The sequence below is a fragment of the Scophthalmus maximus genome, chromosome 8 (assembly GCF_022379125.1).
Source record: "Scophthalmus maximus strain ysfricsl-2021 chromosome 8, ASM2237912v1, whole genome shotgun sequence".
NCBI lineage: Eukaryota > Metazoa > Chordata > Actinopteri > Pleuronectiformes > Scophthalmidae > Scophthalmus > Scophthalmus maximus.
In genome coordinates, this window is record NC_061522.1 from 8,984,689 (window position 1) to 9,053,211 (window position 68,523).

The 68,523-nt window shown below is 39.8% G+C and overlaps 3 protein-coding genes across 4 annotated transcripts; 2 read left to right on the forward strand and 1 right to left on the reverse strand.

Annotated features, from left to right (window-relative positions):
• Nucleotides 1-13,962: 13,962 nt before the first annotated feature.
• On the reverse strand, nucleotides 13,963-25,030 carry LOC118311861 (aminoacyl tRNA synthase complex-interacting multifunctional protein 1). Its single transcript, XM_035635950.2, has 7 exons — nucleotides 24,875-25,030; nucleotides 21,886-22,016; nucleotides 21,171-21,284; nucleotides 19,148-19,309; nucleotides 17,426-17,634; nucleotides 16,058-16,226; nucleotides 13,963-14,268 (listed from the first exon to the last, which is right to left on the reverse strand). Coding segments are annotated over exons 1-7 (954 nt in total). The 5' UTR covers nucleotides 24,877-25,030; the 3' UTR covers nucleotides 13,963-14,101.
• Nucleotides 25,031-25,243: 213 nt separating this feature from the next.
• tbck (TBC1 domain containing kinase) lies at nucleotides 25,244-57,581 on the forward strand. Of its 2 annotated transcripts, XM_035635945.2 has the most exons (26): nucleotides 25,244-25,399; nucleotides 25,813-26,025; nucleotides 26,504-26,576; nucleotides 26,844-26,958; nucleotides 27,083-27,156; nucleotides 27,779-27,920; nucleotides 28,029-28,089; nucleotides 28,182-28,243; nucleotides 28,651-28,712; nucleotides 29,054-29,202; nucleotides 30,002-30,140; nucleotides 30,251-30,350; nucleotides 31,112-31,161; nucleotides 31,288-31,417; nucleotides 31,732-31,830; nucleotides 31,902-31,964; nucleotides 32,089-32,215; nucleotides 32,418-32,468; nucleotides 32,554-32,637; nucleotides 33,557-33,642; nucleotides 35,568-35,604; nucleotides 38,758-38,919; nucleotides 45,438-45,610; nucleotides 51,315-51,478; nucleotides 52,026-52,185; nucleotides 57,331-57,581. In XM_035635945.2, exons 2-26 carry the CDS (start codon nucleotides 25,833-25,835, stop codon nucleotides 57,439-57,441), a joined length of 2,667 nt encoding a protein of 888 aa, XP_035491838.2. In that variant the 5' UTR covers nucleotides 25,244-25,399; nucleotides 25,813-25,832; the 3' UTR covers nucleotides 57,442-57,581. The 2 variants fall into 2 exon arrangements, with proteins under 2 accessions (XP_035491838.2, XP_047189576.1); XM_047333620.1 differs by lacking the exons at nucleotides 35,568-35,604; nucleotides 52,026-52,185; nucleotides 57,331-57,581 and having other exon boundaries at nucleotides 51,315-51,472.
• A 3,084-nt stretch (nucleotides 57,582-60,665) lies between these two features.
• LOC118313026 (polyunsaturated fatty acid lipoxygenase ALOX15B-like) lies at nucleotides 60,666-66,828 on the forward strand. The gene is made up of 15 exons (XM_035638216.2): nucleotides 60,666-60,759; nucleotides 60,967-61,145; nucleotides 61,350-61,554; nucleotides 61,718-61,799; nucleotides 62,205-62,327; nucleotides 62,424-62,527; nucleotides 63,029-63,195; nucleotides 63,368-63,511; nucleotides 63,653-63,856; nucleotides 64,009-64,095; nucleotides 64,211-64,380; nucleotides 65,048-65,169; nucleotides 65,312-65,412; nucleotides 65,917-66,087; nucleotides 66,182-66,828. Exons 2-15 carry the CDS (start codon nucleotides 60,993-60,995, stop codon nucleotides 66,359-66,361), a joined length of 2,013 nt encoding a protein of 670 aa, XP_035494109.1. The 5' UTR covers nucleotides 60,666-60,759; nucleotides 60,967-60,992; the 3' UTR covers nucleotides 66,362-66,828.
• Nucleotides 66,829-68,523: the final 1,695 nt, after the last annotated feature.

A 68,523-nucleotide genomic window follows, 5' to 3' on the forward strand; every position in this document is an offset into this window, starting at 1 on the left:
TACTGCAACGTTTTTTTGGAATGAATTGTTCTCGAGAAAATCGACAGACAGCGACCAAAAAAAAGAGAAAACCCTGTCTGAACCATTTGTGGATTTAGACAGGCCCTAAATGCACTTGTGACATGTGCTTTAGACAATGTGCTCAAATTGACAAAATAGAGACCTGAATGAAAATAATCAGCAGTTGCAGCCTTATTTTTCTTAAAGCCACACCCACCATGATATCATGATAACAGACCACGTGTGATCCAAACTCAGATTGCATGTTCATGGGACAAATGAAAAGACCAACCAGACCTGTGCAAAGTGAATGTGATGCACATCGAGGCCATTTACATTTTACACTTTTACCAAACATACCCCTCCTCTACTTTTTCACCTGCATCTTCCCGCCTCCCCCAATGCACACATGCACACACACACGCACGCTCTCCCTTGGTGGGTGATCCTTTACCAGGCTTCCTTCCCTCTCTGAGCAGCGTACTCAGTAGGGACTAGAGAATGAATGAACGACCTGGAAATCTCACTCTTTCGAATGGTGGGTTTCCGGAAGCAGAGCTGCAAGCCTGGCCCATTAGGCTTCCCAGGGTTCATTCACAATAAAAAAAGAGAGACAGAACCACATGGGGAGCGGGAGGACAGAGGTATGGTCGCACCAAGCCCGCCCATCCTCCCACCCCCACACCAGGGACTCAACTAACATGACATCATGTCTCAGAGCAGACTGTATTGTTGTCAGTGACTGACTAACTTTCTGCTTTCCCTCTCCCTCCCTCATCTCTTCCGCTCCCTTGTGCTCTTTTTCTCTCTCTCTCTCTCTCTCTCTCCTCTTCTCTTCTTTTTGTTTTGTTTTCACGAACAATAAAGAGACGCCAGAGTCAAGGCTGGAGACATCCTTCCTCTGTCTCACCATTTAAACAGACAGCACCCCCTCCCACCTGTTCCTCCACTTGAATAGACAACACATATTCACACGTGCGCAAACACACATATAGGCCCTTTGGCTGCGCCTACAGCTTTAATTTCCTTTTAAAGCACACGGGCGCACACACGCACGCACGCACACTTTAAGTGACGCCCCACTCGCTTCTTGACTAAATGCTCCCACCCACTCATTCATTTACCATAACTGATAAGGAGCTGGACTAGTATGTGGGCTAATTCACTCGTAGCAAAATGTACCTATAGTGTAAAGATTACTATTTTAATAATAGATTAAAAAACTGTTGGTTTTTATTTATCATTGCCACATTGATTTCAACATCCCAAAACCAGCAAAAAACATTGCAAAATTCCGCCACCAGAGGAAATATGGAGCTAAAGTTGGTACAACATTTACTGTCGATACGACTGAACCAGTGTAAATATGATTCTGAATATTTCATCACTCCTCATGGTGTGTTTAATGTGTTATATATATTTTTTTCTTTTGTTCTCTGTCTGCAGTCAAAGCAAGTGACACCGTGCCTCATCAAAAGGTCAGGGCACTCGTCAAAGGGAGTGATTTATATTTATCTGAAACCTTTCTCCCTGTAGGGGTCCAACTGCGTTTGAACTCAACACAATAAGCAGTTTAGTCGCCTGATATTCTTGAGTGCCTGCACAGAGGGAGGCTGTTTGAAGTATTTGGGTTTCATTTAGACTTTGACATATTGCTTCAATCTGCTGCAGTGCAGGAACGGTCCAGTTTTCCAAATAGAGTAGGTGAAATCAAGAGCTTCGCTGCTTTAGTACAATTCACTTACTCTTGCCTCTGTTCACATCAGGAATTAGTGTGAGGCGTTAAGTGGGCTGATTACGACTCTTGACTTTGTATGGGTCATTTACCCTCTTTATGAAATCCACATTTTAAGTTAACAACAGCTAAAGGTCTGTTTAGAGGTTTCATTGACACCTTGTGGTACAGAAGGAGAAATTATAAAATGCGTTTATCCAGGGAAGCCAAAAAGATCAGTGTGCCGCTGCAGGAACGATGTAGCCTTTGGCAGGTGAACTGGTCCTTTATCAGAAACTATAGCCTGCACTGTCATAACAAATTAACAACTTTAGATCCCACAAGATATTTTACGGGACATGGTAAATGTTGCTGGTGCACCATACTGAGTATCCATAGCAACCATTGCAAGATTTTCTGAAACAAATGGAGGCATGAGCAGAGCTGTGCATCTGCTGGGTCTTTGGGAATACTCCTTAAATGTGATGTAAAGAGATTCACAGACTTAAAACTTATTACTCATTACCCCCCGTTGGCAATGAGTAATGAGACCTGAAACCATTCATATGATGGAATCCTTCAATGTTGTATTTGGAAAAAAAAGATTCAGTGAATTGTTTTTCATACTCACGGATCTCTACATATTATTAATGAGCTCTGGTGTTTTCCTCTAGTAACTCTACCCATGCATAACCATGACAAAGGATTGCTTCCCTTCCCTTTGGCACAGCGTCGATGACAGAGTTGATTTCTTTTGAGTAAGACTGTGCAAGATTATACTGTATATGTGTTCAAATGGCTGTTTCACAGCATCCCGATAAAGGCCCAGAGGGGATTAAAAGTCAGCCATCAAATTAAATGAAATCATGTTTGTTACAGTTAAATGTACTCCAGTATACAACAAAGGTCTTGGCCCTTGTTGCAGCCTTTGTACACCAAAGAGAAAACAACCATGACAAGTCACTTCCACTGTTGGGATTTGGGGTCTCTTCACTGTCATCATCAGCACTCAGTAACCAATCACTCTTTTGGGTTATATTACAGTTGTTCTGTTTGTTTTGGTACTTTTAAAAAGAAAAATCTTGATGACATAAAATCAGTGTTTAATGGTTTTCAAAAAAACATCAATTGAATATCAATACCAGGTTGAGTCATTGTCTACTCAAGTTGTTGACCTTTAGCACATGCTGTTTTACAGTTGCATATTTCTTCCTTGCGAGTTAGTGCTCTGATTGTATTTGAGCTCTGTAGTATCTTTCACTTTCCAAACATCTCTCAAAGAGGAAATATAGTAGATACATCTTGTATTTTCGAGGTTCAAAAGGTTAAAATGTACTGAACATGTCAGCCCCACCAAAACCTTTGACTATAGTTACTGGTAGTCTGACTCTGGCTGCTTCCAAATATAAGTGAGTGATTCAGAGGGGGAATTTTACTTTGGGCTTGGGCGTTTTCAAAAGGCGTTTAATTAATAATAAAGAAGGTGGAGTCTAATCCAAACCAGTTTGCCTCATGTTTCACAGTAATTTATCATCACACAACACACAATAGATAATTCTTGACTAAATTAAAGTCTGCCTGGCAGTTACTTGGCATTCAGTTAAAAACAAAAAAAACAACCATCCAGATGTAAAATGTTGCAAAGAAGAGCTGCTCGGTGATTCAAACAGTGATTCAACCATCAGTCAGTGGCAGTGTCATTATTCACCAAGTCTTCAGGTGAAACGTTAAGTGATGACAGTCGTTCATTCATGACCTCATTGACCATCAACTGATACACTTGGCCAAAGGCCCCTTCCCAAGGCTTCCTTGGTCCAGCTGTCTCCTCGGGCCATGAGTGACTCCTGAGAGAAAGCCACTATACTCACCCAACTCCAATTATTATATCAGGTCTCCAAGCTTTTGTTTTGAGGCTTTGGAGGATGTTGTTTTGTGTTTGTTTGAAAAATTATGGGTGTCCGGTCTGCAAAGAGGGGAAGAAATTACCTGGGATAGAAAATAGAGCGACCACAATGCTTTCACAATGCTTTTTCCTTCTCCTTTCTCTTACCAATGCCTCATGGTGCAACCTGACTCCCTCTCTATTTTAGCTGTGTGTTTATCTAAGTGTCTCCATGGGACAGGCTGATGTGATTCTTTAGCAGACATCCTTTCAGTGTTCCACTATGTGAAAAAAACAGGATTCCCATGCAATCTATTTTTCTCACACAACCTACAACTGGCCAATACACACAGTGTGACTGACTCACACATAATATACATATGCCACCTACGTCCTACCATGAACTTCTCTTTAAAAAAAAGAAATATGTAAGAAGAAAAAAATGCAATCAATCAACAGAAATAGATCAAATATGTGCGGTTAAAAAGTTTAAAACCCCCAAACAACCATTTTAGTATTTTGTATGAAGGTGTTGTGATGGCATTATGTACGTTTTACTTCCTGTGTTATCTCCCTCTTGGGATTCAGCACGTTGGACAGCTCTTTTTTTAGTGCCTGGCTTTGCCACAGTGACATAATCTTTAACATTTGTTCACACATGTGTAGGGCTTAAATCATATGCAATTTAAAAAAAAAAACTAAAACTGTTAAAGTGGCATGAGTGCTTTTCTTTTTTGAAAAGTTATGAAGAGTTAGAAGAGTGGCGCCACAATTGTAGTGTAATTGGTTCAGAATACATTTCATAAGCATATTTAATCTAAATGCGTTGGTGAGAGCCTGTTTACCAGGGGTAAATGATTTGCATTTCTTTGTCGTTATGTGGAGGAACGAGCCTGTATGGCGCTCCATTTATCTCTGTGACTTTTTTGTTTACTCCTGTAACACAATCTGAGGCCTCCCGTGAGATAAGATCAGTGGAGGGGATGGCTTTATACTCCTACGTGACACTGAGCATATCTCTCGATCAACTGCTGGATGATAAGGAAGACATGACTGACAGGGTTTAAACTGGGGGTCACTACACAAGATTTAGAGCCTGAGATTTATCATGGTTAAGCCTGAATTACATGGTTGCACTGCGAGGTCGACTGAGGCAATGTGGTAGTTTTGCATATACCACTTTGTGGGTTTGAGTAAGGAGAAACGAGAGTCTACAGTCATGTCCTAGTGGCTCTGTACAGCTGGAAGCAAATCGATCTTTGGGCTACATGCTAATGTCCACATGCTTCCGTGGAAATACTAACCTCCTGACGCTACCAGGTAATGTTTACTATGTTCACCATCTTAGTTTAGCGTGGTAACACGCCAACATTAGCACTGCACAGAACCGTTGAGGTCTGTGGGAAGTGAAGCAAAGCACTGGACAAAATGAAAATGCTGATAACATGAAGATGATCACCAAGGTCAGTACAAGTTCTCCTAAAGGGAAGGAAATTCAACCTCATGGTGGCGCTAGAGGTAAAATCGGAGGATCCCCGGGTGTGTCCCTTTTCAGGAAACCATGAATGTCTGCACAGCAAAATTGGGGCCAAAGCATTTTGAAGATGTTTAGATATGTAAAAACGTTGACCTCATGTTTACACAAGAGAAAATCATCAAAGGATCGCCATGTTTGCTGAGAATTCAGCCGCTGGGAAACACAAATGTCCAATTTCATGACAATCCCTTACCCAGTTGTTGAGATATTTCAGTCTGAAAGTGTTGCACTGACAAACAGGCTGCTGACATTTGCTGCTGGCATGTCTACAGAGATTATTCTTTAAGCAAGAGATATGTCAGGCACAGTCATAGCTTAGGTGTTTTTCTGCTCACGGGTGTCATCAGACCCCATCATGTCGCACTTGGCTACCGAGTGTGCGGTTTGTAACCAGGACAGACACAGACACACACACACACACACACACACACACACACACACACACACACACACACACACACACACACACACACACACACACACACACACACACACACACACACACACACACACACACACACACACACACACACACACACACACACACACACACACACACACACACACACACACAAAAACGTGTGAGTCAGCACCATAGCTCAGGTATATTTTTAGGGGTCCACAGTTCAGCCCTCTGATGTAACTATGAGGAGACACTGAAGTCATTACACTCAGTATTTCCATTGTCTGATGTTGTGTTAGTGCAGTGATGCACAGTTTGCGTTAATGGTCCTCCAAATACTTTGGCAGGGCTAGTTTATTAGTCACAGCTACTATGCTGTATGTCGCTGAAAACTAGATATATTTAGAATGATATTTAAATATATATATAATATTTTGAATTCCATATTTGAAAAATAATCTTAATAATGAAATACTGTATGGACTAAAAGTTTTTCTAAGATTATATGAAACCCTTGTTTTTTCAACGTAGGAAATATCTGACTTTGACGAGGTATCAGTTCGTAGAACCTGCCAGCATATTTCCAGCATATAAAAGCCTCGTATCCGTCTAGTTTACAGTTTGATTGTTTGCATATGTGGTTATTTAGTGATTCTGCACCAGGATGTCAAAATCCCGCATCAGCACTTCCCCTTCTGTCGATGAACGATGGGGTTTTCCCCAAAATACTACATGGGCAAATAAACCAAATTAATGAGCATTAAAACAGGAACATTATATCCAACGTGGCAACTACAGTGAAGACTGTGGGCACCGATAATGCCCGTCTTCGTTGTTTATACATAAAACAGCTGCTCCACTGAGCACACCGCATGTTATTCAAGACAAAGCTGGATTACATGGTGCCTTTCACTAACATCACAATATCACTTGTCCGCATATGGTAATTGACTTCACGCACTCTCCATCGGCTTTGATGTGAGTTGGACCTTGTCCTCAAACAAAATCCCTGACAGAGCAAAGACAGGTAAACTGATCTCATTCTCTGAATATTAATAATAATACATTATAAGACAACAACCGCAGCGAAACAAGAGCTCCTTGTCCAAGTCTCACTCTCTAAATCAAATAATTGTCTTCACCAATTCACTCGGTGTAAAATTACCCTCACCCTATACTTCTGACTGTCATTCACCATCACATCCAAGATCCCATCACCATAACTGGTGGCATATAAATCAGTTCTAATGTTATAAGTAGGCTCTTTAACAGGCAAGAAGCCATAAACCAAAACGGGAAAAGGGCCTAGACTTAAAACCTTAATTTGACCAAAAAAGCTCCCATTCACATCTCCCGTCCTTGTGTCCTTGGGTTTCACCTGTGGATGCAGGGGACAGTGGTGTCCTTGTTTGATACTAATTATGGTCCTCACCTCAAAAGTTCCCCCCTGGGAACTTCCCTCCTCCCCCTCCTCCAAGGGGCCTAAAGACACACTCAGACTGACTCATTAAGTGTCGTGGAACATTAAGACAAACCAGGGCTGTCTGAAAAGGCGCAGCTCATATGGAGTCTCACTGGAGACTCTCTGTCAATTGTCTTATCTTCCTTGGCATGTGGAAGTGTCTCCTCAGGCCAGTTGACTGCTGAAAGATGCATGAGCTCACGAAGAGGCGAGACCCTGAGCAGAGCTTTAGTGTTGCTGTCCCAGACAATAGTCCACGGTCAGTTTTGTGTGAGGCGTTTTATTTTTAGCCTGAAAGGGCATACCAAGCGAGTCCAAGATCTGCACTGACAAATATAGCCCTCGCAAAATATTTCCGAGTTCTACTGTTTCTCAGCCATCTCCTAGGACATATGAGGTTATAAGAGTGAAGGTTGCAACTCAAAACACATGTCTCAGCAGCCTTTTCCTTTTTCATTCTTTGGCAAAGGGTCTGGTAATTAGGGAGTCTAACCACATCCTTATTTACTCTGTTCTGATAGATTTTTAAAAACTTGAATCTCTGTTTCCGATATAGTCTTTCAGCACTTAGCGCACTGATAAGAAATGAATGGCTAGATGTACCAGACCTGTATGGATCAGTATCACCAATGGATCAGATAAGCACAAACAAAGCATTTTGCTCAGAAGGATAATTATACAGTCACATAATACTTCCCCCTTGTCATCCTTTTACACATTGCTTCAGCAATGAAAGAATCCACATGAGCCGGACTTTCCTCCTGCCACTTCCAGATTGGCTGAAATGTCAGGGGGGTAAGGGGGGGGGGGGGGGGGGTAAGAAAAAAAAGTTGATTCACCGTACTGAAGGTCAGCGCAATTAAGCAGTTTTAACTCTTTAATGAAAAGCACAAAGTCCATTCTTTGTGTAGCGGGGACAATAATTTAGTGGTGGGGCTCTGCCCTCCTGTGGTCAGCACAGCAACTCTCAAGGTGTCTCAGAGGTACAATGACTAATCCTGTTAGGCGGTTTCTTTTGTTGTGTTTGCAACAAATATCTATGAAGACAAGGACCCTCAAGTTGTACTGGGGTTCAAAATCCCCCCCCCCCCTTGTTTTGAATTATGCAGTTTGTCCCCACAAACAGGTCTTTTGCACAGCAGACATTTTGATACATCACAGAAGGAAAATCACAGGTGTAAATAATGAAATGTAGCTGCTTCGGTCTTATGGTCCTGGTATTGTGCATGCTAGCTCACCCTCACACTGTCATGGCTAACAGGAGACAGAATCATTTTAACATTATTAGTTACACCTGGGTCTTTCCTACTATGATAAGTTGAAAGCTCTGCGTTGAGAATATATATATTCTCATGAATATGTTGCCAAAACTATATATGTGTATAGGCTCTTCATGTGCAGGAAAGCACTTGGAAATATTCAAATGACTAGTGCTTATCGTCACATGAAGAAGTAATGAAAAGATGTGTACGTAATCCTGGAAATAGATAAAAGACAAACAGAATAATGAATAGTTTGCCAAATTTCTTTGCATTGATGTTTACATTTTACGTAAAATAAATGAGGTTTATTTTCTTAATTCAAGTTTGGCTGTATTTATATTTTCTTTTTCTTTATAGTTATTCTTAATCAAGTTTATTTATAACTAAAAGATCAAGCCTCAATTACATTTCTTTGTCATGAGTTTTTGATTACAACATCTTAGGAATCTTTTTTCGGTATCGGAACACTCCCTAATATCTGTATTGCCCCCAAAGAGCCATATCAGTCTGGATTCTTATTTTTTTGTATAAACGACTAACATGCGTATTGGAGGATGGGAGCTTATTCTTGACCATTAGGAGCGGTATAACAGAACAAGCCACTGTCAGTGGTTCACATAAGTGTGAAACTTTGGTTACTTGATAAACCAAGCTCCAATAATTGAATACAGACAGTGATATGAAAGCTATGAGAGACAATGAATGGACCTTTGAGCGTAGGTTTGTTACATATTTTGTTCATCTACATTTTCATGCAACCAGGAAGACTGTATGATGCAAATGAAAGCCCCTGAGCAGCTACTGCATGGACATGGTGGTGAGATTATTTTGTCCACTGAATGAACTTTTAGATCTCAGTATAATTTTTTTTGTGTCTGTTACACTTTCAAATTTTCTTTTTACTTCTCATATAGCATTTGGGATGATACTGTGCGTTTATATTTGATAATTCTGTGTCACTATGTTCTTTTTCATTTTTTTTGCGCCCTTCCTTTTTTATTGGTTGGCTACGGTTGTCAAGTAACTGGTATGAATTTCCTGCTTTAAGTTGGACCTGTCAGACAGCACAGCCCTGACCGAGGAGAGCCTACAGCTGTTTCCTTTGGAGTTATGTGTTATATTAGTCTACGCTGCTCCCCATAAATTCATGCATTCTTAAATTCCTGTGGTTGACTTATTGTTGCCTGATGAATGAAAGTAATATGACGGAAAAGTCATATCAATTAAGCAGTGGGTGAAGACAGTGTGCAGGTGTTTGTTCCCTCATGCTCCCAGCTGAAAGTGTCCTGAATCTTAACATTTCAGAATACTCAGGTGGTTGAGGCGACGTACAGAAATGTTGGCTGATATGTAATAAGTGTTTTAAAATGTTGAGCAGGGCCCATAATATGGATAATAGAGTCCCTCCAGTTGAAATAGAAGCTTCGATAATTTTGTTCATTGTAAACACTGGTGAAGCATGAAACCACTGACAGAGGAGCAGCACTGCTCTTTCAACTAGAGCCAAAATATGTTCAGGGAAGTTTTACTTTCCCTCAGCTTTCCACCCAAAACATGTTTCTGCCCATCAACTGATAGTAATAAAAGAAAGCTGTTGATTATGTTATTTGAAGGATGTTTGTTTATTGGTAATCCGATCTGAATTCTGATTGGTCACATTTAATGATTTTTCTATTACATGAAAACCACCAACCAAGGAAGGATTTTGAGTCCGTAATGTGAAGTGTTTATTTCATTAATAAACACCATCTTCATGAATTTTAAGCTTAATAAAATTGTGTGGTGTCACAATCAATTAAATTGGTTCATTACCTACATGGTTTATGGCAGTTGTTCAGATAGTCTTGTATCTCAGTGAGTGCAGGAGTAAACAGGAGTGGTATTTTCAGAGGATGATACAGTATAGTCTGATAAAGAAGTTTCAACTGCACCCAATGGCAGACAGACGAAAAGTTACAGAATAAGAGAAAAAGCAAAAAAGGAAAACAGCTAGCAAGTTTCATACCCAGATGTTTTTAGCTGTTGGAATCCAGGAGAGTTTTCGTAGTCACAGAGTGAATGTTGGACTTGAAACATGATGGCAAACGATGTTGCTCTGTGTCTACTTGATGTGTTACTAGGCAAATGTTTACTGACACGTGGTTATACATGATTACAGCCATGGCTTGGAAGGAATGAATGATTTGGAAATAACAATGCTTTATGATGTTGTAATTTATTCAAAGACCAAATATAAAGTCCTGCCAATATGCATGGTAAAATCGATTAGCTTTCCCTCATAAATAATACACAGAGATTGAGTAACAGGCAAAAAGAGAAAACTTGGCTTTGTTCTTTGTTAACAGCCATTACAACAATGCTGTGTTACACAAATGATGAGGTTAATCAGCATGTTGCTGTGTCCTAGTGAAGAGCAGCCAAGTACATAACAAAACAAAGAACTAATAATTACGAAATGAAGCTCTTTGCTTTTTAATTACAATGTATATTTGTAAAATGTCACATATGAGAAGTTACATAATATTCTAATTTGGTTTCTATTTTATAGATATCAAAATATTATTATTTCTTTGCATTTTTTCTCTTTGTCCCATTGAAAGACCAAAAAGTTTAGAAAGGACCCACCATGGCTACAGTAAACAGCTGTACAACACTTAAATATATTTAAACTAAAACTGTGTCTTTCTTAGTGTTGCCCATACGGACGACATGAGGCCACTGATGATACAACAGTTCAAGTAAGCTTGCATGGGTGGCTGGGGGGTTGGGTGTGGGGGTTATTGCTACACAACAAACACAACAAGATGGAAAACGAGGAAAATTTTGTAGAAAAACAAAAATAACACATTTGTCAAATTGACAGGACCTGACACATCCAAAGGGTCTTGATGTAATCAAGAATTGATGATTCACACTAAATCTTAATAAGTGAATTGTAAATCATACTATACCATATAAATCATGTTTTTTTTTATCCCTGAGGTTTGCATGTCTTCACAAAGACCTGGCATAGTCTGACTTTCTCACTTTGCCACAAACTGACTACTTGGCCTCAGAAATGAGAATATCTCCTTATGGTCCCTGCTGTTTCATGATATTTTAACAATTGGGGTCAATATTGTGCGGAACTTTTGTGGAACCCAGGGCTAAGAAAATACTAATATTACATTTGTCTATTAGTCATAGTTACTGATACGCCAAACCCTGTTTTCAGATGAAAACAGCTGTTTGGGTTTTTCCAATTTTTTTCTTTCCTTTTCTTCACATTCAGTGTTGCATTTGTATGTGTCCACCCACATAAAGGCCCGTTAGAAGGACATTTTCTTGCTTGGGCTTTTGAGGTCATAATACCATATGACTAAGACTTGAAGCAGCCTGACATGACAAGTGCAAAGATGTTGTTTTGATGTATGGGTTATCATAAAGCATATGTGTGAGCCAAGTATTCATCAAATCAATAATTGTGGCCTCACAATACTTCCCCCAAATCCCAGTGAACCACGCCCACTGAAGAATGAGCACACAGCATCAGGACAACTGATAATCTCAGCTAAATATGGATGACATATGTGCAGATACTATGTAAGTACGTATAAACCAGTTGTAGCTGAACAATTCAGATGAGGAACATGTAGTCTGCAAATGTCTGACTCAAAATATCCTGGAGTGAGCTCTCGGAAGGGTTAGGTCACAGAAAAAATCCAGAAAAATCCACTGTTGTTTAAGTGTGTATACACTTCGGCATAGGTCACTTAGAGCTGTCTATGACAACTGAACCAGAATCAAGGATCTATAAATACCTTTTTAGGTTTATAAAGGTTTATAGGGGTCCTGGAATGAAAAGACAGATCAAATGATTTCAAAGCATAAATATCATAAGAAAGTCTGGTTGGGCTGGTGTTTGAACAAGAATTGAGACTGCTCAATATCTTCAACACTAGTGTGTTTTTGTCATAAATCTATATTAGATAGATAGATAATTACTGTATTGATCCCAAGCTGGGAAATTCCGGAAACAAACAATTTGAACAACAATGGCTTACCGTCACTAATTTGAAGCACCCAAAAAAACAGCACTGTGATACCAGCATTCTCCGAAATGCAGTTCAAATCCATCCTGTAACATGAATTGTTCATCCTGAATCCTCTATTCTCTGCAATCACCAGCAGAGGGCGACTCACTTGTTACAAAAAGAAGTCCGTTTCTATAGAAGTCTATGAGAATGAGTTTCAAGTCTTCTTCAATACAGCATGATGTTCATTTTGTAGTAATAACTCATTTAGAGTAAAGTAGTTGATAAAGCACCGTATACATTGGAGCGTGGCTACAGCGTGATTGACAGCTAGTCCGGCCAATCGGTGCATCATGGTTGCAGGTGTAGGTAGGCGTTCAGTGGACAAGCTCTCACTCAGACCCACCCCCAATTCTACATCCGGTTGCAAAAAAACCAAACATAGCGCTGATTAAAATCATGTTCAAATGCGAAACTCATACGGAAACGTCAGTTGACAAACTAACGTGAAGTCACGGTTAAAAGCTATAGGAGGGGTTTGAACACATTCAGCCACGTACCTGCAGTCAAAATGAGTGTTACAATTGCACCTGGAATTTCAAGGTGCTATGTGTAAGTTTGTTGCTATTGCTACACAACCAACATTAGCATGAACAACTGTTTACTTACCAATCTCGCAGAAACGTTGAAAGATCAGCATCCGACTTCATTTCATTAATCTTCTCGGGGTCTCCGGTGGTGGAAAGTCAACAAGTCAACTTTTTCTGTGACATTCTCTGCTCCAACTGAAGTTAGCATGCTAACCAAGTAGCCACAGCTGGCCTCAGACTAGACCTACAACCAATCCGAGCAAGGATGTAATGTAGTGCGCAGTTACAGGAGGAAACTGTCATTCAGATTATAGTAAAATATACTTTTCAGTTGGTTTAACACTGTCTCAATAGGATTCAACTGAACTCTTAACATTTAGTGGTAGCCATCTTGGTTGGGTCACGACACTGCTTAAGCTTTTAGATAAATGGTTGTGATTGGCCCAAACAGTTCCTGGTTGGTAATCGTGTGGGAGGTGGGCCCCCCAAAAATTGGTGGGAAAATGTGCATTTAAACATGAGCAGATATACAAAAGTTTCAGACGAATACTTTTGCCAAGTGGATGGCCTTAATTACCACTGATGTAACATAACAAGATGTGGTGCATAGCTCTCTGTCCATTTCTTCTGTGTAGTCCGATACTCATGGAGGTGGATGCAGGTTATCTTCCAAGGGGACAATAAAACAAAGCACATTGAACTGGCATCACAGAGCCATGATTGAGATAATGACAGTGGGTTGGGAGACTTTAGTGCCCAAGCCGAGTATAATCTACCGTAAATTGAGAACCCCATGTGTTTTCGTTGGGCTTTGTAGTACAACTTCTCTGATTCATCTCCTGCTCATTAAAATACCAAAGACTAGATGAAGTAAAAAACGAATTATTTTCCCTCAAGTCCAGTAAAGTATGTCTTTCAGAGAATAACATCAAACCCAAAGCACAATCGAGCTAATGGACACTAAGAGACAAGATGAACTTTGAGGATTAAAGCATAAACATAGTTGTATTAATTGAGTACATGTATACATCATGACTGTATATTATACAGGTCAAGAAAAAAAACTGTCATAGGACAGATTCTTAAGACAAACTTGAAACACACTCTCAAGTTCCTTTATTTAACATCTTCACAGCATTTACTTCCCACTCATCACCATCGTTTCTCAAAACCATCATCGTCAACACAGACCATGATTGCCAAGTAAATTCTGAGCTATTTCAGGCAGCAATGTTATTTTATTTGATTCCACTGTTGCCCATGGTTTGGGCTTTGCACACTCCCTTGCCGGCGACTTCAAAGGCAGCTCCCTTGTAGGTTGCAATGCACTGGCCGTCTGTGCGTAGGTCTGGCTGAACCTGCTCCCATACTTTCTTTTTAGGGTTCAGCTCTTTGTCCGGTTCACCTGAAATCAGATGTCAGATTGATGCGTTAGAAAAGACTTTGTTCTCTGATCATCCATCACAGATACATGGATCCAGCACTGTTTTTCTATGAACCATTTGTGGCACATCATTCCCTCGTATTGCCTACTCAAACATAGTTTTAATATATGAATGCCAAGACACATTGATCAATGACTTGATTTTTTTTCTCTATATACAGTCAATAAAAATTGTGAGCATATGACCAACAATTACATACATGACTTATCAGGCATATTCTAGTTTTATTTCTCCGACATGAGTTGTGAGAAGTCTGACTTTCTATCATGTTGTGTTACAGCATCAGCGTTCTAAAACTGCATTTGTTCTTTTGTTATTCAAAACATCTAAAATGAACTTCTCAAGATCACCAAATGCATCCCAGTAAAACAGTTAAGGGACGTTCTCAGTTCACAATGCCTTTTGTTTTTGATATTGCTTGGCATTTGAAAAAATTTAGAGCTGGTACAGGCTGGCTTCTGTCTGGTGTCAACTTTTTCCTCTCTGCACAACTATCTCAGGGTCTGAGGACAAAAATCTGTTTCATTTCCACAGGCTGTGATTTCCGCCAGTTTACAATCCAAGAGTGGCAACAATCCGTTTTGATCAGAAGCGTGAAAAGGTTTTGATGAGCGACTTGCGGACATTCTGAAGTTCAAGCGGAAGAAACTGGGCTCCATTAGTCAGGGAAATGGGGGCAAGTACAACCATATACAACTCACACCAGCAGTAGATTGGCTGTAACTGAATCTGTGCTACAGGGCCATGGTGGGGAAAAAAGAAAGAAAGAGTGAAACCAGGAAAAAAGACAAGCTTCTTTTACTGTTATTTTCCATTACATGAACTGTATAAAACAACCCAGGCTTTACATTGTAAACAAACATAACCTCAAACCCATTACAAACCATCCACCAATCCGATCTCTGCTGTACCTTGTTTTTTATGGAATCGTTTAAATAAGAGTCTTTTTAATGTAGCATCAATAAAAATTCCAAATGGATCCCTCAATAATCCAACGGCTTTTGGAGTGGCTGGGACATGTGTATTGCAGGGATGAAAGCCTCGGCTGATACAGGTGGGCCGTGGGTACTTGGACCACTGATCCACCTCCATCACATCTTCCCAATTCAGTTATTGTTCTCAGAAGAATGTGAATAATAAGAGCAACCTTCTTCTCGTATTCAGCTTTGAAAACTTTCAGAATCACTGGATTCTTGGTCAGGCCACAGTCATTAGGGATTGTATTTGGAATACTTTGCAGCGAGGACCTTGACTCTCATACGGTCTAGTTAATGTGCTTATTGAAAGAGAATAGGGTTCATATGTTTGAAAAAAAAAAAGCTTTACATCAGTTTAACTTATCATGGCAGTTAGAACACTTATCTTTACGACTGGCTATAAAAAAAAAAATGTTGCATTCCTAGCAATGAATGCTGATTAGCCTGTCAAATCAGCAGTCACAGGCCATTTAGCCACCACCAAACAGAACTGAGGAGTCTTCTAATGAGAGCTTTCAGTGGGGTCTGAGAACACATCATGATTGGTGTGGCGTGTTGTTCCTGGCAGACACCCTTCATTTCCTAAAGACAGAGGTATTTTGTGGATACTAGGCTGAGAATTTTTTTCAGTGGTCTCAACTCAAACACAACCGCTGACAATCATTCTGTGGCGATGAAGCATAACGACTGTCTTGATTGGTTGACTTGAACATTAAATGTTAATGCAGAAGATTAATCTGTTTTTGAGGGCACAGTAATCAGGCTTTAGTACCTGGGAAGCCCTGGAAAGTCACTCTGTCCCCCGGTGCCGCTCCACTTGGAGGATCAAGGATTTCGACCTTGTCTGGCGAGCTGGCACACATGACCATAGCCTGGGACACCACTCCCCTCATCTTGGCTGGCTTCAGGTTACAAAGCAGGACTGCCATGCGGTTCTGCATCTGCATGGGGGACAGAAATTAACTACATTTTTACAGCCCATATGCTTTACACAATAGAGAAGAAAAACTAATTATACCCAATTTACTTAGTAGGCAATTTAATTCAACGTGAAATAAAACAAAAAACAATAGACTGTTCAACTTGAGCAACATTTCATGTGTACTGTAGACATCTGTCCTAAACTGTTATTTTATGATGTCTCACACTGAAACAACTGAATGGTGCCTATTGTTTATCCACACTCAAAAGTACAGTCATAAAACTCCATAATACATCTTCTCAGATATTTCACTCCTGCTTACATGAATAGATGATAGCTCATATAAATAAGACAGTTTAAGAGAAAGTCAAATAGGGATTTATTGCCTCTGAGTAATGGACTGACATAAACACACAATAGCTCTACTTTTTCAAAACTGTAATCAGAGAGCACTTAATAAGACCGGGCTACTGAATTCCACAGCGGCAACACAGTTGACTACATATGGGTTTTCGCTTTAATTTGTCACTTGTCTGTACTTTAGGGAAACTGTCTAATATTGTGCATTAAAAAATAAAACAAGTTGTCCCTCCAAATATTTTGTTTTTTAGGTACAATAGGTCTTTTTTCTCAGAATCATCGAATAATGGTTGAATAGTTTTTCATGACTATTGAATAGTATTTTTGCTTGAAATGCCCATCACCAATATGATGTAGATCCAACATAAAATATTTAACTGCTCAATAATGAACACATGCATGCGGAGAAGTCACTTTAAATAGACTAATAAAACCTTATTATGAACCTTGAGAGAAAAGACAGCACCACTTGTGCATCTAATGAAAACAAATCTCAAATAGAGTCTGCAGGGATTTATCAATCTATAAAAGCTATTAAAAAAAACCTAATTTGTATTTTATTCTACATCCTCCTCTCTCATAACCAGACGATGAAGTATGTCATCTTACTTGCAGCTGTTGCTTTTGACATTTACAGGCCTGCAAACTGAAGCCTGATGAGACATTCGATGATCTTCAGGTTAGCTCAATACCACGTAGCAAGTACAAGGGAACTGGTTTCCAAAAGAGAAGTGACTTTTTAATTGGTAAATTAGTACGTATCTCGACATACATCCTGATTAATTCCTGTGAGGTAGCAAACACCTCCGCTCAGATGGTTCCGTGTTCTAACTAATGTCTAAGAAACAAAGATTGTACCTGGTCCAGAGGTATGTGCTTGACCAGCCCGCTGACCACTGTTCTGGGTGAAGCCTCTCCCACATCAACCTGCTCCACATAGAGACTGTCGGCATCTGGATGCTTCTCTGCCGCTATTATACGCCCAATACGCAGGTCCAAACGAGACACATCCACCTTGGCATCGTCCTGGCTGGGAGCTGCCTGCTTTTTCTCCGCTTTCTCCCCTCCTTGCATTAAAAAGAAGAAAATACTGTTATATAAAGACAGTATGCAAACACACACACTGCCTTTAGAGTTCATGTTTCGGAGTTTTTGATATGGGAAATATGTATTGAGAAATTTGAATTAAATCTATTTTTTTTTACCAATGACATTTTGATATGACAATTTGGTCGGGTGTCGTGTCCGTCCAAAACGGAACATCAGACAGTAGCCATCCATCATGAAGGGTTTGCTGAGAGGCATCTGTGAGATTTTTTCATTCCATTACACTAAATGTGCATGATATTATAGGAAATGTTTGTTGGAAAGCACTGTGGATGTTTCAGCCAGCTGATATATTTCCCAGGGAAATTATAAAAAACAAATCATGGATGAAACAATACTGGGCATCTGTCTGGAATCTGATTTCATTTCCTCCCAAAAAAAAAAACAAAGCTCACCAATGACAGCCTCGGGGGGTGGCATGTGTTTCATGTGATTCATAAATAAATAAAAATAGGACAGTTATTTTACAGTTCTTCCCAGAAATGTGGGGTACAATACCTTGGCTTGAATGACGTTACCAAAAACCACTTTTGGCTTAAAGTGAGTGCTACACGATACACGACACAACAGAATAACAGATGCTTCCACCCAAAGAGACAAAGCGACTCGCCAGGCTTTCATACACACTTTCATTCCAGTGGATCGTACTGGTCAAGTGATCACAGTCTTTAATCATTCCTCTGCCTCCGCACCAACTCTGAAGAACAAAAAAGAAAAAAAAATCCAGCCCCTGCCTTTGATATTCAACATTCCTGCCTTGAGTGATCTTCACAGTGCAGTGATGACAGTAACAATATCTCGAATGCAGTAGGGTTCCACATGGGTTTGCATTCTTACAAGTGATGACTGTTTGAATGAGGTGAGAACATTGCTCTATAAAGTAAGACAACATTTTGCATGTAAAATAGCAAATTGGGGGGGAATAAATATCTCTCAACAACAGCTCTCTAACATCTGGATACAAGGAATGCGAGACACTTGAATGGATTTGTCAGGGTCTTAAAGGTTGTTGCTTCTTCTTTCTAAATGATCACCCAGGACTAATTATTTAATTTCTATGGCTGACAGTTCTTTTAATCAGCCCACATTGCATTTTGCCGAAAAAGAACTAAAATCCGAGTGATTTATTTGTAATTGAAATCTTGAGGCATTGTGGATTTTCTTGTTTTGGATTCTAAATTTATAATATATGTAAAACTATTAGATTACATATTATTGTTTTGCATGGGGATATTTTGGTTTGAAGGTAGGGCCCTAGAATGATACACATTCATAAAAAATTAATATTAAATCATTCCCATATTGGAGTCATTCAGTAAACATCTTCTAACGGAGGCCCAGAGATCTTGGATCCATTAACATTGCTGCCTTACATCCATTCTCACCCGATATAAGAAAGTATTAGAATTAATTCTTTATTAGATCTTAGAGAAAACCTTAGGTTTAAAGAATGTTGTTTCATTCAGCCATTACCTTTTTTCTCTGGCTTCTTCTTTTTACTCTCTTCTTTGGAAGGGGGGCTCTGGACAGCAGCAGCCGGGGAGGCAGAGGGTGCTAGACCAGAGGGTTTTGGAGGGGTGGGCTTCGAACTGCACTCAACAGCGGGTTCCCCTGATGGCATGGCCACCTCCAGTACTACAGGAAAGACATTTTCAAAATGTTAGCACAAAGAAAGGGATCAAATAGAGGATTGGAGGTACAAAATGGTTTATCAAAAGCACAGACCAGAGCATATCTGCACTCCTGCGAAATAGAAATAACAAAGTGCACAGGGCACACTACGTCTTCGTTGTGTCTTTTCACGAACAGAGCTGGTTGCATCAACATAATACGACGAAATGATACAGAGGGAGCTTTATTTACGGACCAAGTGGGAGGACTGCCCCTCCTGATGCAAACACTTTTGATGGGAAAATGACACAGTGTCCAAGCTGATGGAAACAAGGAAATGGAGCCATAAAGCAGGGAACAATGTCCTACATAACTCCCCTGGAAAAAATAACCCTTAATTTTAGGCGCCTGATGTTTGAGTTCCTACAAAACCTTGTGCCCATGTCTGACAAACATCGGTCTGCAGGCGCACCACCATCACCATAATGCTTTTAATTCTATGTTAGGACCTGAGATAAGGACCTTTCCGGTTTACCTTGGAATTATGGGCAATAACTCTTGACGTTCCACTTAAAGTTTCTTCTCAAGGATTTTTGACATTTAGAGAATACAAAATAAACACTGTAATATCACATAATGATACTTAAAGTAAGTGAAATATTCAACCCCAAGAAGCCATTACACCATTATATCAAATGGATTTCCTCTAGACGTCTTAAGCATTACTTTAAGCACATTTCCCAAAACTATATCTGGAACTTGTACTATAACTTGAACTTGTATCAGGAATCGTTAGATACGTTGGATCTCAACAAGGATTTATCTCATTAAAAGTGAGTGAATAAAAACAATGGAGTGTTTAGCAGTTAAGTAGACAGATACATGTATTTCCCTCAGGAGTTGGTGGAGACCCAAACAGAAATAAAAGGAGAGTGAGCACGGGACTTAGATTTGTACAGTTAGTTGTCAAAAACTTTGCGTTCATGTTTGCAATAACAACTTCATGAGGTAAAAATAGGACAACAAAAGCAGACCCCCCCCCCCCCCCCGTAAAATTGAATGCTGTAAATGTTCTGTTTTTTTTAAGTTTCTTGTCTGCACAATAAAGGAGCCACAGATGGATTTTCAATTTACTTCAGCTGGTTGGAAGTTAATTTGACACTTGGACTTCAGTTGTCACTATTTTTATTTTTTGGCTGCAGAGAGTATTTGACTGGCACTATTATAGTTGCATTGAACAGTTTATTTTTTCCCCCTCATCTCAATAACAAATCAGCAATGTCAATTTAAAATCCATGTTTTAAACAAGCTGTTTTATATCACCCTAAAGCCACTGAAAAGAAACCCCCAAAAAACAAACTTCGCAATCAGATACAAAATGTGGAAAAACATAGCACCAGGCGCTGGGACACATTCCTTCTATGTTCCAACACCAGCATATTACTATTTTTTTAATAAGATTAAAATGCTTATTTCTTCCTGTCTCTCTCTTTAATCTTGCAACCTCCTTCTGGAAAACATTAAATGTGTGTTACTGTGTATGATCTGAGCTGTTTGCCCTTGAATGTCAATGCATGTCACACACAATAGCTGACAGACATGTTGTCCCCATCACAATGTGAAGCACTATGGTTGCTTATAATAAAAACAAAAGAGATCTGGTTATAATGAGCTGAAGAGAGAATGCACTAGATGTTATCATCGATAGTACAAACCAAACAGTGCTCTAATGAGCAACAACTGGCATCAAATGTTCCTAAGTCAGACAAACACAACTGGATCTATAACTTGATATAAAACGATAACAACATCAAGGTCTTTTTTAAGACAAACAAACATTTGATTTACCAAGGAAGTCTATGTTGGGAACCAACACTCAACATACCTCCCCTCCTCTTCTCTTTTTCCAGCAGCTGCTTTTTCAGTTCCTCTATGTCATTCTTCAGCTTCGCATTCTCCACCATCAGTTTCTTCTCTTCTCTGACACTGGCCTGGACGACTGCAATGAGGCGAATTCTTGTTAAAGCAGCACAGGGATTCAATTTCAACTTTCCACAGGGCATTTTAAGAACTTTGACACTTTGACTATTGATATCAACATTGTGAGTCTTCTGGGGTTAAAACAAATCATGGATTTGTGAACTTATACAGTTAGTTTATAGATTTAAAAAATTTTGATAACACATTTTACTCAATTTGCAACATAAATAGGGCCTACATTCCACTTATTTATCAATTTGTTTTGAATAAGACGTGATTAAAGGCATTAAACAGGGTCTCTAAACAACAATAACTACAACTAACTATATACTAACTATAACTAAATACATATGAAATAAATTCAGCATTTAAGATAAACAAATAAATTATTTGACCATTCAATTTATATGCTGACTAATTTGCTAACGTTTATATAACTTATATATATAGGTTTCCCATACTTGTTAGTGGTTCTACTGGAATTTCGCTCATATAGCCTCTGTCTAGACAAAATGAACTTGAAACTTTGGAAAGCATTTATATAGCACTTTTACAACAAGCCTTTCATTTGCTGACAGAGTAGTTGTGTATGGGTGTTAATTTGCGGTGGGCTGCCTCACTAGTTTTCTCCTTCAGCAGCTGGACTTGCTGTTTCAGATACTCGATGATCTGGTCCGCCTCGGCTGCCCGCTGCTCCAGCTTCAACAAAGGATTGTGACTTGACATGTTGACCAAGCGGCGAGCTAGGAACCTATAAAGGCAATGAAGACTTACAGCTTCCCAATTCTATAAAATGATACAAGTACATATTAAGACTGAAATTATTGTGGTGAGATTTACATGTGGAGTAACTTGTGTGTTCTTGTTTTAAATATAAGTAGGGGGTCCTCGTGAATAGTGACAACTTCATAAGTCACCCTATTCCTTGTTTTTTCTAATGAAGTTGTGTGACACTATGTAGCAATACAAAACAAAATGGTATTTTCAAGCACCACGCTGAACATCTATGAAAGGTACACGTTGGGAGTTGCAAGGTCTGCATTCCAGTACAATCCCACCACAAACTACAGCCTCCAAAATGACCACAGAGTTGAGACAACTTCTGTCTCAACAAAAACGGCACATTGTAGGGATGTTGAAGGGATGTTCTATAGGATTGCACTGCATTGTAAAAGGTGGTTACTGTTTTAGTGCAACATTCCTTAACATAATGTTGAGGCAGCATTTATTTTCATAGTTAAATGCTGTATATTCTTAAATAAAAAAAATAAGGAACTGTGAATGCCAAAGTGCAAAATGACACACTGACAGAGCATATTCTATTTCGACACGTTTTCTTTAATATGCAACTTAAGTGAGTTTTAAACCACGTGTTGCTGAAGTGACAAAATCTGACACCTGTCCACAAGGCAATGTAGAGAGATAATCAACATGTGTTGATTTTCATAAAAATGACTAAATCTTGATTCCAAACTGAAGGTTAATCTGTTGAAAAAATAAAAAATAAAATGCCAATTTCTTGGATGAGTTGTTCTTTCTGTCAGTGACAAGTGGTGAGGTGGCATTCAGATATTCTATCCTTTAAATCATATTATGCAATGAGTTTTGGAAAAAAAGTTAAAAAGGGATCAGCCACCGAAATACAGCTGGACACCAGTTTGAGTTTAGGATTATGTTCCTTTATCTACTGAACTTCTTGAAAAGAGAGGAAAAGAAAGAATTTTACAGGCCGAGGCCTGGAGAAGAAAACGTCTTACACATATAACAGGGAGGCGCTGGAAAACAACAGCTGGCCCAAGATGAAAACAAAATGTTGGGGGATGAGGAAATTAGAAACACAAAAGAGCTGGAGTTGATAAAATCAAGGATCAAAGCATTTTTTTCAGAAAGTGAACAGATTTAAACAGGACCAGTGGTGGAGTAGTAACAACAGCCACAAAACGGCAGATCTCATTTGGATAACCCCTGAAAATGGGTCCTGGGGCCGGGGTATGGTCCATAGCATGAAGACATAAAGAAGCCATTGCAGCTTTTGATTTCAGATGGAAATACCCAAATGTGTTAACAATATTAAAGAGACGTGTGCTGTCACTGGCTCTCAGCCTGCCTTATGTATCTGTCTTCACTCTGTAGGAATTCAACTATCTTAGATTCATCTTCTGGTTTGGATAAATATATAAACTCGGCAGGTGAGGACAGCTGGTACTCAACTTGAAGAAGGCATCTAACTACTTGCATTCTTATCTCATCTCCTAAAAAAAGCCATGACGTCATTCCGTTCAAAACGGTTCACCCATTGTACATTAATGTCAATTTTCAAATTGAACTATCAAAGATAATGCTGCATAGCTATGCACCGGACACACATGTGGTTTGAATTAAATCTGTAAATCTGTTAAGTTTAACCACCAGCTTTCTCTGATACGTTGGTGTGTCAGCAGACCGACCAGGAGGCAAGTGTTTCCTCTTTTCATACTCAATTACCACAGTAAAAATATAATGTTGGAGGATAGTTCCATACCTGTCTGCCAAACAGACCCTTATGAAAGAAAAGAGGGCGCAGTATGGCAGCACCACCCAAAGGAATTGCAAGGACCTACATACTGTAAGAGCTGTAGGCTGTCTTTTAGCATTTTACGGGATTAAAATTGGGTAACCCTAAAACTACAGTATGACTATTGACAGTCAAGTCAAGTAAAAAAAAAAAGATATATATATATATATATTTTTTTTTTAAGCACATGCAAGTACAAATACATGCAATAACAGTCCAGTAGTAATTTGAGTTTGAAAAAGTCAACATGCCATTAGCTTTTCCTAAGTTATAGACATACAGAACGCATGAGTTCTCCTACATGACAAATGCTCAATTCATCATTTATAATTATATAGCATTTCCCCCCCCCCTTCAAATTATGGTTTAAAAATATGTCAAGTCAAGCCCATTTACAAGTGGCCATTATTTATTATCAGACAAAAATACTGCATTTAAAATAGGCTTAAAAGCACCTATTGTTAATTTACTATATACAGAAATGAACTAATGATAATTTGGATAACTAATAGAAAGTTATTTATCATGTACAGCGTGGATAAATAAATAAGTCACAGCATTATTGATTATTTGATTCTGTAAATATGATGACCAATTTCCTTCTCTTTTTTGTGTGCCAAATTATAAATTTAAGATTTTAAGATTGAAGATATAAAAAAATATCAAAATGTACAGATTGATTAAAAATCACAAATCATGTAATAATGAAACTGAAATCATTAGCTGCACCCCTCATGTGTATATGATTTGGTTATTGCTTCTTGTAGTTTCAGTCATTTCCAAATCACAGTGATAAGACAAAACATTATAATCCATATGACTGTGTTATTCACTCAATGAGGAACAGATGTTTCTTGTGGAGAACTGAATGCTGTGAAGTGAACATCTCTCTCACGTTGCGTCCGTTCGATCAATGAGCTGAACTCTAAATGGAGCCGTCGCCGGTAAGCTACTAGCTTAGACGTCACCAAAAGGTTACGGTTCAAATATAGCGACGGTTATTCGGAGCGGTTGAAAAACCCCCACAGAGGCAGTGTTATTACAAAAAAACTTACATGGACTCGTTGCAGCGAAAGCCAGCACGTTTCGGGGAGCGCTGGGGGGTTGTCAGCTGCTAGCCTTGCTAAAGTTAGAACAGCGAGTCGCAGAGAGGCGCATTCAGGACCCCGTTGAGTAGATCTCTATGTCATCCGGACGGGAAGCTGCCCTCGGAATTCCGAGCCCCACTTCTATAGATCAACAGAACGTGCAAGGAGGCCACAGTAACCGCCTGTGTATAATTACAGGAAGGAGAGAATACGTTAAAAAAAACAACAACGAATAAATAAATACAAGAAACAAATTCAACAATAACTAGTATTCAATATATCTTTCTGGCCGATTTAAGTAAGATTGTTCTTCGACGCAGTCTTTCGTGCACTACTTTGTCGCGCGAAATTGACGTCATGGGTCACGTTCACGTGAGCACTTCCCATCACATCGCGCAAGCAGGAAAAGGTTTTCATTTAAAAATATATTAAAGGAGTTATCTTACTCTCAGATCGTTCAGTGGACGGGACTATGAAGCCTTCCCGTTAAGCGTGAGTAGATATATTCTCCGGGGACAATGCGCGTTACATATTTATTTTTCTTGCAATAACACATTCATGTTCATAATTGGGCCACGGCGGGGACCGAAGCCCTTGCCTGTTTTAACACACATCTTGTTTTGTTTTCGGAGTCACTGCACATCTCAACCATATGATGGAAATATGTAGTATTTACAATGACAGTGTTAATATGTCGCTTGCTCTTGTCATTCTTTTTTGCCTCATACAGCGTTAACACGTTCATAAGCCCCTAGCCATCGTTGAATGGAATCAATAAGAAACTGGACATTGGTGCTATCATCATACTGTTGATGTTGATTTGAACACTCCTCCAATTCATTGTCATATAAGTGAATCACAAATCATTCATACCTTGCACTGGAGACTGTCTTTCCGATTCCCAGTGCTTCCAGCCGGTGGCAGGATGAGGCCCCTGAAAGACGCTCAGCTGGGGGCCTTCACCTTCTTCGCCTCCGCTTTGCCTCATGACGTCTGTGGCAGCAATGGCCTCCCGCTCACCCCCAACTCCATCAAAATCCTGGGACGCTTTCAGATCCTCAAGACCGTCACTCATCCCAGACTCTGCCAATACGTGGACATCTCTAGAGGGAAGCACGGTACGACTCTCTGTCTTTCCCTTTGTAACGTGTCTCATCAAATCTCCATCCACTCATCCATCCATCCATTTCATCACATCTGTATTATTATTAATATTATTGAAGGTGTAATTGTCATTGAACTTATCTAAAACATACCTGGCTATTTATTTATGCAGTCAGGACAGAACTGTCTTTATAGCTTTTGACTCTAGTCTTGTTTTATCCAGTTTCATTGTGTTGTTCTGTCCTATTCCTGATGTGAAATGTATGTTTGCTATGGTTTTTTTATGACAGTTTGTTGTTGATGCATTATATAAAGTTTTTTTATCATTTACAAGAGGTGGACGCAATGGCATTGTGTTGAACTGTATTTTTTGCAGATAAATACAACTGCCTGTTAATTTATTATACAGTCTTAAAGACAACATCTCTATGGCACAGTGTCAAAAAACACACAAAGCTAAATATGAATAAGTATTTTTTTCTTGTTTTACAGAACGGCTGATTGTTGTTGCTGAACACTTTGAAAGCAGTCTAAGCGATTTCCAAAAACAAGGGAAAACTGTCTGGTGAGAGGTCATTAAAAATCTTCATTAACTATTCAGCAGTAATTAGAGTACATGTAAAGAACCCACAGTGCCTCTACTTTGACTGGTGATGGTTAAACCTTCTATTGTTGAAAAATGATATTGTGTATGATAAGAACACATAAACCTTCCCCTCTGCTGGCTGAACATAGGTGTTTCAATGTTTGAAATGTTGATAATTTCTCCTCTCTGACCTAGTCACCACTTGACCATTTAAAAGGATTTGACTCACAGTTGTGTTTGTGTTAGCCCAGAGAAGGTGCTGCAGATCGCCTTTGAGGTCCTTGAAGGCCTGGAGTTTATGAACAAACATGGTATGGTGCACAGAGCCCTCAGTGCACACAACGTGCTGATGGACTGCAAGGTACTGTTTCCATCAAACTGAGCTTCTTTTATGTTTGTCTGAATGTCTCTCCAGCTAAAGGAAAATAGATTGATTACCTAAACGCAATACTGTCACTCTAAGATGGATTTTTTTTTCTTTGTAGGGGAATGTCAAACTGGCAAAGTTCGGCCTTTATCACATGACTGATCATGGGGCCGATGTAGATTTTCCCATTGGGTATGTCTTTTTCTCCTCATCTATCACTGAGAAAGGTTCATTAGTGCTGTTCTGGAACGCTTCAACTGGTTCGACTGAGCTATGTGAGCTGTCTGTTCGGGGTCAAAGGTTCACTTGTATTTCTTTGATGTTAGTCAGATCACGAAACAAAGGCAATTGACTATAACATTAAACCATAATTGCCCATCATTTTTCATAGAAACCAGGTTTTGGGGCATCAAAATAGCTTCCTGGTTGAGGAACTGAAACTGATCGTTGGACTTTTATCCTAATCCAAAGAGCTTTGAGTTCGACCAAGTATCTCTGTTTAATATCCTTTTGCAGATTGAAAAGAGAAATGATCGCACATGCCCACGATTTTCAACAGAAGACATCTGGATGGAAAATGTGCTGAATGTAACTGTCAAACAGTTATGCAGATTGTTTTGGGGGAAAACTGCACATCCCTTACATAATGGCAGAGATAAGAACAACATGATGACTTTACATAGTTCTTTTTTGTTACTCTGTAAACATGAATCAGTACAGTATAGATTGCTGGAGGAAACTTGGTATCTTCTATAAGTGTTATTTATTGCCTGACAATGTAATGTTCTTATCTGCTCTATGATCTTGACCTCAGGTACCCATCATACCTTGCACCAGAAGTAATTGCTCAGGGCTGTTTCCACCCTAGTGATCCTTCCCGTGATGAAACTCCTCTGCCCTCAGGACCCAAGACTGATGTCTGGTCACTTGGGGTGTTGCTCTTCGAATTGTGTGCAGTAAGAATCCTTCATGAACCACTTTATACAAGTATAAAATATTCACACTAGACTTTTTTATGCTTTTAGGGTTTTACCTGAATTTCATGTTGTGTGAACCTGTTACAGGGTAGACGCCTGCTGCATAATATTGATATAAGCGAGAGATTGAAATTCATTCTAACCCTGGGTAAGTGAAAGGGCCATAATTATTTTTTTAAGAACTCAGCAAAATGCGCTTAAGCTAATTTAGGGCTTATGCTGTGATAATGTCATTCTTAGGTTGCATGGATGACATTGTGACTGTCCTTGCTGAGGAACATGGTTGCCTGGATACAATTAAGGTAGTAAAAATCACTGGCTGCCTCAATCATAATTATCAATCATCAATTTGAATGGCAATTTGTTAGGAAATAGCCATTAGCAATAATTGAAAAAAATCCCAATATTATATGAAAAAATAAATAACAATAATCTTAATATAGCACAAGGACTTTGTCTTATTTTGAAAAGTTTGATATTTATGTATGTAGTCAGCACTGATCCCCAATAATAATTATTTAAATTATAATTATAATTTGAAATAAATCAGAATTGCATTGTTTACATGTATTCAGTCACGTCGATGTTCTCCCACTATTCGTTTTGCATAAGCCCTTTCAAATCGCTCTCGACTTTTTGAGATTATTGGAAGTTTCCATGGGATCTGTCTATATTGTATGTACTGCAGCTAATAACCTTATGTTTACAGGAGCTGCCGGAGAATGTTCTCGAGTTATTAAGGAAATGCTTGACCTTTCTTCCATCCAAAAGGTAAATACACTCTTTCCTGGATTTCATATCCTGTCGGAGGACATTGGCCATTGAGTTTCCAAAACACTTTGGTCATGCATGTTATGTAGTAGTCTATGCAGTATGTACGGCAAGACTCTGGATTCAGGCATGCTGAAAACAATAGAGTGAAATCACATCAAAATTAACAGATTCAAGTTATGGCCTGACACTGTGATAAAAAAAATTGTGACTTTGTGGGTCTAAAGTTTGACATAAACTTGTATATATATATAATTTCTCAGACTTTAAACAAAAATAAGCTTTGTGTTTTTGTATATTTTGCTGTTATGACCATGGATGTCTTTGTGTGTATCCTCCAGGCCAACCCCTGCAGCGCTGCTGGGAGACCCTGTGTTCGCTGGAGTCTCATGCCTCTATACACCCTTCCAGAAGCCTGTTAGCCTCTTCTCCTCCTCCCTCCGCTGTGCACATCTGGAGCTCCCGGAGGACATCAGTGACCTTTGCAAAGGTCTGCCCCATCTACATCGAGCTGTACAGTGCATCAACACACACACACACACACACACACACACACACACACACACACACACCCATCACCTCAAAAAATACAAGTTCTTTAAGCTGAATTGATGTTCTCGAAGAAGCTTTAATTTGAGATGCTGACATCAATACTCACAACAGGAGCAAACGGAAGTATTAGTGAAGTAGAGTCAAAACATCTACTGTGACTGCTCACTGCAGTGAGAATCTTTTTTTCTTTTTCTTTTCATAGTTTAGCCTTTTCTTAAGCAGCAGCTGAATTTAAAGATTTTTGTACAAAAACATTTATGATAATCAGTTCCTAACAGCAGTTTAATTTGCATTTTTGTATGTTAGGATGTAATTTTCGCTATTTGCTAAAACCTCTTATTCCCATAATTTGCACAAAATTTGATTTGTTTCATTCTAAAAACCTTTGAAGCATAAATCATGTTAATCCTGCTCAACATTAAACAGGGTTAGAAAATGAGAGGCACACACGCTTGCTCATCGAGTATACTGTACAATGAGCAGTGAGCAAGAATGTACGCATACGTTTGTTTTGTTGTAGGCCAGATTAAATCTCATAAGGGAAATGTATTAATGGAATTTTCTTTGAATGTGATATAAACACAATACCACTTCCATATTACTAAACATGTTGGGACATTATGAAAAGGTAATTCATATTGTTAATAATAAAAATGATGCAGCTGCTGTTACATGTGACTTCGCCACCTGTGCCTATGGGGAGATGTTCAGTGTTTTGTGTGTGTGTGTGCTATTAGACGACGATGAAGACTACCTGTCAGAGCGCGCCATAGATGAGGTTTACCACCTGTGGTGTCTGGCTGGAGGAGACCTGGAGAAGGAGCTGACCAACAAGGAGATCATACAGTCCAAACCGCCAATCTGCACACTGCCCAAGTACATCTCACACTCATGCACACACACTCGGACGAATTTGCTAGTGGATTCCATACTCAAATATGGTAAGATGTGTTTTTCTTCTTCTGTTTTTGCTTTTGCCCCTTTAGTTTTGTCCTGGAAGACGGGGAGTCGTTTGGCCAGGGCAGGGACCGGAGCTTCTTGCTGGATGACACCACCGTGACACTGTCTCTGTGCCAACTCCGAAATGTAAGACAACGAATTAATGTACTGTACAATATTGTGTAAATTAAGGTATTGTGCATTAGGTCAAGAATTGATACTCTGCATCTGTTGCCCAGTGTTTAAATTAAACAAAAAAAGAAAGCACTTTTGCAATCAATAGTTGATTCATTGATTTGCAGATTGAAAGAAAATGAATCGTCAATCTTTACTCAAGGAAAAAGGCCAAACATTTGATGCCTCTAGCTTCTCAAATTTCAGACTTTGATGTTTCTGCTTGTCTCACCGTCACTGTAAACCAATGAACCTTGGATTTTGGACTGTTGATTTGATGAACCAAGACATTTGAAGATGTCACCATGGAGACCATGGACATTTGTCATTTGCTTTCTTATGTTTATAGCCCAAAATAATTAATCGAGAAAAGTTTCACCGCACTAAAACTAATTATCAAATCAGTTCTCTTCATTCCTCTCCATAACTCTGTAAACTCCATAACAAAATCAACAAAGGAATATGCAACCCCAGCAACACAGCACTCATTAGCATGAACACTATTTTCATAAGTGCTTCTTTATCACACTTTTTGACAGAACTGGGATATAAACAGCACAATTTTGAATTGGTTAAGTTCGTGAAATATGCCCCAAAATGTGTGTCGAAAACAGTTGGGCCTAAAAGCCGTGCGTTTTGCAATGCTGTTTCACTTAGCAATCTGTGTAACAGAACGTAGCATTGTTATCATTATTATTTTTATTTTTTGATGAGCTTCTGTCTGCCTTATCCAGAGACTGAAGGATGTAGCAGGAGAAGCCTATTACCCTCTGCTGGAAGACGAGTAAGTAATCTCCATCCTTAAAGCTACTGCTGGCGTTCTCTCTTCCCCTGTCACTGTTTCTCACTTCAGCCGATCATTTGTTTTGGCTCGGGTGACGTCATATTCCCTTCACTTCTCCCCCCTCAGACAGTCGAGTCTGCCCCAGTCCAACAGCAGCAATGAGCTGTCGGCCACCGTCACGCTGCCACTCATCATCCGCGAGAGAGACACCGAGTACCAGCTCATCCGCATCATCCTATTTGACAGGCTGCTCAAGGTCGGGTCTCCACACAGATTCACCCGCGCACATATGCACACACACATCACATTGTTTTTGTACTTGTCTGCAACAGTGTTTTATGTGCTGCTGCCTGTCTTTGCCAGGACACTCTTGAAAAAGAGATTTTTAATCCCAATCGCTTTTTGTTCTTAATCCTGGTTAAATAAAGGTTATAATAATAAAATAACACGCACATGGGATGCCTGAAAGTGTCAGAACATTTGTCCTGTATTCATAATCATTATTATCTAACAGTGCATTATTGAATTAATACTGGGTGACTTATTCTTTGTTCAACGCTCTGTCGCCAGGCCTATCCTTACAAGAAGAATCTTGTGTGGAAAGAGGCCAGAGTGGATATCCCCCCTCTTGTTCGAGGACTGGCATGGGCTGCACTGCTGGGCATCGAGGTACAAGAGTAAATTATTACAGTTGTGCGTTGAGAAAAATGCATGGTTTTAACCTAGTCGTTTTCACACAGGGAGATATTCAAGCCAAATATGACACCATAGACAAGGATACTCCCATTCCAACTGACAGACAGGTAACCCCCCCTTTCTTTTTTTAAAATATCCATAGCAGTAAAATGTTCAGTCACTTATTTTTTTATTAATAATAACACTTTTTTTACCTGAAGCATTTTGTCTGTATGTGTGTTCTTGGCGCAGATTGAGGTGGACATCCCACGCTGCCACCAGTACGATGAGCTGCTGTCATCTCCTCAGGGCCATATCAAGTTCAGGCGTGTGCTGAAAGCCTGGGTAGTCTCCCACCCTGACCTTGTCTACTGGCAGGGTCAGTCAATCTCTTTTACCGCCACACTCGATGTTTCTTTTCACGTCTTTGTCTCCGTTCTTGTTTATTTTATTTCCCTCTCTCTCTCCCTTTATTGTGCTTTACAGGACTGACCACTAGATGGTGGTCATGTCACATCTCGCCGCTCCATGTACGCCTACGTGACCTTACAGCATGTGTTGTGATTTTCTTTTCATTTCAGGTTTGGATTCACTTTGTGCTCCGTTTCTATACTTGAATTTCAACAATGAAGGTAAAATTCTGTTAAACACTGTAGCTTAGTGCTATTTACTGCTGTTTTCATTTCTTCCTTCATTCATATGTCGTACTCTTCACAGCGCTGGCATATGCCTGCATGTCTGCATTCATCCCCAAATACTTGTACAACTTTTTCCTGAAGGACAACTCTCATGTCATCCAAGGTGAGATATTCTTCTTCTTATTGGTGACACAGTACTTGAGTTTTCTATTGTTTCTCCTGATTGAAATATAAATAACACACTCTGCTTCCCTTTTCTATATCACTTGTTTCCACTTCAGACATCCAGTGTTCTTCTGGCTAATGTAGTCAAGTTGCCACTGCGAGTTGAGTAATATGTATTAAACATGGTCAGAGCATTCGGCTAAGTTCAAAAACAAATTAACATCTGCTGGCACAGAGCATCAGGCCGTCAGCCTGCTGTTGATTAAATTTTGCCTCCATGTTGTTCCTAAGCTGCGAAAACTAATTTCAGTCTGACTTAATGGAATTTGCAGCTGAGCCACATCATTTAGTGATAGGGAAACAAATGAAACCGCAAAAGCCTGCAGAGAAATGTCTAAAGCAATTCCTACGTGACTGATAAACAGCCACGCCATACACCTCTTGAACTCTGTGGGGAGCGTGGCTATTATCATTTCTTTCCACTGCAAGATGCCCTGGAGAGCAAGCTAATGTTTATCTGTCTGGTCAGAGCTCTTTTGTTGACTTACAGTGTGAAGAATGGCATTAGACCAGCATTACGCTGCATGAGTTTCCATTTGACATGTACAGTAGATTGTTTCCAAGTTTGCACAGTGGATCAGCAGTCTACCTGCAGCACTTCAGTCATGAAATGAAATGTTTTCTCCCCAGTTCTTTATCAGAGGGTAACAAATAAAAGCTCAGATGTCAGCACAGGATTTGCTGGTTTAACAAATTATCATTAATTAGCTTTTTTTCCCCACACGCAATGCATTCATTTTGTTTACTGTTAAGTCTTGGTTTGCTCAAAAAATAAAACTTCCTTTCAGGTTTTTGTGCACAAGTTGCACAGTAGATTTTCATATTGTGACCTTTTGCCCTCTTTGCCTGTCTTTCAGAGTACCTGACTGTCTTCTCCCAAATGATTGCCTTCCATGACCCAGAGCTTAGCAACCATCTAAATGAGATTGGCTTCATTCCAGATGTAAGTCATCAAGGGTGCGAGTCACACTGACGATAATAAACAGTAGTGGAGGACATAGCAGCGTAGCACATTTGTCTTTTATGCAAGTTTACCTTTAATGGGAAGTCAAAGATAGTTAGGAATTATTCCAGTTTCTGGCTGCGCACCATGGGAAAAGTAAATGACCATCCGTATATCACTATGTATATCTTTTCATTGTCATTGACATTTTTTGTCCCACATCCAGAATTTGTGGCCGGGGGTCGAGTTCTCCCCATAGTCCTGTGGTGATGATTTATACAACGACTAATGTCTGCCAGGCACACTTAATGATTGTCCTCTGCCAGACCTGCCTTATTTTTCTTACTCTGTGCCACCTCTCCCTGCCCTTCCCTTTCCTTCTCACAGCTCTGCTCAGACAGTGACAAGGTTAAAATCTCCACTGTCTCTCCAGGGTTTCAGTTAGTGTCCTGATGAATGTGTGTCAGCTGTGGAACGGCTTCTGGGACATTACCCAATGAAAAGTGGGGTCTTTATCGCCGAGGGGTCTGGGATTTAACCCTTCTGCTCCCCGGGAGTTCTGATGCTGCAGCTCTTTTTTTCTGAAGTGGTGCAAGTGAAGCACCAAACTGTGCTTGTCTCTAATAATTTAAATTTATTTTATCTTTGGCTTGTTGCACAAACTTTACCTGTAGGTGTCAGTGTTTTTTAAACAATACCTTACCTTGAACAAATGGCCCGTTGCGATTCAACATCCTGCTGCCGTGTTGACTCTTCAGAAAAAAGCATCCGATGATGCTGATTGACACAACAGTAACTGCGTGTACAGTATTACCAGCATTGGGTTGCATTTTAAAGGAAACTACTTCTACGCCTGTTTTTCAGTGTTGGGACAGGATGATATTGGAACTAGCTTTGTTGATACAGCTTTCATGCTTGATGTCAATCCCAGTAATTATACTTCACAGACCTTAAATCCCCTCTTTCCTCTGTGAACTTCAGAGATCACTCTGAACTGTTGTTTCACTGAGGCAATAATATCTGTCTGCCCTAAAAGACCAAATACCTCCACAGTATAAAAAATTCACATATTTGCACACCAAAACCCGAGTATCTAGTTTATGTCTTTCAGAAAACGACTAATCTTATGCATGCATGCGGAACCACGAGTAATCTGGTGGGAAGTTTGACGTTCAAGGTGTCTGATCCCATAATGCCAAAGGCAGAGAGTCAGATTGGATGTAGCCAGTGGTTTAATTGAGGCCATTTTCAATTTGGCCATTGCTCCTCTCCTGGCTCTGCCATTTACACCTACACTAATCCAATCTGGCTGGACTTGCTGTCCTGCCTGCTGCAGTGCTGTTAAAATTGAGGAACTGGAACTCGGGAGTGCAGTGGCTCTCTCTCTCCTGGCCATCACTTCTGGCCACAGAACAGGTCTTCTGAACAGTCACCACTTCCCCTGCAATTAGCTGCCAGTTAACCGGCTGAGATAAGCTCCAGTTATTCCTTCTCCAGACCCTAACCCTCTGCTGCTGAGTGCTACCGGGCCACAGTCACCAACTGTTGGCAGGTTTTAGGACAGGTGGTTAATGGTGGAGTGTGTGTGTTAGCTCACTCGTTTGCATTCCCTCCCGGAGAAGAGGTACGATGAGACGAGGGAGGGATGAAAAGATAGACACAATAAAATTCTATGCGTGTTTTCTCCCCACTGACTAATACCCAAGCACAAAGCCGTTTGTTCTTTACTGCCGTTTCGGTTTCTCCGAGGCCGTAGATGTGTGCAGCCGCATGTGCGGATTTTCATAAATTTCTCTGGTGAGGCAGAAGTTCATTAATTTCGTCTGAGTGCTTGACATACTGAATATGACATAGAAATGGACACTGCATTACGTCGCTGAATGTGAAGTATTGTTATTCTTTTTTTTTTCTTCTTTTCCATGCAGCTTTATGCTATTCCGTGGTTCCTGACGATGTTTACACGTAAGTAGCTTCACCTTGTGCTTGCAATGTGGATAGGATGTGGCACAGAGCATAATTTGAAAATTTTCATAGGGTATTTTGAGTTAGAGTCACAATAAAAGAGGCGGAAAAGGTCAGTGGCTCCGGTATGGACAAGTTCTGTCTCTGTGTGTGTTTTTTTCTCTTGGTGACCTTTAATTCAGCTGCTAATTAATTCTATCGCCGCGGGGGAAGGACTCAAAAGCTCAGTCCGACATTACCTCGTATTTTTACCTGTTCATCTTTATTATAGTATAACGGAAATATACTTACTAGTTTTTTGTCTCCAAAACTTCTAAATGCATCACATGATCAACATCAGGGGATGGACTGCTCAGTTGATCTAGGATCCATGATAACAGACAAAATAACAAATTTACTTTGTGAGTTGTTTGTATTACTAAGTTGAATTTTCAATTAAGAAACTCCAAAATCTGTAGCAGACTGGAACATTCAAATTATGTTTACATGGTATTGCATAAATAATAATGATCAATTCAGCTCAACGAGTACTTCTATTTTAATACTTTCACTACATTATGTCGACGATTTTATTTATTTATTTATTTACCCTTCAGCTTTTAATTAACCTAATGACCTTGAAATATCTTTCCAAAACTGATTTAAGCAAACAGACTAGTGAAACTGTCCTTTGACACCTGACTTTAATGAAATTAAGTAAAGTAATTCTTGTCAGATTAACTGTGTGGTGCATGAGATAATAATTGCTCAGACATAGTTATTCCAAAAAACCAAATGCCATCCCTTTTTAATGCATACTTGTCGGATCCAAGTGTCTCATTTCTGTAACTAAACAGACCAATGCAGAATAACACACAATTGTGCTTGAGATATAATTTTTTAAATAGTAGTGATTACTTTGTCTTTGTCACAATGAATGCATTTTAACCTGCAGTTCATGAAAAAAGATTTTTGTGGTGATATGAAAAAGGAAAGAACATTTCTAGGTACAAACGCCTTTAATAGATGTGGATTTGTTACATTGTAATAATGTATCGGCACTTACTGGAAAGCTTGTTTTCCTCAGGAGAACCTTGAGGAGGGCGTGATGCATTTCTAGAACTTCTGATGCCCATATGCATTGGAGACTTTGAATTTATACCACATCCTGCCTGTGAATCTTCATCATCCTTAATATAAACTCTGAAACTCTCTGAAAGCACTTTGGAATGTTAAGGTCACTGTAAACCCTCCTTCATGGCTTGTTTCTTCTCAAGCTCTTTAAAAACACACACACAATGGCATGAGGGCCATATGACAGAACTATTGCCAATGAGAATATCTGTGTCTATACACAGTACTGGGATAGCAAATAATGAGCAAAAAGCATCTCTCTAAAAGAATCCACTATGAGTGCCTTGAAGTACACTGCTGTTACCTTGTAATGTTCACCTTCTGTTGAGACTCACAAGTTTGCATTGGGAGCGAAGTGAGGAGTCAGTTAGTATCACCCAGTTAGATTACCAGTGGTGGTTTTTTGTTCTGTCATAAAGATTAGACATCGATGTATAACATGTTGCAGTTGCCAAATTTGTGAAAGATCTGCCAAATAGAATGTGTGTCAGCCGAGATTGGAAAATGTTTGATTGACTGAATTTGACAGATGTTTCTGAGTTGTGTGTAGTTTTAGAAAAGCCTTAGTAATAATTGGACTAAATGGGATAAACAGATTCCAGCAATCAAACCAAAAGAAGCATGGGTTCACTTTCTGCACTGCATGAACATTGTACATAAAGGTTTCATTCTGGCTGGCTCTCAGTGTGCACTTTGTCAGTTGATGGCAGCATTACGCTTTTATCCACCCACTGATTCACCGTGGGAGCTCTGAAATATGAGCATATTAAAAGGGGTCACAGATCATTGAAACAAATTAAATTATATGCAATTAAACTCTGCGTCTTCTAGGTTGCAGCCCCGGTCATACCGTACGACTGTTTGAATAACTTTTTGCCTTCTCGATATAATTTTTGAGAGATGCATTAGATCTTTGCCGGTCCGCAGACTCTGACGGACAGAGCACATGTGATGTGCATTAATTGGAAGGCAACTTACTCTTGACGTACTCCATCCATTGATTTAACTGAACCCTGCACTTTGCTGGTCATTTTCATTCTTCAGTTAAGCGTGCGCACGCACGCACGAACGCACGCACGCACACACACACACACACACACACACACACACACACACACACACACTGAGAGACCACTCTCGGGGTAGAGGGTGTGAGATGCGACCCTTTTACCCCTTATCCTCCCCCTGAGGCAGTGTGTGAGTCCAGTATTCAGGAGGTGCGTCCCTCTGACTGCTAATGTCCCCAATCGAATATGAGACAAGGTTGGAGGGTCGTCTTCCACACACACACACACACACACACACACACACACACACACACACGCACTGCCTGTCACTCTCATGCACCAGTCCGACTGTTGACTGCTAATGTGGTGCGGACCCTCCGAGGCATTTCCGCACCACTCGTCCTCTCTCAGCCTGCTACTCACTACAGCCACACTCTGTCCACTAACACGTCTTGCTAGGGCGTCCGTGTTCACAAACTTTGATATGATATGAACAGGTGGGAAGTATTGGTTGTCAAACATTAATTTCAATAGGGGGGAAACATTTAATTTTCAAAATTTCTAAAGTTATTCGGCTGGAATAATAACTGTCGTGGGACTTATTATCAGGATGTGGTTTTATTTGGCTCCAAATAACCTGTGCAGGTTTCTTGCTCTAAAGCTCCTCGGCCCCCAAATGTTCTTCCTGTCATTTTTCCACAACAACACCCACCTACAAAACATTTTACCAGCTGCCTCCCACACATCAAATATCCCTCCAGGCAACCTTGCCAATGGACCATTTTGTTTAGTGAGCTTCCTGTTTTGAAGCCACAGAGCCATGTTAAGTAAATGCGCTTTGCACATGCAAATCACAATCATTATGTTCAAACTGATGCCCCACTTCTCACGGTGTGCACGTTGAATGCTAGTGTCCTGCTTGCAGGATCCTGTTGTGCATCCCAGGAGGGATTTGTGTTTTCAGGCACTCTTGTTTTTAGTGATTCTGTAAAATCCTCCCTTGTTGTGTTCATTTCTGTACCCTGCCATGCAGATGTGTTCCCACTGCACAAGATCTTCCACCTGTGGGACACGTTGCTGCTGGGTAACTCCTCTTTCCCATTCTGTATCGGCGTGGCCATACTGCAGCAGCCCAGGGATCGTCTCTTGGCCAACGGCTTCAATGAGTGCATCCTACTCTTTTCTGACCTGCCAGGTGAGAATATGAGCCGGTATTTACCTTCCTGTTTCATCACTGTCTTGTCTTTATCCCCCCTTTCAGGTGCATTTCCTACTTGGGCCTGGCCAAATGTTGCTTGATAATTATCAACAGGCTTATTTACATTTTGCTTTTAGCTGCAGAGCCTCCGTGGTTATAAACAAGTGAAAGTCACAGCGGAATACCTGATTTGAAGGGTGTCCATCTGTACCAAAAAAAACAGACAATGCCTCCGAGTACTAATGGGAACTGATGTGTTTGTGTTAATGATATCTTCAAGCAGGCCGCGCTGCACTCGGGGTGCCACACTGCTACGAATCAACCACTGCACCCGGGGAATTGTCTGCCTCTACGGTCCTCCAATGTTTCCATCACTTATTCTTATTTCACAGTTTTGAGTCCATCTCTAGCCTGTGAGGGCTGTTTGTCCCCACATCATTAAAGTAAAGTGCTATAATTCCTGAGGCAGAGAGGCGAGACTTTTTCAACTCTGAACTACAAATGCAGGATTACCCGTGCAAAGAATCGAGATAGACACAAATAGATAAAGCCAAGGGTTAGGCTAACAGACTGCCTAAGGCATCTACCTGATTTGCAAACAAAAGACACTGAGTTTGTATTATAAACTGCAAAAATTGAAGGTATGGTGGTGGGAAATGGCATTGGCAGAAAAAAAAGCTAGGAAGTAGTTTTAATCCACCATAAGAGCCGTCACGTGACACAACACCATAAGTTTTTTTCCCACACTCGCATTGGAAATTATAGTTATCTAACTACTCGTTACACCACTTTAGTGAAATGTCAATACGGTGCAGAAATAAGAAATGGGAGGGGCAGGAGTGGGGTGGCAAATACTGAAATAAAGTGTTTTAACTCAGCACCATGGTTGTTAATCCCTGCAGGTTTCAGTGCGTTACAAGCAAGAGGAGCAATTCTGCCTACTTTCTTAAATAAGACACAGGAGGAGGGCCGACAAATAGAGGAGGAGCTCAGAGGGTTGATTCTAATCACACAGGGTTGATGGAAACGCATGGTAATTAGCTTTGCTCTGTTGGTTACATATATTTCTTAAGTACTTTTGATAGACTGTCTCCCGGTCCTAATGATTTTTAACCCGGTCGAGGCAGACACTGACACATTGCCCAATGGATTTTGCTGTTTTTATCGACTGTATGTGCCACACGGAGTGAAGAATCCTAACAGTGGCTCTTAATATGTGCCCACTTTATAGCTCCTGTTCACAAAGCGATTACTTCAGCCAACTATTGGCGACATAAAATCCGAGGGCAGCATTCATAATGTATGTCTCCAGAATGTCTTTGCCTAGGGGATAGCTCACACAATTTCCCTTATAAACTCTATTTCCGAACACTCTTTTTCTAGCTGAAATGCAGAATGACATTGGGGTTTTAAAAGCAACAGAGACAGGGACGATTCGTCCAGAAGGGATGCTGGAGCACTCTGTAAACTAAGGCCAGCAGCCTCCCCTCCTGCCTAAATTCAATGTTGCCATACTTCACTGTGTTTTACTCCCCAAGTCCAACAGATTCATGTGATTGAGGCGGGCGGGAGAAGGAGAGCCAGTTCTCCTTATAAAGGTAAAATATGTTGGCCTCGAGCTGCAGTCAGCGTCTTTGGCAAGATTTCCTTAGAGCGGCTGCTTCTGCCAGCTCCTTTCTGTATATCACTGCCAGCCTCATTATCGCAGCTTGTGTATACCTGGGTAGTTACAGTGTAGTATCTGGCAGTCTCTCTAAACTATATTAGGAATGAATTCTGGGCTGTAGAGTGACCTCAAACAGGGCTTGTTTCCTTAAGCTTCCAGCCATGTTCAGGTCCACACTCAAAATATATATTTTTAATAACTTGTTGCAGACACACAGATTGGCTAAATCCAATCCATAACCAACCAACACTTATCAACTTAGCTAAATGACAATAGAGCTCTTACGAATGTGTGCTTATTGGTGTGTAATGTGCAGAGTTTTATTATTTTTTTTACTCATAGTTGTGCTATAGCAGCATACGTCTGGGGTTCACGTCCGGTTGGTCCACCACCTTGGTCCAGATTGTAATATCCTAAGAACCAGCGGATGGAATTTCTTACAGACATTATGAATCTGAAAGGATGAAGCCTCCCTAATTTTGGGTCTGATTAACAAATGTTAGCTTGCCAGCATGATAAACTTGGACAGTGAGAATATCACCTAGTATAGGCCACAGACTCGTCTTGTTCCCTCCCTAACCCTTCTTAACAGTTGAATTGTAAATATGTCCATTGTGTATATCATTCATTGCGTATGATGTATTGCATAGAACTTGAATGTAAACAGATTTGGTCTTGTTATATATATGTAAGTTTAGTCTCTGATGCTGTTTGAAGCAATGTTTTGGAGGTCAGTGTGTACATGCTCCATCTCACCACATTCCTGTAGTTATCAACCACATACACGCACACATAAAGCACATAGCCTGTGAGTCAAGGTAGATTTTTGATTTGTGGCCCCGCACCTGCTCCTTTCTGCCATAAGGTGTGCAGAATTGATGTCCTCATACAACTGAGGCTTGCATTCATTTGTCTCAGAGCAGACTCCACATGCCCCACATGCTTGTAACTACAGGAACTGCATGTGTGAAGCCAAAAAAAACAACCCAAAACCCTGTGCCGGCTGGATTAAAGAACAAAAAGAGAAGGAAAATAGACTCACTGTACACTCTTGTTATTTGAAACTTAACCATTATGCAGTTCATCTAAACCTGTCTCATCATTGCCTTCTTTGCATCATTCATACCTGGTACGCTTCATAATTTTCATTTGTGACAGAAGCTTATGCTTAATGGTGATGACTGTGTCCTGTCTGTGCTAAAAAGATAAAGGTCCTTGCATTACATTTTGACTTAATTTAAGCTTCAGAGAGATGGATGAACTTTGAAAGATGCATAAGTAGGCTTGACATTTAGTTGAGAAAAAAAGGCGATCTCTTTCAATTCCTGTGTGCAACTGTCGGAATAAAAGTTAACGGTCAAGATAACGTTACAGGACAGTGGCTCTTAAACGATTCAGACACACTCCTCTCTTTCTAGGCAGTAAATGGGGCCAGTGACCATAATTCTCAGTGACAAGCCTATTACACATAACATTGTGAAGTCCATACTTGCCAATATTTCCACGAAGAGAAGAGGTCAATAGTTAAGGGAATGGGTTTAGACTGAGTCATGTTGAACCACTGGTTCCCCAAAACCATATTGTCAGCTATAATATGCAGTATACTGTAACTCATCATCCTTCGCACAACTTTCTCTTCACAACAATGTTCCTGAAGCCTCATTGATCCTCCATACTATCACAGAAGACTATTTTACTGCTGAATTGCAAAAAATTAAATTAAATGTGAAATAGGTAAGACCTACGAGGCAACATTTACTCCTTGGGGCCAACAATACATCTCAGCCTGCCATTTATTGGCAATTAATCTCATTTTGTGATTCTCATTTGCTTAGCCTTGTAGCCTCGGGCAATCTATAGCTTTCTCCTGTTTGGAGACTTCATTGATTCTCAATTGACTAGAGAGGTTCTCCGGCTGACAGGAACCATGTGTTTATTGATGATGCAGCAGCATTTGCCTTCACGGGACATTAACGTCCGTCTCAATAAGCAGAGCTGGGCACAGAACTGATGAGCTCTAGTTATAGATGTTTAGTTCCGAGAAAAACAACCATGGGCGGCTGAGAGTGCGCCTGGCAACACTGCACCCCTGGGCACATTGAGTACACTGATAGAAGGCGAAGTAGGATGTCGATGTTGTAGATTTAGGGCTCTATGTTAACGATCTAACACATGGTCTAAAGCACATTGTGCAAGTGCATTAGGAGGTGTCTCCACATCCCCTCTCGATAGTGTAACACAAATGGCAACCCACTGTAACGTCACGCATTGGTTTGTGAACGGCCGTTTTTGAAGCCTCGAGTTTGGCATTTTGGCCAGCACCATCTTGGCTTTCTGTACCAGAAGTAACCAATTTGTGGTGCAGTGTGGGGTGGGCCCTACTTAAAGCACATCCTCCTAAACCTCAAACCTGCTCCCATTGGCGGTACTAACTGTAAATCACACGGTATCCAAATTCCAATGCATGCTGTGCTTTATTGTCTATTTTACTCACAATTTACAAAATTACCATCATGTTGTATTGAAGAAGACTTGAAACTAGCAATTGAGACCATAAATTCCTAAGGGAAATGTTTATTGACGTTATAAATCAAGTGAGAGGTAGGGTCATTTTCTCATAAGCTTCTATAGAAACTCGGCATAGCCAGACTTATACTCAAATGGGTATTAGTCTGGGACCTCGGTTTATTTTTTCGTTGCCAACGGACACCGACCAAAATGCCTCGGGACGCAATTGGATAGACGTACAGCCAGGGAGAGGAACGAATCATGTGACGTTTGTTGAGTGACACGGAAATGTCAACAGACTAGAGCGTGCAGAGAGGAGATGTCTGTGAACGCGTGTTCGTTTTTTGTGGGAGGAATGTGAAAATATAGGATACTTTAAGTCAAATGCTCATTCATTAGCGGCAGTCTTGGTTGTTTACCAAAATCGCTTCTCTCCGCATCGTGGTATAAATCCCTCTGTAAATATTAAAGATCTGTTTAATATTGAATTAGAATAGAACAAGGACATTGTTATCTCATGCTTTATCAAAATGTGATGAGGGATTAATCATGGTTTACAATTAAAGAGCTACTGAAAAAAGGGAGAAGGGGTTTGTCACAAGTACTGATAGTTTGCTTCATTCTCTTTGGATTGACGGGGTGGTGTAATTTTCCTGATTTCATGGTGTATTTGTCATAGAATAAAAGGCTGGAACACTTTAGTACAACAGATTCCCTCAGTTTATTTTAATTCACTTAATTCTTTCATCTCTCTTATTGTCAGCTCTCTCTTCCTCTGAACCACAGTCAATCCCACATAGCCCCCGAGTTTCTCTTCACTAATCATGGTATTCTACTATTTGTGGCAACAAATGGCACCCCACAATCAACGCCTCTACATAATTAGCAAAATGTAATTTTGTCTGACTAAGAAGAAAAATTACTCCTTAACGGTATTGGCTGCTGTGCAATGCCCAGCTGAGCCCAGGGCTTGTTAAAGCAGCCATCAATCTCCTCTTCCTCATTCCTGCCTCTTTTAGCAGAAGGAGTGATTGCAGGCAGCATTTGCCGCCCTGGGGAAGGAAAATGTGTTTTCCTGAACTGCCTGTGAGCCTATTGGTGCGGAATCTTAGACCACCAGTGTGTTTTTCTCTGGAATGAGCCTTGTAACGGAGTCTGTGCGGCCCTCGTCCATGAGAGCTGACAACCCCCTAACCTTGACGCTGCTGCGCGACAGAGTGGGGAAAAGATGCATCTATGTGATTTTACGGGCCCAGGTGCAGGTCACACCAAGGAGCGCTCATTAGCCAGCCTTGCACATTCCCCCCAATAAGGGCGGTGGAGAAAAAAAGAGGCTGTCAGTGTGAAAGAGTGTGAAGGTAAGAATTCCTAATTTACCCAAATCCCTGGCTAATCCACTGGGTCCCCGCTCTCTAATCCGCTCTGTTCTCAATGCGAGAAGCCAGACAAGGATGGAAACTGCTGTATGCCTCTACAGCAGTTTCCATCCTTGTCTGGCTTCTCGCATTGAGAACAGAGCGGCATTAGGGGGGAAAGAGGAAGTTTTGCTTTGCACTAAAAACTTATTTTGGGACAAGAGCTCTGATCACGGGCTGCAGCTAAATGATGGCCAGTTATTATCTTATAGAGCCGCTGTCACTGCTGGATGACTACTAAAGGTTATTAATGGCGGCAAAATGCCAAGGTCAAGCTACTCACTTCTACACCTAATCCTCCCATAAAGCATTTGCATAATCTCCTAATCTTTAAGTGGGATTCAAGGGAAAGAATCACCTTTTTTAGCTCCTTTGTTCATTCATTTTTTTTCTCATTCATTTACATTGTCACACAGCTGTTAAATAATTTCTCAAGTAAAATGTCATCAGTGGTAATTGAGAATTAAGAGATTCCTTCTGTTCTGAGGTGTTAAGTGAAATGGCATCATAGCTATAGAATTAATTTCCATTTCAATGAATACAGCAATTATGACATCAGAATCAGAATCGTGTTTATTGCCATGTTAGTTCCTCACCTACAAGAAATTTGCTTTGGTCATTGATGCATAACAAACATGGTCAAAAGAAAATAGAAAATAAAAAGGGGAGGATAAAGTTAATTCAATTAAAAAGCAAGCACTGTAATTACAAAGAGAAGAGCAATAATGGTAGCAACTGTACAGTAAAAAATGTTATATCTATCAATTTATATTATATTGTTGCTTTTACTTTTTTCTCATTGGTAATAGTAATAATCAATAATAATAACAAGTAAGACACAAAGTTACTGAACTTAAATCAGCATTTATTTAACATTTATTATTAAACAGAAAAAAATCAGAGTTGTTTTTTTTCTTGTCGCACAGAAATCGACATTGAGCGTTGTGTCCGCGAATCCATCAACCTCTTCTGCTGGACTCCAAAGAGTGCGACATACCGACAACATGCTCAGCCGCCAAAGGTTGCTGGGGACAATGGCTTTGGGAAAACAGCAACATACTACTCGTCTGACTATCAGGACATGCCCAGGACAGACCTGGTGAGTTACACTTATCTCACACTCAGTCTCACGCACCAAAACTTAAAAAATTCCACAAATATGAAGTGAAGTGAAATTCAAGGTTTGACATCTTGGCTTTTTCAAAGTTTTGACCTGATCGTCCTTATTATTAATTCACAGTGTCCAAATAATAAGTGTTCTTTTAGTATTTCTTCCCTGGTGTTAGTTCCTGGTGTTCTGTGCTGCATCCTGTACTCAGGACAAAGATGGCTTTGTTCTTGAGAGGCAACCAGTATATCTGTAATCTTAGGTCAATAGCTGTGTCATTCGACCCACTCAGACCGTTCAGCATGACACAACAAATATGTCATTGAAAATTTACTTTGGAATCAAAAGGATACTTGAGAAACTCCTCAGCTTAACAAACAAGTGAAATAATAACACTATTTCCCCTTTGTGATAATAGTATTACAGCTCTAGTTTCAGGGTTATTAGCTTGTAGGAAAAATGAGAGTATCGTGATATACTATGGTTACATTTTTTTTGATAATATGAAGATACAGGCAAACTGTCTGCTCTAAAGTTTTATTAAGCTATTATTCTCTCAATAGTAGTATCCAGGTTTTCTGATTTCTATTCAGTAATAGCTCTTTGCCACACATCATGTGTTTACATAGTCAGTACATGGAGGTGGTTATTATACTGTCTGGGTATTCTGTAAAACAAGACTGCGGATTTGTTTCTACATCATATTCAGCGCAACCCATACAGGCAGGTATTGGAAAATGACCTGCCTTCCAAAGTGGAAGAATTCATGCTGTTGCCACCCACTTTCCTCTCTTTGGTTTTGGTCAGAGAGGGACTCTGTTTTCTTTTCACTAATCAATACCTGATTTTACAGTGTGACCCCACTAGGCTTGTTAAGCAGCACTGATTTTTCGTATTAGAATGAGCTACTCAGAAGCCAAAAATTAAATTTTTTCGACAGTGCATCGCAACTTTACTCTCTAATTCCCAAAGTAGCCAAATATTGATTTGTCTAAAAATGCATTCTCTTTACAAATATAACCAGTCAAAATATCATAAATAAAGTAACATTTGATTTACACTGCATTTGCTTTGCAGTGAACAGAATACATTTCATTACATTTATTTGGTATTCAACCTCAACAGGAGCCATTGCTAGATGTCATCACAATTTTAAGTTGATCCCTCCTAAGATACAGGAATGCAGATATATGAGCAATCAAAAAACAACACAGAGCAACTATTTATTCAACAAAAAAAAACAGCATAAAATGTGCTTAAGCTTATTAGTGTTTATTGTGTTTATGAGTGTCTATTATTTAATGTGAGGCTGTCTTTCACACAGGCCTTTTGTCTTCGTTTAGTTTTTGTGGCGCGGCCCTGTTTGTCTTTCACACCTGAATGCATCGTGTCCGGAAGGCTCCCAAACTCTCTTGTCAGCCCTATCGGCTGTGTGCCCAAGTGATTGCTGTAATCTTTCTCATTCAGCCGAGGCTCATTTGTATGGGCGGTGGCATTGATCCATGGCAGCATCTATGTGCACCCAAACCTCCTCCTCGGAAAACATTCCGGCAGGGGGGGGGGGGGGGGGGGGGGGGGGGGGTGTACAATATAACTGTAGATGAGAAATCCAGAAAATGTGAAGTGGAATGTCAATCTAGAAATCGCATTTGCTCATTACTTATCATTACACATTATTGCTTTATGCCGGGAAACAGGATTTCTGGGAATCTAATTCCAACCTCAATGGTGTTGAGTCAGGAGCAACTGGACTTTGTTGTCACAACCAAGTCCAGTTGCTCCTGATTCAACACTAATAACTTAAATGCTGTTCTTTTTACATATTGATTATTGATACCACAGTAGTTGCTAACCTGTAGGTTTATGCCACAGACTGTATTCTCTATGTTTTGTGTTCTTTAGAATATGACCAATGTGATTTGATGGTAGCTAAGTACATTTTCCAGGATTCCCGGAAAAGAGTGCCTCCAGGAAATAACATTTCTTATTTTCAAATATGAATCCCTTTCACACTCATGCTGGCACACTGTATCCTTTGACCTGGAGAATGCTGTCTGCAATGGATTTCATTTTCAAGTTTAATTGCTCAGTTAAATCCTCAGAACGTTTGAAAATGGTATCCTGCAAATGAAGGTTTATGAGTAGTTACATCTAATAAAACGCAGGCACAACACCCGCTGGTACTGTACACATACAGTCAGTTAATACCCTGCCCATTGCCCCTCACTCTGGTAAAAGGGGGTAAAGATCTATCAGCAAATTTCCAGTCTTCGTAGGGACATCCATCTCATTGGACAGCTGCTGTCCAGTCACCTTGGTCTGAGTGAGGGAAAAGGGGAAGACAAACTCTGTGTCTCCTTTCTCTTGCTCACGAATAAGATAATGGAAATGTAGTAACATGAACACAAAAATATTGTACTCTTAACTAAATTGCCTGTTTCATCAATCCTTGGTAAGAATTTAGGTTGTCTCCAGTTAGTAGATCAAGCTTGATGGGGTTTTTTTCTTTGTCAATTCCTTTTTCCATAACAGCATTTGAGCCATAGTGGGGCAGCTTTTGGGTGATAAAAAGCTGCACTCCGCTAAATTTGTTCCCACATAAGGTGCCACAAAACTAATCACACATGATATATCTGGGCATTTCTGAGCCACAGTTATGGACACTAATAGGTATTAGTTTTTCGCCAGGAAGTTATCATGAACAATGGCTGCTTTGAGTATATTAAAATAAATCATTATGCGGTAGAGTGCACAGGAGGCTAGTGCCATTCCCTGTGGATGAGCAGATGCTTCACTCACTGTCATCGAAACAGCTGGCAGAGCTCATATTTCAATGATTGCGGAAGCGGATGTCCATGAGTAAACAGGAATGTTCCCTGGTTCCAAATTGCCTGCATGCGCGTGCTACATGTTCCAGCAAAGATGAAAAACTGCGAGTGAATGGAGAATTTCCAATTAGATAAGGTCATGTATTAGCCTTTATCATGACATGTCACAGTGGGATCGTAAAGTTCATGCTGATATCATCACCAATAGCTCTGTAGACTTGACTTAAAGTGCCCCATGAAGACATGACGGTGTGACAGTGAGCCAGCATGTAAAATGCCAGGACCGTGAAACTGAAGCAGCTAACTGCAGGAATTCAGTCATCTTTCATTTTATTATTTACACCTGTTCCTTTCCAACAGTATAGTGACATGTCAAAATGTCTGCTGTACAAGAGCTTGTAGTGAATGGGAAACACTTTGTGTATCAAGTCTTATCGTACTCAGACTTCAGGGCTGAGACACGATCCCACAAACTCTATCTAATACAAAGTTTTAAAGCTTATATACATATTTGTTGACAGTGTTGAATATTTCATCTTGTACAAATATCTCAATATTGTACAAACCAATACAACACCACATTAAAGACATGCCCAACAAGTTGAATCAAGCACCAACTTAATTTAAAAGTTAAGCAATATATAAAAAAAGTTGCTCATGCAACAACACTCATATTTCCGTGACTGTAACTCGTATGTGAAAGTGAACGTCTGAACCCAAATTCTGTACTTTGTCAGCAAAAACAGGAACTACTGTACTTTTCATTAGAAGAGGCCAGTTTTTTTTTTCCTGCCAGTCCGAAGAAAAATCATTCATGTTGGAGCACTGTACGTAACTGCTGTGTCGCCAGAATCAGAATGGGATGTGTACGAGTAGCTGGGAGGATTTTTCATTTTAAAATCCTCCACTATGCAGAAAATGTTCGGTGCTGCTGGATGTGTGTGAAACATCCACGTTTTAGGATTTATAACTTCCAACTTTGTGTCCTATCAGAATCAGCTTCATTGGGCAAGAATGTTAATACATATAATGAATTTGAGTCTGTCATTTCTCCTAATAAACGTGGATACTAATGCAGTAGACATACCGTAGAAAAAGAATGTCAAAGCACAATTTTCAATGGGGTCATGCACGTTATTACAGTGATAACTTCCCTTTGCAAAAATAAACATGGATGTAAACTGCAACTAGACTTGGTTGGAAGAGGTACACAGCTGCGACGTGGCTTCAGTGGTTGTTTTAGAAATTATACTTTAATACAGCATACTGTGTTGTTTGATAAGGGGAAATCTCATTACAGTTGCAATCACACAACTCGTCAGCAAGCTTTTTCTAAGCTGTGCAACACTAGTCCCCAGTTCAATATGTTATGTGACAGGGTTTTTTTTTCTTTCAACTGTGTGCCATGCGCATTTGTGCAGACACACACAGACAGACACACTGACCAAAAAAAAAGAAGGAACACAGCGTTTGTGTCTGTTTATCAGCAGCTCCAGTTTGGGCTCATCACTGTCAGGCCAGTGAAATGCCAAAGTGCCATTAAGCCATTTTTTCGGCTGGCACACACTGCTCATCATGACATTTAAGTCACCACACAGCGCTCCGTCAGCCCGAGGCAATCACCGGCTGCATAGTTTGACCATTTCTGTAAAAAAAAAAAAGGTTATGTGTATGGATGTGTATTTGTATAAAGAAAGAGACATTATTGGGTTTTCCTGAAGTAGATCTGTTGATTTTGCCACTCATCTTTGTCGATCCGCTCATATGAGCCCAGCCAAGTAGATGAGACCATTCAGCTCTCTGGAACTGTCCAGTGTCCTCATCCACTTTTCAGACTCAGTCACAGACCGTCCAGTCCAGTTGAAAACAACAGTCTGCAGGTTAGCACTTAGGACAGAACTCTGTGCAACAGTGTAGAACCTCTGTTCCCATAATCCATGATAGCTGATAGCAGCAATTTGCTGCCATCAGACAAACCCATAGGTGTTTTATAATGATCTGCACTGGGGGGGGGGGGGGGGGGCCACAGCAGTTTGGCCTGCTGTGCCCTGGGTTGGCAGTTGGATGCCTGGCTGCCCAGAACCAAAGTCCGTCGGAAAATCCTAACGCCACATGAAAACACAAGAAGCATCGCGACACCAGAGATCCCATTATCTTTAAAGAGATCTTGACCTTGATTTGCCTTCTTTGTTTCTATGTTTTAGTTAAGTTACATTTGTTATCCCCTGTGTATTACGTTAAGTTTGTTATTTCCTGTTTCACCGCGTTTGTACCGAATGACTGTTAATATTTTGAGTTTATGCAAAATGTTAACAGTGTCCAAACTGCTTTTTCATAGAGAAAAATATATATTTTGAAAGTTTTTTTTATTTACATTTTTTGCTCAAAATGATTCCAGGGCATCTGGGAGTCACGGAGGCATACTACTTACTCACCAATGCAGACCAAGGTTCAGTCCCCTGCAGCCATGCCTCCGGCTGGTTGCTTTAATGAACCCATTTGGCAATGCAGGTGGAAACTGGCAAAAGATCATGTTCTGGCCACTGTGTAGCTCTCTCAGCTGTAATGCTTTTTTCATGGCAAAACATAATGCAAGTCTGTTCTGGGTTAGTTGGAGCGACTGTTTTAAAGCATGGTGTCAAGAATATTCACATAGAGGAGATTTTGATCACATCGATGATATTCAGGCCTAATTACTGGTCTCTCGATTTTTTAAAGAAACAATATCAAATTTAGTTTTTGTTGCAATTTTAAAATGATTACTTCCAAATGCGCTAATTCTGTACTATTCTGTACTGTACTAAGCCTGTACTATTATTTTGTCCCTCGTCACCTGATATTCTGTGATTCCTCTCTCTCTCTTCTAGTCTCGGGAGCCTCTGGCGCTGTGTGACCTGAAGGCAGAAGTATCCCCCAGGATCTCGGCTGAGGATTTGATCGACCTCTGTGAGTTGTCATTGGCCGGGCCCACCAAGCGGACCAAAGCCGGCAAGCCCAAAATCATCGCTGTCGACATTCGCAGTGTGGAGGAGTATCTTTATCATTTCTGTGTGGCTAAGACATTTTTCCTGTCAGGCCCTGACCTCTTGCTAGTTGGAGGAAACCTGCTCCAACCTTCAACTCTCTGTTGCTGAGTCTTTTTAAATCACAGTCTTGTGACTGTGACTTGAACCAGGGGAGTGGTTGTGCAAACCACAATTTATTCCTGTGAACGAGAATTCAGTTAGTTATTTTAAATAATGTCAATAGCTACATCTCAGAAATAGGACAATCCTATTTTCTAAGGAGTTATTATTCAATTATTAACCACTCCGAGACTGTTCGCTGCCCCTGTGCTGATTCTCACTCCTGCTGACCACTGTCTTGTATCGCCCGTGTCTCCTTCCCTTCCTTCACTGAATTGACCAACTATCAATTGCAACCATGTCGTTCAAGGGTTTTATGAGTCCTTTGACATTTAAGGTCCAAGTGCATGAAGAAACAACGAGGTTTACCTTGCTTATTGATAGAAGGGCAGGCTTTCCCTCAGCGTACATCATACCTCTTCAAGCTGCGCCCCTTAACCCCACTGCCTCCAGCTTCAGCAGAGGCCATATTTCTGGCAGCATCAACATCCCCTCCAGCACAGCCTTCAACTCCGACGGTGAGCTAGTGCAATGTCCTGCAACAGGAATCCTCCAGAACTATAGAGGACGTGTCATTGTGGTCATCAGCCACGTCATGAAGAATGCTGCAATGGTGAGAAAGCTGCGACACAAACACCTGACGTATACAGCACATCAGCATACACACCCTCAGGACTCATACACATCACCATAGTATGTCATTGTACTGAAATGAGTTTATTATAGGTCTAGGCTAGTATTGTTACTCATCTTACCCAAAATAGTAAAAGTCATATACATACATTGTATTGTGTTGTCCTGTGACCAAGGTGTTGCTATTTCTCATTTGTCAAATATTTTGGATTTTGACTCGATGCAAATTGATGCCTAATTGTTAGGCATCAATTTGCATATGGTAGTTATAAGTACATACGTAATACTTCCTGGTGTTTTTATTTATTATATTAATTTATTTTTTATTAATTTTCTAAGAATGACATAGCTAAATGAAAATTCAAAAATGGACAACCATTGACAAAAGAAAAGCAGTCACCAAAAAAAATCAAATGAAACCTCATGGCCCCAACATTCCTTCATCCTCTGTAGCCAGTTCCATTGTACCCTCTCCAAGATGTTAATATGACCATTATGCCAGATTTGGCTACTTTAACTTTTTATTTAAGTCTTCATAAAACCACTCAGGTTTTTATTTATAGCCTCTTATTTAAAAGATGTGTTAAATACAATGGATGAAGGAGTTCAGTCTGCCCTGCCATATCTTCCCTAATCTCACTATCACGACCCTTTTGCCATATTAAATCCATGTTTTCCCAATCTCTAGTCCAAGAATTAAATATTTTTAACAAAAACCTGATGCAGACAGTAGTATGCTAACTCTTTAACTGTATTCTCGTCTTGTCTTCATTTTTTAAGCCCAGCAACAGAGCCCAGTGTTCCTCTGCTGTAAATGCTTCATGAAATCCCCTAAATCAGATGGATTAGACTTCCACCAATATAGACTGAGGAGTTATTTCATATAGAGTACCTTTGTTTTTTATTGCGTCTTTCCTGTTTTACTGTATCCGAACATGATCCTAATTTTATATTTTTAGATGGAGTAGGTTTTTCACATTTACCCACCCAGAGTTTATAATTTGCTGGTTTATCCATTTCAAAAGCAATGTTAAAGTGATGTAATTCCATGCATGAGGGTGCCAGTCCTGCATTATCTCTTGAAGTGAAGGGAATTTTTTTCTCCAGTGATACTCTGCATTACTAAGATACCCCTTAATCAGAATGTCTTCCTCCTAAATGGCAATTGGTATCATCATAGAGATGCAGTTACGTTGTGGAGCAACAAACCATCTTAATGGAATACATCTTTTGCTATGAAGTCTGGTAAATCAATTTCCACTTATACGTACCACACTTTTTTAAGTTAGCGGGACCATATTAATAGAAATTATTTCTTCCAATTTTTTCTAATTCTGAGCCTGAACACAGCCCTAATACCTAATATGACATTCCAACTGGAATCCACTTCGTCCTGTTGTAAACTCCTCTGTGGCACATCTAAATCCCAAAGCTCCCGGTTTATTCCAGTTGACGGTTGACTTTTTAGCCATGCTCATGGCAGTGCCTTAGGGATGGCAATGTCAGTCCATTAGTTGGTCTGCTCAGACTGAAATACCTCAGCAACCTTTGGTTCAATTGTCATGAAATGTTCATGTTGCCCATATCATGAGTAGTATTGACTCTGTTAATCCCTTCACCTTTAGCACCACAAAGAGAAGGACGTTTGTGGATTTTAGTGAAACGTTTGAAACAATGTTGTATATTTACCACTTTGGGGACACCTTAACTTTTCACCATCATTAGGACACTTTAGATCTATGACCAGATACTTGGTCCTCAGCTTTACTTTGTGTAGCGTGCTATTTAGCAAATGTTAGCATGCTATCATGACAAAACAGAATGCGCGTTGTAACATTATAGTCACTAATTGTCAACATGGTAACATTATCATTCCGAGCATGTCAGGGTCATCTTGTCTCCTTTAAAATCCCTCTGATCATCCGCTGGATGGATCAAACTGCCTGAAAAGGAATAACTGAAGGAGTGGATGCTGATTCAGGGAGACGGAAACTGTGGATGTCTTTAGCAGAAGTATTTATTATAAGAGCTCAATATATATCAAGGAGATTTCTGGTTCGTTTACACAGGTCAGCAGGGTGGTCAGTGTATGGCGCCCCAAGACAATCTGCCTGTTCGCGGTCTCTGTAGAGTATTTAGTTTAGGGTAATGTCGTCATCTCCTATGACACCTCGAGAGAGACTTCAGCTGCTCGATGATTGTTGTGGCTTACCACAGACAGGTTGACTTCGCTTGGTGCCTGAGAAGACCCGTCTTAACAGTTTCTCAGGGGAGGATAGACAAAATTCCACGACACTATCATCCCGGGCGAATGCACAAGGGCAGGTGTTCAATGAGATCATGCCACTTAACTAAAAACATTTTTCATTCCGCCAGTAATTTCTGATGCTGAGGCCCAATCCAAATTGAGCATTTTGTTGTGAAATTTCTCACCAACACATTATCACAACATTACCCCCACTCTGTGATCTTCACAGTCAAACAAGATTGGACCATGCACTTATTCAGTGAAGTATTTCAACCAGGGAATGTACAGTATAGTAACATTAAGAACATATTGATAACTGTCTTATCAAATTAGAAATTTTTAGTAATGCTAGTTAATTGTTCAGATATAAAGTTAAAACGCCCTTTTCTTGTATTTTAACTTTTTTTCTGGAAACTGTATTTTGCATATCTTATTTGTCTTCAGTGCACAAAAATATCTTTGCTCGCCTCAGTGTAACGGAACAGAGAACTATATTAATCATTATGAATTCTTCTTTTGTGCTGTCTTTGGAATAAATTAACCAAACTTAAATGTAAAAACTCAGCAGGGATATCGCCTCGGGCAACATCCCGATTTTAAAAAAAAGATGTCCTCCTTCCATATGATGAGAAGTAAAAAAAAAAAAGAAGAAACAAGTGGTTCTCTTTAATTGAGAAGAATCTTTTTTTATATTTCTAGGAAGCAGCATCAAGATCTCACTGTCTGACTCCATAATGTAACTGTTGGTAGATGAGGGAGAAAAAAAGGGGGAAATTTATTCAAAGAGAGATGGAGTAGTAATCAAGCTCTTTGTAGGGTGTTTTAATGGATCATGTATAATCAGCACATGATCATAACTCTACTACAAATTGTGGCTGTTTCACAGGAATTGTTGTGTGCGTCAAACTTTGAACTTGTGCTTCAGTTAGTCATCATCTTTACTTAGAAAGAAGATCATCAGCCTCATCGTCATTCAGGCATCAAAACTCAGTTTTAAAGCAGCCCCTGTAATTCATCTGACCTTTCGGCTGTGCAGGTCACAAAATGAAAGGTCAATAAAAGGACTCAATTGCGCTTCAATGCCATTCACATTTATGTGCACCGCACCAGTGGCATCATCTTTAGCTCTTGGGCAAAACAGAGTCCACTCAATTGGAAAAAACGGTTCACCAAACCAGGGAACAAGCAACAAATGGCTTTTGTTCTGTTTAGGTTACTTTTCTAGACACATGTATGAATGAAATTAAATGAAATGAAGAATGAATGAATGAATCAGTATTTCGTCCAGCAAAGTTGTTGCATCTGGAGTTGTTGGTTTTTTTGTTTTCCCATTTTTTGTTTTTGAATTGGCAAATCCCAAGCCTTTGCCCCTGGACCAAGGGCAAAGAAAACCTAGAGTCACTGACATTTCACCACACACATTTACAGATCTAAATTCATAAAGCAATGATATACTATGATCATATCAGGATATGAATCCAATTATAGTTATTAAGTGACCTACATGTATATGTGGACTGTGAATGTAGATAACATCAGTGAATAAAGTGATTCAGTAAATTCCTAAATGAATATTTGTTATATTGTGTTTTCCTGACATTTAGATAAAGCTATCTGCGCAAGCATTTCATCACACAATTTATGGACATGAACTTTTTTTCATGAGCAGATTTCACAACAACCGCTCTTGGCGATGCTTTCATAACCAGATTTTTTTCGCACGGTTAAGTTCGCTAGTGTGCAAGCTTTTCTGAAGAAGAAGACAACACCCACACACTGTTTGCTCTTGGTCAATAAAGTAGATATAATTCTGCAAAACAACATTTCTGAGCACTGACGGTCAAAATCTGTTCAGTCGAACACCACTGCATATCCCAGTAACTGGTACCTTAATTGATACTTTTTTAGCTTGCAGTATTATATTTCAGTCTATTGTCATTTTTGTTGAGAGATACTCAACAGTGATTACACAAACTATGATGTAATATTAACAATGTCAGGTAAGAAAACAAGTCTGCATTTCATGCTGGAGGCATGTTCAGTTCTAGCAAGTACTCTGTTTTTATGCCAAATTAATAGTTTTTAATAGTAATAATACATTTTAGCATTCATGACACATTACTCAACAAAAGTAAAACATTTTTAGTCCAACGCTATTGTTTATCCCCACAATAAGTGGTACCTTAATTGATACCTTGTTAGCTGGCACTGTTATTATTCAGGCTGATGTGAAATATTTGTTGAGACTGACTGTCCCAAGGTGTTGAATTAATGTAATGGTTACTGTTCAGTCTGTTTTAAGTGGTGTTACTTGACTGCAGTGTATTGTGAAGGAAGGAAGCACTGCGTGGTTTATGAACAGTAATTACAGAGGAACAACATAGTTTGTAGCACTGACACTTTCATCAACAGTGAGTGCAAAAAAAAGATGATGTTTGGTTAAACAAAAGTCTCTGTATTATCTGCTGGAGGCATGTGTTCTGTTATAGAAATTAATTTGTTCACTTGTGTCAGTTTTTATCGCACACATGTATGTCAAAGTGTTCATTTTTCCAGTAAGTGTGATTTTAGGTATGTCATCATTGTCAGCTGAAGCCTACTTGGGATTGGTCATGCACATGTAGATACGAGGCTCTGTACTACGATCACTACTGTGTAGACTCTGGCTCCAAATGACGTCAAAAGTGGCAGCAGCCATTTTTCAAGGATATTGTTGCTTCATTTTTTATACAATGAGAGGAAGGGGACATTCGTTGTCCATCTTTATATACAGTCTATTCTTGAACCCACATAAGAATGTTTCACTGATTCGAGGTAATAAGTTGCCTACCTGCAAAAATAACTGTCTCTCTCTCTCTCTTCTAAATGTCTTCCCAGTTTGCGGTACATCTGGTCAAGGTAAACTTCCCGCGGGTTTGTATCTTGGATGGAGGGATCAACAAGCTGAAGCCCACTGGACTCCTGACTGTCCCCTCCCCTCAGATCTGACATTCCTCACTTCACATCAACAAAAGGGACGAGTGGAGGGACTGTATATTGCATTTTGAGCTGATATTAGAATGAAGAAAATCGTCTTCATTGTATTTAGACTTCAGAGTTCGATCTAATTAAAGTACAAATGAAATTGACATTTCCCAGTATATGTCCTTCTTGTACACAAGGTTGACTTATTGTCCAGTCTAAATCGATGCCTTTTGGACAAAATCCGTGTGCTCTCTGTTTAGATGGCCCTTTGTCCACTTTACCTACATAGACATCACATGAGCAGACCTGCCAGATGTAACAATTCCCCTCAATTCCAAATTAGCAGACTACAGGTATCTATTACCCAGACACAAATACTTAAGGCCTTCACTCAAGCCTGTAGTAATGCCCTGAATGGTCAAACGAAGGTGATGACAGACCTTATATAGGGCACACATTGAAGGATAGATTCCTTGAGATACGGAGTCTTGTTTTTAAGGTGTTCATTCAACAGAAATATACAGAAACTAAAGCCTGAGTAAAGCAAAATGTAAATGTCAAAAACATGCAGTTTAATGCAAATTAAAGGAAAAACCAACATAAAGTGTCTCAGTAATGTGTTGGACCACAACACATTAATCAAAATCCAATTCCTTCTACATCCTGAAAAATTGTTTATCTTTAATGGTGATGTAATATTTAACCAGTAATTGTAAACGCATTCTATTTTTGAACCATACTTACCTCAAAATGATCCTTCTCTCCCCATCATTATATGATTGTTTTTAACTTTGCTAAGATGGTTGTCTGTGTTGAGTCTCACTCGATCATCCTCATTCAACAGGAAATAAATCCAATAAAGGAATCAAAGGGTCTCAAAATGCCATGTAATGAACTCATATTTAAGTAATTGCCTGATATTGAAATATCTAAAACGTAATTTTTCTGCACTAACCATAAAACTGCAGTACTTCATATAGTATCTTTTAGCGTTATTGGAATGGTTTCACTGCTAATTCCGTAACAAACTAGTATTGAAAGGCAATTGTATACAATCAACTTGGTTAATAGTGGGTGGATATTCAAAAGAACAAGCCAACTAAAGCCACAAAAACAAACTATTCATGTAAAAAACACGGACGCTTTATCCCTGCTCCCCTGCGAGGTGCAAGTAATGAAGCATCATGTTCGTACATTTTAGCCTAAGTTTGGACTATCGAAGTCATGAGGTCACACAGGATTCATCCTCTGGGGACCATGAATGTGCTCACCAGGTTTAAAGGCAATCTGCTCAATAGAAGTGAAATATAAAATTTAACATTCTGGTCTGAGGGTGGCACTACATTGAAGGTCGCTGTGTCAACATCACTGACAGAGACAATAATGGATTCAAAATTTTAATTTACTGCAGAAAGCGAGGATAGATGGGTCGCAGGCTGCTTTGGTTGGTGGCTTGGAGCCAGAGACTGGGGCTGGGGTATGGGTAGCAGGGGACGAGGGAGCAGGTGGTGAAGAAGCCCAGAAACTCAGACATCTTATATTAAAAAGTTTACAAAAGCATCGACAAACCAAAGTAATAATGGAAAGAAGGAATGTCGCTCCTCAGCAGACAGACCCCCTGAAAAATGGTCTCGGAGTAGTCCAAGGTAGGACATCACTATTTACCTGGAATGAGTCATCACCCTCCACAGGGCCCGGGTACGGCCCAACAAGACCTTCACACACCCACAAACATAGAACTCACCCACAAAAAAGGGAAGAAGGAAAAGAAAAAAGACAGATCTGGGGCATCTGGTTGTGGTACGGGGGATGTGTGGTGTCACACCTCTCTGACCTCACACCTTATTGCTGTAAGTCTCTCAGAAAAAAAAATGTAATTACTAATTATTTGATATTAAATAAATGTCATAGTGTAATTATGTTGGCATACTATTATTATAATAATTATATGTTTATTCCATATAGTTTATATATATATATATATATATATATATATATATATATATATATATATATATATATATATATATATATATATATATGTATATATATATATATATATATAACTATTTATTCTCTCTGCAACACATGTGATACTCCCCAACAATCTGTCCTCCACAAAAAAAGTATGCACACACACACACACACACACACATTTACACACAGTAATCTATCCTCTACTCCTGGAATCTTATCATGATATCAGATAACTGTAACTGCTTTGTTGTTAACTGTCTTTATTTATTCCGAATTGAGCAAAATAAATTACAGATTGATAAAATACAGAATAGAGTTGTGGAATGTAAAAATGTAAAGACATTGAAATCACAAAATATGATCACTGAAACCGTAATAACTAAAATCATCAGACTGAGAGGATAACATTAAAAATAGGATTTTAAAAAACATGGAGAAAATCTCTTGATCAAATGTTAAAATTACTTTTCCACAGTCAAATCTTCGTAATCTGACCAGTACACTAGATGATAGACATAAAAAGGTTATTGTTGTGAAATGTCCACCTCATTATGATTATCATAACAATCAACAACTGTTTTACCTTAAACTATCATTAATTAATAATAAAGTAATAATTTGTTGTAGTTTTATTGCAACAGGAAGATGTAAAGCGAGCTGCTAAGTCACATCAGGCCGTTACCTTTCGTCATACAAAATGATCGATTCCTTAGAAAATTACCTCATATCTTCCACAGAAACTTCCTCATCAAACATTCATTAATTTGCTGAAATGTTTGAGCAATATTGCTCAGTCGTATTTCCTGTTTGAGCATGTGGCTCAGGAGGAAGAGTCTTTCCTAGCTTCTGTGCTCCACATGCCGGTGACCTTGGGCAAGACACTTAACCCTAAATTGCCTCTGTCGGCTCTTCCGGCAGTGTATGAATGTGTATGACATTATAAATAAATAAATAAATAAATAAATAAATAATGAATAAAGCGCGGTGAATAGCAGCGCTGTTTGAATGGGTGAATTTGAGTGGTCTATATGACTAGAAAAGTGCTATATATATAAAGTCCATTTTACAATCCCACTGTTTCATGCCAGGTCAAGAATGTTGCATGCGTGTGCAGTTTTTACTCATCTTACTCATTTCTCATGATTACAACTCATGCGAGCCTTGACATGTCTCCCACATGTTTTCTTTTGCTTCAACGAACTAATGTTGCATTGAGGTGTGATTTTTTGCGCAATCCTGTCATTTGTCAATAAAATGAATGTAGTTGCACCAGAGTCGGCTGGACACACCCACAAAAGTGAATGTATAAAAAGAGAAGCCAGTGGTGATTTCCATCAAAGGAACTTCTTGCTCTCCTTCGCAGTGGTAAGAGAGATGCTCTTTGAAATGATCTACATCAGCAATGATTGAGTAGTAAAAGATCAAGAAAGAGCCTTATTTAATATTCGTTGTTATAGAAACTTTTGCCAGTGCTCTTTTCATGATGCTACCAGTATATATATATGTTCATCTAGTAGTGATGGTTAACTTAATCAGTGCTGTAGGTGATTTCTGTTATTCTTTCCCTGCCAGGATTCTTCATCTACTCCAGAGTGAAAATGGCGACCTACCAAGTGACAGTGTTCACTACAGATTTTGTTTATGCCGCCACTTTTAACAATGTCTACATTAAGTTGGTGGGCGCAGATCATGAGAGTGATCGCAGTTGGCTCCTGAATTTCAAAGGGGCTTTAAACTTCGTCAAAGGAGCAGTAAGTTTGGAATGTCCCTCTCCATGTTAAAATGTATAGCACACTTCCTCAGCTTTGCCTATGTGAGATTACAGGCACACCGTAGGCCATCATATTGTGTCTTTTATTTTGTCCATACTTATACATTCAGTAACTGTATGGTAACTATTTAAAATCTTGATATCATGGATTCATATTTTCAAACTATTTCTGTCATCACTTTAGGAGGCTTGTTTTACTATCAACTGCCCTGCCTCCCTTGGAAAATTGGTTCTGATAGAGCTGGACAAGCAGCGTCTCCCAATGTTCCCAGATGACGATTGGTTCCTGTCTAAGGTGGAAGTGAAATCCCCTGAGGGACACACTTACCGGTTCCCCATTCACCAGTGGATCACTGACAGTGAAGTGCACCGCTTCAGAGAAGGAACAGGTTGGTAGAAAGCTGCTCGTCCTACAACTTGTACACTATTTACTCACCACAGTATGACATAAAGTAAGACAGGTCCTGCAAGCTGGAGCAAATGTCTGCCAACATATCATATCTATATCTAACAATTGTAAAACTCGCTGTGGTTCTTTGTTTTTCTTTTAAGCTCTGAGAGTTTATGAAGACACCAATTCTCTTGGCTTGTATGCCAGGCAGCAGGAGCTCAAGCAGCGAGCGGAGGACTATCGGTGAGAGATCAGAGTTTGTACAATTTTAAGCATTATATACCCAAAAGCGGCGGCACGGTGGTGTAGTGGTTAGCACTTTCACCTCACAGCAAGAACGGTCCTGGGTTCGACCTGTCCAGGGTGTAGCCAGCCTCTCACCCAATGTGAGCTGGGATTGGCTCCAGTCCCCCCGCGACCTCCTTAAATAGATAAGGTGGTAGACGATAGATGGATGAATGGATATACCCCGAAGCCAACATGCACTCAAGGTGTATTTAAATGCATTACACTATAACATACATTGCCAAATTGTAAAATGTAATATTTGTCAAGTTGATTATGGTTGCACACTACATAAAACTCCAGGTACAAGGGTATCTGCCGTTCAATGTTCCTCATGACTCTGCTCTTCTCTATTTTTCCAAGGTGGTATGCGTTTAAAGAGGGACTACCCCACTGCATAGAGGCGGAAAACCTCTCATCTCTGCCATGTGAGGTTCGGTTCTCCTTCACCAAGCAAACAGAGTTTCTCTTCACTGCAGCAGCTGGGTAAAGTCCTCAGATTCTGACAGATTTATTTATTAAACTATTAACATATCTTCTTATCAAAATGTATAATAAAGGGACTCTGTTTTTATGCTATAGGCTGGTGGAGCTGCAACTGAAGGGACTGGATGATTGCCATGAACCATGGGCTGATATTGACAATGTCGATCGGGTGTTCTGCTCCAGACAGACTGACATATCAGGTACTGTGATATCATGACAGGTCGATGGGACACTTTATTCTGTATGACAGGGATGAAGCTGTTTGATTGGCATTGTTTGTTTATGGTCTATTTATTTAAATTGTTATTTGTTTTTTCTTGGTTTCCATTTTTTCGTTTTTATTTTATTTTATTTACTTATAGTTTATTTTTGGAATTCCTGAGTAAATTTCTATGACTGAGGAAGCTTATAAGCTAATTCACTTATTGTAAAATGGGAGGATTAAATAGGTGTGTTCTTCTTCCCATGTCTATGCTTTCTATTTTGTGTAAGATTATTATTTTTTGTTTTACATGGCTGTTTTCTTTTCCACGTTCGAAATAAATTCCCAATCAATCTATCAATCAAATGTACTAGGCTCATTTAGTGGTAACATTCTTTTCCACTTCCCTGTTTCACATGTAGTGTACAGTTAAGCTAAATAACAATGGCAGAGAAAGACTGTGTTGCGCAAAACTCAATAAAACTTGTTTTTTTCCCAGAATATGTCCAGAAACATTGGAAGGAGGATGCACTCTTTGGCAACCAGTATCTAAATGGTGTCAACCCCATATTGATCAAACGTTGCAAAGTCCTGCCAGACAACTTTCCTGTCACTGATGACATGGTCTTCTTATGTGGTCAGGGTAGCTTGGCAGAAGAAATGAAGGTGATTGTCTCATGCTGACTGAAAATCCCCTTGTATGTAATTGATCTGCGTCAAAGAACCATGTTTTGCCTTATGTTTTGCATGTTCATTTTGCATATGAAACATTCACACTGAATATTAGTCAAATACTTACAGTAGATTTTTTTTTTTACTTCAATGAAATTTCAAACAGAGAGGCAACATATTCCTGTGTGACTACAAGCGTTTGGATGGAGTACAAGCAAACACCATTAATGGGAAGAGGCAGTACTTGATGGCTCCCCTCGTCCTGCTCCACAAAACACCAAATGACAAGTTGATGCCAATCGCTATTCAGGTGAGATAAACACTCAAATATGGCTGACATCAGACTTTGGATATTTTGCCTAAAGCCGCTGCTGTGGCTAGTATGAATTCTTTCTTTTGGCATTGGATCGATTGGATTGAATTAACCATGTCTCACTATCTCGTCCTGTAGCTGAGGCAAACTCCAGCAGATAACAATCCAATCTTTAATCCTGCTGATTCTTGCTATGACTGGTTGATTGCCAAGATTTTTGTGAGAAGTGCAGATTTCAATGAGCATCAACTCAATGTTCACCTGCTGCGCACTCACCTGCTGGCTGAAGTCTTTGCAGTGTCACTGCTGCGCAACATTCCCGCGGTGCATCCACTGTACAAGGTAACAGAATTTGTCGACTGAAGATGAGGAACCATCGCGTTTTTGTGTTTCACATGAACTGAAAATTCACACCACTAAATGGTATGAAAGCATCAAGAACTGTCTTTGTTCGTAAAAATGATTCTACTCACACTTTTCCCTCTTTCCCTCAGCTCCTTGTACCTCACACTCGCTACACTCTGCAGATCAACTACCTTGCTCGAAATCTTCTAATATCTGACAAGGGAGTTTTCTCACAGGTACAAAAAAGATCACCACAATGAGTTAACTATTACCAGCATTATTTTTTATTTCATGGTCATGAACATTATTTGTCCTTTCACTATGTTCCATTCACATTTGACTGTACTCTAGTTTGCAGCCTCTGGTGGAGATGCTATGTTCACAATCCTGAAGAAATCACTGTCAGCAGTGACCTACAGCTCCCTCTGTTTACCAGAGGACATTGCTGAGCGTGGGGTGGAGGACATTCCAAACTACTACTACAGGGATGATGGACTCAGGCTTTGGAATATCATTCACAGGTATAATAGACAATTTTCATTCTGCATTGTATTTACATAGTATAAAGACTATAAACCTTGTAAAGATATGATAAGTTACGAAATTCACTTTAGAGGCATTGGCAATATTGGGGACACTCAACAAGGTCTCTACCTCTTCTTCTGCTCTTTACCAACAGTTTCCTTTCATCAATTCCGCCACTGTTCACCAAGAAATAGTTGTTAGCATGCTATTACTTTCACAATTCTGCTTGAGCTCAAACAAAAGAGATACAACTTGTTAGTTATTATGATTTAGAGGTGCTGGTAGGCACATTTTAACTTTGAACTAACCCAAGCCAGCTGATTCCCCCTGCACACAGTCTTCATGCTAAGCTAAGTCGCTCTGCTGTAGCTTCACAGTTACTGCAATGCACAGATGAATGAGTGATGTCGATTTTTCTCATCGTAGTAAGTCTAGGCAAGAAAGCAAAGAAGTACATTTCCCAAAAATGTCAAACTGTTCCTTTAAAGGTGTATATACATCATGCTAAGATCCCCAAAAAAGAACATTTGTTAATATCTTCTGCTAAAGGGTTGAGTATCAAAACAGCTGAGAGAATAGTCTCCACTACTAGGGTGTGCATAAATGTATGTTTATTTCAAGGAGGAAAGTATTTGACAGTTCTTTCCCCACATTTTCTCAAAGGTTTGTGGACGGAGTACTCCGCTTCTTCTACAAGAATGATGGTGAGGTCGAGCAGGACACTGAGCTGCAGAAGTGGATTCGGGACATTTTTGAACATGGATTCCTTTCTCAAGTTGACACAGGTGGGATTTAAAGAAAAATCTGGTGCTTTACATGCATGTTTACATACCATTATATTTTCATGAATCAATAAGTAAAATGTTTATTTTGATGTTTAGTCAACTTCCTCCTTTATTAAAGTAGTTTGTGCTCTTTATTTCTCAGGAATTCCACGGAGATTCACCACCGTGGGTGAGCTGATCAAGTTTGTCACCATGGTGATCTTCACGTGCTCAGGTCAGCACTCAGCTGTGAACACTGGACAGGTAAATCCTTTGAATGTACTCTGCTGATTAGTTTACTGGTGCTGTTTAACAAAGCACAAAGTGAAGCTGATGTTTTGTAGGTATTTTGTCAAAAACAAAATAAATATGAACAATCATAAGTTTGTCAGAGGCTCACCATATTGTATGCAATTCATCCTGACATGAATGTCTAAATCAAATTCAATGGCAACCCGGCAGTAATTTTTTCAGAGACATTTCTCCCATAAACAACAATTGTTAACCTCATGGTGTTGCTAGAGGAAAAGGTCAGGGGATCATGAAATCCGCCAGGATTCATCGTCTGGGGACCATGGACACAGTTCAATGGCAATCAGTTTGATAGTTGTTACCCAAGTAGAGAAAACAACAGCCAACTGACATCCCCTACTACCAAGCTACAAGCATTACTGAATAAAAGTACTTTTTTTGTTCACATGATCACAGTGCTACTGAATGCTTCAAAAGGTATTAAACAGTTTTCGATTAATCGTTTGTTTATTGTAGTATGACTTCGGGGGCTGGATGCCCAACACTCCCATCACCCTGCAATGTCCTCCACCAACTAAAAAGGGAACAACAAGCGAAGACATTATGCTGCGTACATTCCCTTACATCAGCACAACCGTTCAGGGCATGTCCACCATGTGGCTGCTCAGCAAGCAGTCTTCTGACTTTGTAAGTACCCAAGACTTCATGAAAAATAACTCATACCGTTGCATAAGGTTAGTTCATGTTTTTTTTGTTTTTTTATTGTATCATTGATCATCAGGTCCCGCTTGGCCAATACCAAGAAGGTCATTTCAGTGAGGAGATTCCCTGCAACATGATACAGGCTTTTCAGAGAGAGCTCAAGTTGCTGAGTGAAGCCATCAAATGGAGAAACAAGAGTCTGGACATCCCATACACTTACCTGGATCCAGCGGAGTTAGAAAATAGTGTTGCTATTTGATTAGCAAAATGATCTGAAGTCCAGGGATGAGGAACTAGGGGAAGAAGTGTGCTGTGTCTCTTTGATGATATTTTCTTTTTATTGCTTGCTTATCTGCAACTTATATACAATGTCATTGATCAAAGAACAAACTATATGGAAAAAGTTATTTATTTCACCTCGTAAATCTTAGTTCACAAGTAAGACTATACAGGGCAGTTTATCAAAAAACAACAACAAAATACACTGTGTGAAGCTGTTAACTGTTGTGACTACTAATGTGTTTATTCGCATTGATTTACTGTGGTTTAATTTTCTATTTGAAATGTTACCTGTAAAAGAAAAAAATCTTTCAAGCTTTTGTCAATGTATTGTTTTAAGGATGAAAACAAACATGATGACTTGCATGAATATAAAACTTGTGACTGATTTATCATTTACTTATTGCAGCAAAAGCCTCAATAAATACTATGCAAAGCAACCTCTTATTACTTCGTCTCTATACATTCTTCATACAAAACAAACTTGGTCTTATGTTGGAATATGCTGCAATGAGAATTGTTGCACTCCAAATTCACTATCGGTGTGAAAGTATTAAGCTAACATGGATCTGCATTTTGAAAATACAAAGGAAAGCTGCTGGCTGTAATATTAATAGATCGCAATGGCAGTGCCAGTGCCATTATACATGTATTTTTCTATGTTCATCTTTCCAGGTTAAAGGCTAAGATCATTCCTGTTTTCAAACCACAGCACATCCGTTGACTTTCCCAACCCCCACAGGCACGATTCCCTGGCTTGCAAATTAATGGCATCACATTGTGTTAGATTTTCCCTTTTCAAGTGTTTCCTTGTTATTTGGGGGACACAAGCACTGAATCACAGAGACAAGCATTACATTACTTTCAGACTGGCAGATTGGTAGTTTCACCAGCGCAGCTTAATACAAATGTGACGAGCGATAAGAAATATGTGATAAGGGCGTGGGAAGCCTGACCAGAGCGGCCTTTACATTTGTAGGAGGCAAACTCAGAAGCGGTGTCGAGGTATCACAAGTGTTTATTTACAAAAATGGTGGTCCCATGTTACACGTGTAACCCAAAAATGTGTACAATCAATGGAAAACAAAATAACAGTTAACTCAGCTTAACTGAACAAAATTTACCTCTAGATAAACCAACTATAATGAACTTAGCATGTACATGGCTACATACTGATGTCCCTCTCTCGCAAACAGAGAAAGGCCGCTGAAGTCGTCACTTCCATTAACAGGTGCCAACCCAGAATGTTCCATCCTGCTAACCACGCCTCCTCTGGAAGCAGCGACAGGGAGGTTACAACTTCACCTGAAGTTGTAAAGGTGTCTTGCAGTACTCCTTACAAAACATACAATGAACTATTTGATTTCCGCAGTATATCAATAATTGAAGTGAATAATAATTTCAAACCCACTACATCTCCCCTCACAGATGGTTTCTCCCTGTGACATCACTGCCGATGTCACCGAGGGTATAATTACAGGAAGTGTTCCATCCCATCCTCCTTTTCTCCCTGGAACACAATAAACACCAACTAAACCTAACTATATTTGTCCATTTTTATTTAATGAAGATGATACATGAATTGTAACCTATGATAATGCAAAACACAAACAAACCCGGGGATAGTGTGTGTCTGCAAACTCCGACGGAGATATTATAGTGAGACAAATAACTTACAAACAAGCATTGTTAAATTGGGTGCTATATGGAAACTAAGAAGAGGGACAAATGCAGTGTTCTCACCCACTTTGTCACAAAGTGCCTCAGTATGTTGAGGCTTTTCTTACAACTTGACCGTTTCCTTAAACGTTAGGATACTTCCAACACTGACCTTCCCCTGTAATGACGATTAATGGCCCATAGGCGCTGATAGATTCCACATTTCCGTTGAACAAACCAAACGGAGTCAAGGGGACTTATGCCAGAAGTTTCATGCTTTATTCTATATGATCTGAAAAGCTGTTTGATATTTCCTCCTCTTATTGGGAGCTGTCGGTTCATGTGAGTACGTCCCTGAAAAAACACAAACAGTGATGCAGGGGAACACACACGTTTGTCTAGCCATTGGCTCTGCCCTCTAGATTTCTCTCTGCTGTGGTAGTTCATCCTAATAAACAGGCTGTTTGCTCGCCCTTTATGTCC

Excerpts from the sequence above, each read along its gene's own strand:
- LOC118311861 (XM_035635950.2), bottom strand. Across the intron at positions 19,310-21,170 it reads AAAAGAGAAGAGGAGGGGAG|TACTGGAGGTGGCCATGCCA; the intron begins GTATGTTGAGTG and ends TCTTTCCTGTAG. Across the intron at positions 16,227-17,425 it reads AGCACATACCTCTGGACCAG|ATGCAGAACCGCATGGCAGT; the intron begins GTACAATCTTTG and ends TCCCCCATGCAG.
- tbck (XM_035635945.2), top strand. The coding sequence starts at position 25,833 with ATGAGGCCCCTGAAAGACGCTCAGCTGGGGGCCTTCACCTTCTTCGCC. Across the intron at positions 38,920-45,437 it reads ACTCTTTTCTGACCTGCCAG|AAATCGACATTGAGCGTTGT; the intron begins GTGAGAATATGA and ends CTTGTCGCACAG. Across the intron at positions 45,611-51,314 it reads ACATGCCCAGGACAGACCTG|TCTCGGGAGCCTCTGGCGCT; the intron begins GTGAGTTACACT and ends TCTCTCTTCTAG.
- LOC118313026 (XM_035638216.2), top strand. The coding sequence starts at position 60,993 with ATGGCGACCTACCAAGTGACAGTGTTCACTACAGATTTTGTTTATGCC. Across the intron at positions 62,328-62,423 it reads CTCTTCACTGCAGCAGCTGG|GCTGGTGGAGCTGCAACTGA; the intron begins GTAAAGTCCTCA and ends TTTATGCTATAG. Across the intron at positions 63,857-64,008 it reads CGGTGCATCCACTGTACAAG|CTCCTTGTACCTCACACTCG; the intron begins GTAACAGAATTT and ends TCTTTCCCTCAG.